Source organism: Mizuhopecten yessoensis, unplaced genomic scaffold (genome assembly GCF_002113885.1).
Source record: "Mizuhopecten yessoensis strain PY_sf001 unplaced genomic scaffold, ASM211388v2 scaffold2417, whole genome shotgun sequence".
NCBI lineage: Eukaryota > Metazoa > Mollusca > Bivalvia > Pectinida > Pectinidae > Mizuhopecten > Mizuhopecten yessoensis.
Window position 1 is genome coordinate 20,890 of NW_018404536.1, and position 72,089 is coordinate 92,978.

At 36.1% G+C, this 72,089-nt stretch overlaps 1 protein-coding gene across 5 annotated transcripts; it reads right to left on the bottom strand.

Moving 5' to 3' along the window:
* Positions 1-22,334: 22,334 nt before the first annotated feature.
* On the bottom strand, positions 22,335-47,224 carry LOC110445922 (GATA-binding factor 3-like). 5 transcript variants are annotated; one of them, XM_021490794.1, is made up of 6 exons: positions 47,067-47,224; positions 44,354-44,758; positions 40,300-40,785; positions 37,288-37,445; positions 30,991-31,116; positions 22,335-24,647 (listed from the first exon to the last, which is right to left on the bottom strand). In XM_021490794.1, the coding sequence occupies exons 2-6, from the start codon at positions 44,559-44,561 to the stop codon at positions 24,234-24,236; spliced, it is 1,392 nt and encodes a 463-aa protein (XP_021346469.1). In that variant the 5' UTR covers positions 44,562-44,758; positions 47,067-47,224; the 3' UTR covers positions 22,335-24,233. The 5 variants fall into 5 exon arrangements, with proteins under 5 accessions (XP_021346469.1, XP_021346468.1, XP_021346470.1 ...); XM_021490793.1 differs by lacking the exon at positions 47,067-47,224 and adding an exon at positions 46,894-46,999; XM_021490795.1 differs by lacking the exon at positions 47,067-47,224 and adding an exon at positions 45,181-45,391 and having other exon boundaries at positions 37,288-37,433.
* Positions 47,225-72,089: the final 24,865 nt, after the last annotated feature.

Consider the following 72,089-nt stretch of genomic DNA (forward strand, 5'->3'; position numbering starts at 1 on the left):
ACTACCAACAGTGCCAGTAGTCAGGTTGGTTCTGACGTCAGTATCTACCTTGACCTCTTCTAGTGGTGAAGAGCTGTGATAAAGAACCGAGGATAACCACTAAACACTAGGTTATGCAAATGAAAAATAAATAAATCGTAATGTACTGAAAGTATTTGATGCGAAATTTTAATGATGATACATTATCAATGGAGATGTGTGGTAACCATAACAGGATATACTTTTTTTATTAAAGCCAAGAAGAAAAGAATGGTGTTGAGATAAATTCGCGGTTTTCAGCAATAAACATTCCATATCTCATTCTTAATCTTCCAAATCATACGGGTAATTTTAGTCCAAATTTTAAGATTCATCATTCTTCACAATAGATTCTGTTAAACCTCATACAGAGTATCCGAAGGCGTTCTAAGATAACACTGTCATCAAAGCATATTACCTAATGGTAGAGATGTTTGATATTCTTCTCGTTTAAACATCGTGCGTGTTTGTTCTCAGATGTACAACAGCGGTGACAAAGTCATCGAGTAGACATAATAAACACTATTCGAAAAACTAGTAATACCTGGCGAGGAAAACATTTAACCGTATCTATCAGTTTGCGTTTATTCAGGAACACTATAGATAACGGTGGATAGCAATGTACATTCGAAAAGACAACGGTATATATATTTGCAAAAGATATACCCTTAACTATTTTAAAGTATACCCCCAAAATATGGAAATATCTTCACTCAAAACGACACCTTAACACCGCCAAAGATAGCTGTTGTTGAACAGTATTATTTGTACACACCAGCACATATAAAGAGAAAAACTGCTCGATTTCTGATACTTAGCACGAATAGAACAATCCCTGAGTTCCTAACAGGATTGTATAACATTTTTAAATACTTACCTAATGATTATATAACATATTCATTTATCTGCATTAGCTGCTGAACAGCTAGATTAAGAATATTTCTATTCTTATTGATCGTGGGCTACTTAATTCTAACAAGAACAGTTTTAGTGTACCTATTAGACAGCATTCTTTCGGAAACAGAACGCAATTTCTAAATTGTTTCAGTCACACACCAATATCATGGTGATCAAAACTACATAAGCGAGCATAATATTTCTATTTCTGTTGATAGTTTGATGTTTCTCAGGTAATTCCGTCTTTGCGTATTGCAGAGGTATCTTCTCTTTAGAGCAGGTATTGATTGTTACGTCATTGGTTCGTGTGAGAAAATGACGTCGTTTTCTCAAAAATTGAAGACGTTACTCTCAGAAACAAATGACGTAACAATCAATACCTGCTCCCAAGAGAAGATAACTCTGCAATACGCAAAGACGGAATACTGAAGCAAAAGTTATATAATGGTTCCTTGATTACAATCAGCATGAGATCGTGCACGTGATGTTGTTATATCTATTAGAAAACAACTTCTTAAAGTTGTTTTTTTTGAAAACCTAACCATGAACCTTTAAGTAAATGCTACAATGTTATACCCGGTGTGATATTCTGGCGTTAACTATAATTGAACATTCTAAGAAGCCAATCGGTTAGGGGCCAGGCACCCGTTCATCCCTGCCGGAAACGCTAATGGGAACGATCGTTAAACGTGACTTTCATTATGACGTAGGTACATTTTTAGGAAACCTCGCTCCTATTAAATCAAAACCGTAACTTTTCACCTGAGGGCAAAAGACATATACTTAGGCATTTTTTAAAAAGTAAAATGTCAGATTTCCATAAAAATGTATATTAAATGTATACAATGTATGCTAGTGTAATGCTTTAGCTCCTGTAAGGTCGGGACAAGCACAAAGCCACATAAAGGATATCAATGTCAATAGGATAAAACAGGTCTGGTCTGACCGCGTCTCGCGTACATGCACGTTACAGTCTAGAATGTGAATAATTTAACCTACATTTCTTGCATCTTCGGGTTAAATATGAAATCAGATTTTGATATATTTTAGACGTAGTGAAACATCTTAATACCAGCATGAAAGTTTGATTACAGCAGCATCTTCAAACAGCAGTTGTTCGATACAACATTTTATCAAGTCCCTCAGGGTAGTATAGAAAGATTTAGATATATAGTAACAGTGGAAATGCATTGATATTAGACACTTGGATCACAGAAGCCTTTGATCAGGCGATTTCTGGTTAATATTTACTGCTTTCGAATATAGATACAGCCCTTTTCCTCGTTTATCAATGTTTACATTTTCTATTGCAAATTTTTAAAGTTATTGATTTTCATAGAAGGTATGCGTACGTAATTCAACCAGCTTCATTCATAAAAACATTATTATGGAATTTTCTTAAAGTTAATCTGACTGAGATAGATGGTAGAAATCTGATGTAAGAAAAAAGATAAATGTTCCACAAATATGACCTCACTTTATGATAAAACCATCAAACGAATCAACACTAGCACAATATTCGTCGCACGTACGTAAAACAATACATTGATAACACGCTATAAATCAATCGAAAATAATTGTGTTTGAGCTTTAGCTTCAATTGAATCGTTACGGTTTTGAACTCACGAATGGAACAGAAGGGATATGTACCTGTTAAAACGTACGCGATCAAAGATACTACAATAACTTGGTGCAGAAAACAAGATACAGCGTTATAGAGAGTTATAAAATATTAATGTTCAGACAACGCCATATGAAAGGAAGTACGTGTTTCTATAATGTTAAATTTAATGCTGCATTTCTCATTAGTATACAATATATGAGCGCGTGGTGGTCAATGTAAATCAACATATAGGACGTCCACCTGTACATCTTGTTGTCTAGTTTTATTACTTGATATTATTTTCATTCAGGATGATAACATCATTTTATATATTATTGATTTGCTACCGTACAATAACATAGTAAAAGTGGCGGTTGTTTTTTTTATTAATTTTGTTAGTAAATATTTATATTATTTAAGTTGTTTACATGATAAAAAGACTCTCAGATTCGTTTATATAACATCTGTCTTTTATGAATCTCGCTGCAGCAAAAATATAAATATGTAAATGTTTATTTTTATATATATATATATAAAATCTGAGCGAGATTTCATCGAGAAATTATAATATTGTTACGTAGAATGCATTTAATACGTAGCAATATGGTCTTAACTGATCAGGGATCAATGCCCTCTAAAAGGCTACAGATGATAGTGTACTGTGAATAATGTATTATTAGCAGTATTAGGAACATCTCTTCGGTCATATGTATTATATATGTTATTTGCAGTCTCTATGTCCTATGAACTGTGTGAAATGGAATTAAATGAAACTGTTTGCAGTACGTGTTGCTTTCATTCTATAAAAAAAAACATTACCATTTATTGTCGTACAGATTTTGGATTATAGATTAAACCATATTTATAGTTTAGTTTAAGCTACTTGCATTTTTTTTTATTTTTCAACTTTCCCATTGTTTAAAACTGATTTTAGTATTTGATGTTTTATTGGTACCAGATTGTAACACACAATAACAGTTAATAAGCTGATATGCATTTAAAGTAGCATATACAACGACGAGTATAAAATGGCGCCAACACGGATGGGAAACCACCTGATCCGGACACCATATCTCTCGTCATAACTGGGAAATATGATGTTTTACATTTCAGGAATTTTCAAATTGAATGCATATTTAAAGGAAAAATAACATTGTCCCTTATTATGTTAGCTTTGGATCACGCATGAAGGTGTCAAAAATATATTTTGGGTTTTTTCTCAGTTCCTTTGTCCTTCATATGAAATATTTCCCCGCGTAAGTTATTGCTGATATTTGTCATCACTTTGACAATGTTTCCCATATTGAGAATAACCGGGAAAATGTTTGCGAGTAACGGGGTTTATGACCTCGATATACCTGTTGTCGGATGTCATTACAGACAGATAAAGATATTCGACAGTACATTAGCATTAATGTAATATTACCTGCGAATTGTACCTATCAGACGTCACATAGGGTGTGTAGGTATTTCCAAATGGAATTAGCTCTTCCCATTTAAAACGAAATGGATTAGAAATGAAACAGCCCAAGAGTGTTGGTAGACACGAGTCACTTTGTCACGTAACATTTCTGAAGAAGACTTCCACCGTCAGATGTGTCACTGAATTTCTCACCTAAGGAACGTTGTGTATAGTATTACTGCAATTGGCCTGCTGTTATTATCTAATTGAATCCCTTTAGTCCCTTATCACAATCTAAAAAAAAAATGGGATATTACAGATAATTATAAAAACCGATAACGGATATTTCCAGATGTTGCGTTTTACATTTTTTTCAAACTTATCAACTTGGTATTCTTGACATTTTGCCATTTGCATTAGTGTTCAGGTTTTAATGCTTTCGGTATCCGGCATAACAACCGCATTTCCTGTCTGGTATAAACAGGTCGCCGGAGCGTGTCCTCATCTCAGTCCTCTATTTTATTCACAGCAGAATTAATTCAAAACGGAAATTCAACACTTTTGATTTTTAATTTTATAGTCGCAACATTAAAATAATATTTGCATACAAAGTACAACATTTGCTGTTTACAGTGTGTTGTATTTTAGTTTGAGACTAAACTTACTTTAAAACATCTAGAGTACTGATGTAGTGATATAAGTGTAAATAGAATGATTGATTGCTGTCGTCTTGTATCAGTTTATTGCTATAGGGAATCGAAAATAAAATAACATATTTGAAGTTTATACAATACCTTCATATTTCTAGGAATGACGGTTGTCTTTAAAAGTTGAAATATGAAAGAAACATGTTAAAATGCCGCCAAATTCACGCCGCAGGTGTGGAATACGTATAAATTAAGTTCTAGACAGCTCGGATCAAGTTGGATTTATTTAAAAAGTCATAAAAATGTTGGTCGCTCCTTCAAACGACGCCGAAAGCTCCCCGGGTGATGTAAGCGTCCATTTTGTATTGGCACCGTTGGCGACTGACAATGTCCGCCAGACAAATAGCCGTGTCCTCACACCTTATTTGCACATCGTTGGCCGTTACCTGTTGTACGCGGGGTGTTAAATATGTCCAGGCCACAGGTGAGCCATTGTGTCCGGCGAACAGCTCACACCCCAGTATAGCACCAGCGTAATGCAGATAGTCACCTACCCAAGTACCTCACAGGTACCTCCTGTGTACCACCGAGAGCGTCTGGCTCGGCTGATGACTGTTAGATAACGGTTGCCCACATATGACTTAGTCGTTGCCTGTGGTTAACTTCTGTGTTTTATGTGAGTTACCTTAAATTAAAAGTACGTGTGTTCAGTGTATGTTTATTAGATGAAATTTTCTATTGTTTAAACTACAAGTACAACTTTATTGATATATGCATATTCCTATAATTTTAATGTCTCCTGTGAGTTCAACATTAGCATAAAAGAGCAATATATGTATGACACAACTACTTCCGTTCAAATTAAAACATGGTTCACATGTTTGGGAAAAAATGGAATGTGCTTTATATTCAATTGTATGCAAAGTAATGTTTAATTAAACTATAGAAAAAATTGTAATCATGCGCGAATTATTTTAAATCTCTCAAAGGGTTTTGACAACGTGAAAATCATAATAAGATGAACGGAAATACCCATTCTTGCTTAAAGTTTATACACCACAAACGTGATCATGGTCAAACACGAACAACTTTAAATCCTAGAAATCTGTCCCCGCGAAATGTGACACGAAGTTCCACTCCACGAAATTTCACCACGTGAAAGGCATGCGCTATACTCTATTCCACCTAAAAATTACAGAATAAGACTTGAAGGCGGGAACAAAGAACCTTATTTAAAACCATCCCTATTAGATACCGAATTTAATTTAATTTAACAAGAAGCTCCTTTACGATAGCATGCAACCATTGTATTTTTGTTTTAAAGATTACCAGTGAGTCATTTCTAAAACTAAGCTGGATGTTTCATTAATGAGAATTTTTACTTTCACGGTCCAATTTCAATAGAATTACTCGCGAAGATTAAGATCGCACGATAAACGTATATCTGAAGTAATATTCACGAAATATTTGAAACCGATGCAGCATATGAATCTGCTAAACCACAAGTGGTAGTTAAGCATCCTCGATATCAAGGGGTTACGCTCACTTTCGCTGTCTGCAGAGCGAAAGTGATCGTAATCCCTGGATATCGAGGATGATAGTTAAGTTTCAAAAATGATTTATCTCATTAAAATGTCCTTTAGTTTCTTTCTATTTTGGGAGGAAAAGAGTTATAATACAAGCTATATATTAAAATATTCTATCGACAAAACGTAAAATATTTCATGTTATAGAATCTAGCTCATATTGCATCATTTCGTATGATAAAAATACACTCTGATCTGTCCTCTTTAAAATGTATCTATCACATTCTGTCTGTTAAAGTACAATTGTGGGATGTTTTAGTGTACGGAGTGATTAAAAATTGCTATCAATTGACAACGGATTTTAGTCAACGGTTTTTCATTGCTTTTATTATTGTCTTTCATTCTGTTGTTTTGGTGTTTTTTTCAAAACCAAAACCTGGCACGTCCTTAAATGACCATAGCTGTTCAAAGGATGTAAAACACAAACAAATAAATTGCTATCAATTGACAACGGATTTTAGTCAACGGTTTTTCATTGCTTTTATTATTGTCTTTCATTCTGTTGTTTTGGGGTTTTTTCAAAACCAAAACCGGGCACGTCCTTAAATGACCATAGCTGTTCAAAGGATGTAAAACACAAACAAACCAAACCATTGCTTTTTCATTGGGGTTTGTTAAGTCTTTCATTCTGTTTTTATGCCACATTCGTTATTGTCATTTTGTCAGTCAACATTTACCTCCATAATTCAGACGAATGTACACGAGATTAGGGAAACTGTACGCCATTTTGAAGCAGTCCTTGGTTTATGTAGTATCTGTTTAATATTGTTATATGTGGGAAAGTATTCAAAGATGAAATTAATGATTCATTGTGTAATTTCTATACAGACTTCCGTGGTCCATGTCTTCTTCTTATGAAATTTAGTTAACAGAGTCGGATATATTGGTGACGCTAAATGAAATAATGGGAAGGGTTTTGGTCCATTGGTGTCCGAGAATTCGTTCAGACCCGAGGCTAGTATTTCTCCTAAACAAATTGAATATTTATATATTCAGTATATCATAAACATTGTTTGATTACAAGGTCCCTAGTTTGCATGTCTTTACTCATTATGTGTGTAGGATGGCGTCATGCTAACTGGTGGATTGTATACCGGTATATCCGTATCAACGCAATCTATATCATACTATTTATTAATTCAGGTCTCCCCTGAGACCTCGAATGCAGCAGTGTGCTTCAAGGCATTTTGAAACAATACGTAATATATGCAGAATAAAAAATACCCTACATTGAATTATGTATAGTGATCGGTTATAATGAGTCTTTCTGGGGTCGTTATATATATTTATGTCTACATCAAGCACCGAAACTGTTTATTTACATGTAATATTTATGTGAAAGTGTGCCTGCACCATCCACAAAGGTGACAATTGTGTGTTTCTAATATTGTTTGTGAAATAGCATACATTCACATCACCCAGTGTATTAACACGATAGACAAAACTTTTACGATATCATTTTATCCTTTAACACATCTCATTTATTTTTCAATTATAAAACATCTTATTTTAACAATGTCCGATGCTTTTTTAAGCTCATTCAATACAGATAATTTTACATCAGGCGTATTAACATCAGCACGATCTGACACGGGAGATGGGTTTTATGTCCATTGTATTAAGAACAATTTGCGATATAGATTCATTCATAAAGGAAGCAATGTTTTACCTTATGTGTCTCAATTCAACTGCGTTATATAGTGTGTGTACTTTGTGTTTTCCTAGTTTAAAACGCATGTACATTAGTTAGTTAGCTAGTAAGTAAGAAAGTAAGTCAGTCAGTCAGTCAGTCAGCCAACCAGCGAGTTAGTAAGTCGGCTAGTGAGTTAGTAAGTTAGTAAGTAAGTAAGCTAGTGAGTAAGTAAGTAAGTAAGCTAATGAGTTAGTAAGTTAGTAAGTAAGTAAGCTAGTGAGTTAGTAAGCGAGTTAGTTAGTAAATAAGTAAATAATAAAGCAAGTAAGTTAGTAAGTTAGTTAGTTAGTTAGTAAGTAAGCTAGTTAGAGCTTGCTAGTAAGTTAGTTAGTTAGTTAGTTAGTTAGTTAGTTAGTTAGTTAGTTAGTTAGCTAGAGCATGCTAGTTAGTTAGTTAGTTAGAGCTTGTTAGTTAGTTAGTTAGTTAGTTAGTTAGTTAGCTAGTTAGCTAAAGCTTGCTAGTTAGTGATTTAGTAAGTAAGTTCAGCTGAGTTTTTAATCGGCCCAGCAACAGTAAAGTCATATAGGGCTGTTTTAAAATATTGCATTGTATACCACTAAAACATATGGGATTTGAATTCGACATTTTCCCCGTAGATAGACACAGATATTAATCATGTTAAGCTGTTTTTAATCAGTTTAGGCTGTTTCTAATCAGTTTAGGCTGTTTCGACAGTTGACCTTAGATGGCAGTTCTAGGAGTGACAGGGAACTTATACCGTGTGTTACGTATAGGTATGCACAACAGTGGCACACCGCATGTTGTTGGTCTGTATAAACTTTCACGTAGTGATCTTGACCACTCTGTTGACCACTCTGTAAATAAACCTTACAGGATTAGTGTCATTGGAGTATAGCTTACCAGCAGGAAGGATTGCAGTGCGGTTAACGTCCTTGTGTTACATAACACGTGTCATTGTAAGGAACTAATTGTTTCATCATTGAACAGCTTCTGGGACGTAGTCTTGACTTTTTCTCTAGGATAAGCCATACGATGAAATTGATTATTTTAAAATAGCCTTTGTTAGAGCCAAATGTGTTACATAAAGAAATGGATTATTGTATTGAAAGAATTACAAGTGTTACTTGTTTGTGATCGAGCGGTTTATACACAATTCAATAATTTGTTCATTTTTATCATTCTTTAATTTTCATAAATAATATATGCTGATAACAAGCTATGTATTGAATCTATAAAGTAAACCCGCCTCTAAGGTAAATTTTCTTGAAACAGTTACCCCAAGTGCTCATTGAACCGAGCGGAAATCTGAAATTGAAAAAAGCCATGCGAGTTAACATACAGTGAATTCGGGAGAACAAGGATGCTGATCTGTAATGAAAAAGGTGTACATGTACGTACGCGAAATAGGATGGGGGTTTGTTTCTGGAAGACGTTCATCAGTACTATCACATAAGAGAGAAAATGCTCATTGGTTCATCCTAATGCGTCCTAGCGATGGAGAGGATTTAATTTAAAGCTTAATGCTAGCCTTTGTGAAATTTACAAGTAAAACATCGATTTAAAACATACTTTGACGTCAACATCGATCAATTTGCATATATAGATTGCAATACATACATAAATTAAAATATACATTATACATATTCATCTTATTAATAGAATTGGAACTCATTTTATCTTTAAAGATTTTTATTTTTTTGTTATTTAATTAGTGTACTTCATGTAAACTCGATGTGATACACCTAAGGACCGATTTAATTGTCTGGCATGACTCTGTGTAACTTAAGTAGGTAGGGAGGAATCTTTTTACGATCGATCCTCACCTCGCTATCATCCGCCGCGAAGCCCACACGACCGGGTAGTATTAACTGCTAGGCGACGCTCACCTGAAGCCGCGCCACGAGCGACACCGGAGTAGAGGCAGAGTTATTGCACCCCAAGTGTACAAGTTGAGGGAGATGCTATCACCCTCCCGGCAGTAAGAGCTACTGACACTTAGCGGCTAAAGTTGTTTTATTATGTTAAATTCAGATCAGATATCTATTTATAAAAGAGGATCCACAAAAACTGGATCCATTTCTTCTTTAGAGTTACCTGTGATTACTCGTTTGCCTTTGATCTTTACCGAAAGCACGTAAAATATATCGGATTTTTTATACCGATATACATCTCGCCAAAATGTACAAGCTTTTTGTTATAAGTTTTTAATTACATCTTTAACGTGTGTATTTCCTAATTAAATTTCCTCATGTCTCCTGTTGCATTAGCGTCTGAACATTAAACCCATTTCCGTCACTTAAAAAAACCACCCGACGTCTTTGGTATTTTACCATAAATCTTACCTGTCAAATTCTGATTTCGTTTTATTTAAAGATTACCTTACACCGATACATAATTTATAGAACACTCGTTAAAGCTCCGCATAACTATCTTCGATATGTCCCGGGGACATAGTCTGGATTGCAGACCTGCATGTTCAATTGGTTTTAGTTTCTAGGATTGGAGATATATTGATATCTCCAAGGATACAAACAAACACCATTAACTTATTTTTACCATATATGGTATGTTTACATTTACTAATGAAATGAAGAGTGGGTTTTATAACGCATGTTACTAATGAAATCGAACGGTTTTAAGTAGCGTACAAATAACATTAAACCCTAAGTATACATGTATTATCTATATATTGATGAGTCAATCACGGAAACTTAGGTCATGCATGCACGTGCTGTTCAATAGGCATTTCTGATCACAGGGGGCTTTAATATTGCATTGTGCACATTTGTTGCTATATCACGTTAAATATCCTCGTCAACTATCTGCGAGCTGTTAAAAAGACTAGAGTTATTGTCATGACCATATTTTTATGAGAAATACTTACCAAACTCTCAGATATATTTCGAGAGATAATGAATAATTTAACTCAATTTTCATGCTCTAACTTAAGTTACGTGATCAAGGCAGCATTGTTGTAACTCTCTGATCAACTGTTAACATTAACTGTTTGACTTGGGATGGTACTTGGCAATAGGTGTAAGCTGTAAGTACCTACAAAACTTTCAAAATGTTAAATAACAAAGGGTACTTTAAGGAACTGAACTTGATCACATGATCTAAATCTTAGTCTGAGAACCGTTTTATAGCCATGAGTGTAGCACTCTTGGTTTCACTGACCCGTTTGTGGCGTCCGTAATTACCAGTAGCCTCTGGTACACAGACTTAACAGGCCTGGATATGAGGATGTAGATGTGAAACTGATTGTATCATGTCCGGTTTAGTTTAAACACAAACATTTTTTTATTAATTTCCACGAATACTTAAATGCTTTAAAAACATAAAAATAAATCTTCATAGTTTCCTCCTCTTCCGATCAATATTTGTCCTAAGAGTGATTCTTTACGTCAGTTTCATTCTTTCTTAGCCACTTGGGGCTGAGTTTACTTGGAAGAGAGGAAAAGCAAATAAAATAAAAGGAGATTTAGGTGTACGTTTGACTGTTAAACACACCGTACATTAAGTAGTGTACTTGAGTTACACAAACACCACAGTCATGCTTTTCCTATACGGACAATGTGTTCGGAAATGGTGGAGTGGATTATACGGGAAAGGAAATGTTCCGTTACAATAGTAAACACTTCGTCCGGTTATCTTATCGCTAAATCAGGCTAAATATACGCTACCTAGTAATTTCTAAATTAAAACAAATGTTTAGAGTAAGTATTGTGTAAAATCTCAATCAGAGAAAGTCACTGTTGTCTAATTCTAATCTAATGTTAAGTCATTTCCAAATGGACATTCAACATTTAACAACAGAGACATTGCTTAATACGTGTACTTAAACCAACATAATGTATTTTATCGACAAAACAAATCTATAAGATAAACCTTTCAATCGCATACTCACCACAAAAGGAAGACGTATACGGTATACTGTATAACTTTATTTACATATCAGAATACGCATAGATAAAAAAATGACAAAATAGTGATTTTCTGTAATCCAAGCCTTGAACAGTTAATTTGACCTCTACAACGGGTCGAAGGTCACAGCTGTTATCTTCATTGTTCCTTCTACATCCATGAAAAAGTTGTTTCAATGCTACAAAAATCCTTGAGAACAAATAGGTATTACGATGCTGTGTGTAAGGGACTGAGTAGGCATAGTGCCCCATACACGCATGGACCGTCATCTGGTCCCCAAATCAATGGCCGCATCGACGGCGCGGGCTGCAATTACATTTGATTGATTGTTAATAATAAGTATTTCTTCAGAAACGTAAACAGCAGATTGAATTTAACCTTGTTATTCTTATTGATCACGTTTATTGTGTGTAAAATTTAAAATCCACCTCACGTTTCTTCCAGGATGTTTGTATCAGCAATGCGCAAGCTCGTATAGTTACCGGAAGTGGTACTGCTTCCGCGCGTGAGGAGTTCCGGTGTTTGTTGTTGATACAATATTAGCCTTATCATTTTTGGAGAGTTTGGCCATCCATTGTTCGGCGTTTACGGACACGGAACAAACTTTACTGTTTTGAAGTACCTCAGAATGTAGGCCTATGTTATATCAAGTTAAACCCTCCGTGCCTTACTTTATATCTACAATAGCGATTGCAGAATGGTCTTTTCATGTGGTTTAGTGACCCCCTTCCGTCCGCTTTAATGCCGTTATTGTGACTAAAGGAAATCCTTTTATGTTTGCCCCTTCTATTTGTATTGTTTAAATAAAATATGTCACGCTTGTACTTGGATTGCATTTCTTGTTCATTGATAATACATGTATAATATTAAAAAAACACGAAATGTTTTACTCAACACTTTCCCAGTTTCTATGCGAACTTATGTATAAACAGACAGAAGATTTTGAACAAGAAAGTTCTTTATGTAGTTTTGTTTCTATTTCACTTTAAAACAAACAGTTAGACAATGATAAGCATGCTAGCTAATGCTTTAGGCTGACCCACTTATTGAACAAGTAAGTATGACTTGCATATTACTCCAGCTATTTAAATAAGGACTTCGCTTGGTTATAAAGAAATTCACACAATTGTTCCCGTCAATAATTCTACATTATTTGATACCTTAAACTTCTAGGGAGAATATAACACATGTTCCTTGTTAAACGTAGTTCATCGAACAGGTGTCAAGTATCTGGTCTCGTGTCTTCGCTATTACCGAGAAACATTGTGTAATACTCAACAATATATATCACGAAACTCTTAAATGTTAACAGAAAGACTCTGTAATGTTGACAGATCACTTGACAATGTTAACAGAGACACTTTTTAATGTTGACAGATCACTTAACAACGTTAACAGGGACACTGTATAATGTTGACAGATCATTTAACAACGTTAACAGGGACATTGTATAATGTTGAAAGACAACTTAACATTGTAAACAGGGACACTCTATAATGTGGACAGATCATTTAACAACGTTAAAAGGGACATTGTGTAATGTTGAAAGACAACTTAACATTGTAAACAGGGACACTGTATAATGTGGACAGATCATTTAACATTGTAAACAGGGACACTCTATAATGTTGACAGATCATTTACCAACGTTAACAGGGACACTGTATAATGTTGACATATCATTTAACAACGTTAACAGGGACACTGTATAATGTTGACAGATCATTTAACAACGTTAACAGGGACACTGTGTAATGTTGAAAGACCTCTTAACAATGTTAACAGGGACACTATAATGTTGACAGACCTCTTAACATTGTAAACAGAGAGACTTTATAATGTTGACAGATCATTTAACAACGTTAACAGGGACATTGTATAATGTTGACAGATCATTTAACAACGTTAACAGGGATACTGTGTAATGTTGAAAGACCTCTTAACAACGGTAACAGGGACACTTTATAATGTTGACAGATCATTTAACAACGGTAACAGGGACACTGTGTAATGTTGAAAGACAACTTAACATTGTAAACAGGGACACTCTATAATGTGGACAGATCATTTAACAACGTTAAAAGGGACATTGTGTAATGTTGAAAGACAACTTAACGTTGTAAACAGGGACACTGTATAATGTGGACAGATCATTTAACAATGTTAACAGGGACACTCTATAATGTTGACAGATCATAAAACAACGTTAACAGGGACACTGTGTAATGTTGAAAGACAACTTAACATTGTAAACAGGGACACTCTATAATGTTGACAGATCATAAAACAACGTTAACAGGGACACTGTGTAATGTTGAAAGACCTCTTAACAATGTTAACAGGGACACTATAATGTTGACAGACCTCTTAACATTGTAAACAGAGACACTTTATAATGTTGACAGATCATTTAACAACGTTAACAGGGACACTGTGTAATGTTGAAAGACAACTTAACATTGTAAACAGGGACACTGCATAATGTTGACAGATCAATTAACATTGTTAACAGGAACACTTTATAATGTTGAAAGACCGCTTAACAACGTTAACAGGGACACTGTGTAATGTTGACAGATCATTTAACAACGTTAACAGTGACACTCTATAATGTTGACAAACCTCTTAACAATGTAAACAGGGACACTCTAATGTTGAAAGACCTTTTAACAATGTTAACAGGGACGCTTTATAATGTTGACAAATCATTTAACAATGTTAAGAGGGACACTCTATAATGTTGAAAGACCGCTTAACAACGTTAACAGGGACACTGTATAATGTTGACAGATCATTTAGCAACGTTAACATGGACACTGTATAATGTTGACAGATCATTTAACATCGTTAACAGGGACACTGTATAATGTTGAAAGACAACTTAAGATTGTAAACAGGGACACTGTATAATGTTGACATATCATTTAACAACGTTAACAGGGACACTGTGTAATGTTGACAGATCATTTAACAATGTTAACAGGGACACTGTATAATGTTGACAGATCATTTAACAACGTTAACAGGGACACTCTATAATGTGGACAGATCATTTACCAACGTTAACAGGGACACTATATAATGTTGACAGATCATTTAACAACGTTAACAGGGACACTGTATAATGTTGAAAGACAACTTAACATTGTAAACAGGGACACTGTATAATGTTGACAAATTATTTAACAACGTTAACAGGGACACTGTATAATGTGGACAGATCATTTAACAATGTTAACAGGGACACTCTATAATGTTGACAGATCATTTAACAACGTTAACAGGGACATTGTATAATGTTGACAGATCACTTAACAACGTTAACAGGGACACTTTATACATTGCTAACAGGGACACTTTATAATGTTGACAGATCATTTACCAACGTTAACAGAATGTTGACAGATCACTTAACAACGTTAACAGGGACACTTTATACATTGTTAACAGGGACACTTTATAATGTTGACAGATCATTTACCAACGTTAACATGAACACTGTATAATGTTGAAAGACCTCTTAACAATGTTAACAGGGACACTGTGTAATATTGAAAGACAACTTAACATTGGAAACAGGGACACTCTATAATGTTGACAGATCATTTAACAACGTTAACTGGAACACTGTGTAATATTGAAAGACAACTTAACATTGTAAACAGGGACACTCTATAATGTTGACAGATCAAGTAACAATGTTAACAGGAACACTTAATAATGTTAACAAACCTCTTAACAACGTTAAAAGGGACACTGTATAATGTTGACAGACCGCTTAACAATGTTAACAGGGACGCTATAATGTTGACAGACCTCTTAACAATGTTCACAGAGACACTTTATAATGTTGACAGATCATTTAACAACGTTAACAAGGACACTCTATAATGTTGAAAGACCTCTTAACAATGTTAACAGGAACACTTAATAATGTTAACAAACCTCTTAACAACGTTAACAGGGACACTTTATACATTGTTAACAGGGACACTCTATAATGTTGACAGATCATTTAACAACGTTAACATGGACACTGTAAAATGTTGACAGATCATTTACCAACGTTAACAGGGACACTGTATAATGTTGACAGATCATTTACCAACGTTAACATGACCACTGTATAATGTTGACAGATCATTTAACAACGTTAACGGGGACACTGTGTAATGTTGACAGATCATTTAACAATGTTAACAGGGACACTGTGTAATATTGAAAGACAACTTAACATTGTAAACAGGGACACAGTATAATGTTGACAAATTATTTAACGATGTTAACAGGGACACTCTATAATGTTGAAAGACCGCTTAACAACGTTAACAAGGACACTGTATAATGTTGACAGATCATTTAACAACGTTAACAGGGACACTGTGTAATGTTGACAGATCATTTAACAATGTTAACAGGGACACTGTATAATGTTGAAAGATAATTTACCAACGTTAACAGGAACACTCTATAATGTTGACAGATCATTTAACAACGTTAACAGGGACCCTGTGTAATGTTGACAGATCATTTAACAATGTTAACAGGGACACTGTATAATGTTGACAGATCATTTAACAACGTTAACAGGGACATTGTATAATGTTGAAAGATAATTTACCAACGTTAACAAGGACATTGTATAATGTTGACAGATCACTTAACAACGTTAACAGGGACATTGTATAATGTTGACAGATCATTTAACAACGTTAACAGGGACACTGTATACAATGTTAATAGGAACATTCTACATTGTTGACAAAACGTTAAAATTGTTAACAGGGACGTTCTACGATGTTAACAGGAACATTCTGCAGTGTTAATAATAAAACTCCGCATTGTTCACATATTTTACAATGTTAACGGAGGCACTCTATAATTTTATCAAGGAAATTTTTCAATATATATAGGGATCCATTATTATCAGTGATGATCTCTCTCTCTCTCTCTCGTGTGTATAAAGCTTCCCCGTGACGTCATTCTTTCAAATGGCTAAAAAACAAATATTCTGGTCAAAATCATGAAAGCAACAACAAAAAATCAAACATATCCAATATTATTGGTTATTTTGAAGTTGTATAGTAATAACTGTAGTTTATTGTCATGCAAAGAAAACATTTACTTGATTTACTCATTGGATGTCATTAAACGTCAAAACGTGTTGTTTAAGTGTATGTGTTTCAGTGGAACTATTGCAATGCAATTCAGAACCACATTAAAGTTATCAGATATTACACAGTATTATTTGGATGGGATTATCTTAAGGCTGACAAGTTCACAAAATTATCAGGTTAATTGTGTTGTTTAATTACGTAATCATAACATATTTTTGGATAAATTTGATTATGCCATTTTTCTGTTGATTTAACAGATTCGTTTTAAGTGATGAAGAAAAAATGACATCTACAAATACAATTATGCCATATACAATTTTGGCAAAATATCCACAAGACTATGTCAGAACTTCTGAATTAAGTCATCAAAACCAAGTGTCAAAACATGCAGGTTTAGTTTTTATGTCAATAAGGTGAATCAAGGCATATTGGTCTGGACAGGTCGGTTTCCCCGGGGGTAACCAAGTCAAACCCTGGGGGTCAAGCATGTCCGTCGCGAGTCAGACATGCTTAGTGTTTGGACACCAGTACCTTGTTTTGACCACCACTAGCGCAAGGTAACAGTACATTTTTAGAGTTCCGCCCTGGGACACGATCCGGTGGTGACCACGCCCCTGACATGAATTCTGGCACGTGACATCGACATGGGACATGTTACCGTTATCTCCACCATCTCCTCTAGAGAAACATGCAAAACATGTCGGACTACAATGATCTATTGAATTATGCAGACTGAAAAATCAAACATTTCCCTTGTGCATCGACATGCCATTCATATAGAAAGGTATCGACAGCAACAATACTTTATCGAATAATACAAAGCCAAAAATAAATAAGTATTTACAAAAACATACCGTGACAGCAGACACGTGTGATGTGTACGTTTGACAGTCAGACCTAGCACGAAGGGGCTGGAGAACGGGGGTCAGGGAGGGGGCGAGGGACTGGGGATGGACCTAAAATTGGGATTGTTGATTTAGAGAACTTGTAAAATCGTTGTGTTCAATACACATTAAGAACATTATATTTTTTCTGCGTCCATATCCTTTTTAACACGACCACAGATGCCCCTGTGAACGGCTTTGTAAAGTTTTTCTGTAACTTAAGACTTATGTCTTTAATGTTTTACATTAAATCCGTTTTCCGTATGCCGATTATATATGTATATATATATATATAATACACTTATTTCGATATGTAAGTTTATATATACTAGTATATATATCATACAGTTCCCATGACTACATTGTACACCAGGTTGCGACCCCTGCACAACCGAACACCCCAAAAACAAGTGTTCTTTTATTTTTCTCAAATTACGGCTACCATCGTCGGCACACCCATCGTTGGTGAAACAGAGAGTGTTTTATACCGCTAGAATACATGAAGAAAGCAAAACAACCAAGTGGGTCGGCTCCCGTCAAGCGTCCGCCTTCTCCAGTATCGTACAACACCTCCAGTCCGTGTAATAGAATTTAAACCAAATCGTGTTGTATGTATTTTCTTACGATTTCATCATTTGTGTGAACACGGCTTTTTCTCAGAGGAAAGTATCACAGAGGTTAAAGACTTTTATTTCTTTTTTTACCATATAGAACGCCCGTGCCTCTGTGGTATTTTTATAGTAATCTAAAAAAATAATATTGCTTTCATTTTTTTCAGTTTATAATAAAAAGGGAGTCATTCCTTATGCACCATGTTTCGTCGCCCTTTGATTTGGGGTCACGTGGAAACTGTTCCCAGCATTAGTAATTCTTACCAAACATATTGACGTGTGATCTCCGTTCTAGTTCCGATGGGACTGTAACATGGTTCAGTCAATATGTCAATAAAGAGAATTAAAATCAAGAGCAGTGCTCTTCGACAAGAATGTTGTTTTAAATGTTATGGACAAATGGTAGTTACATAAAGAAAGCTTCAAACAAAACATGTTACTGTATTTATTATAAATGTAAAAAAATAATCTAAATAAGACATTTTTTTATTATTTCATTAATATAATAAACCAACAATTCAAGTGGTATAGTAGTATATTTATAACGTGTATTTCATTCGTAAAATTGTTTAGATATTATTTTGACAACTTATTTCTAACAAATTATAATTTCATTTGCGGTAGAATTGTATGATCTAAACTCGTCAGAATGGATAAAGTGTTTATTTATAGACCTGGGCTTGAGATTGATTTGAGTGATATATTTACTAAATACATCTGCCAGTTTATTTGCAAAATAAAATATTTTTAGAAATTCCTATTTCTATTTATATATTTATCGTGACCATCATTTCCCCTTGGCTACACTCTCGTGTTAAGCACGGGCTATTCTATTTTATTAATCAAGTATTTTCTTTAAATGAGATATTACTGCAAAATCCTTTATTTGACTGGTAAGTCTAGTACTAAGAGTGTACGCTATCAGTATTTTTAGGTGTAAAGATTTAAAATATTAATAAGGAAGTACTTACTCGCTAGGCTGTCGTGTAGTTTTTATACGTGTAGAAAATAACTGACACTATATTAAGGGAGACAATACTCTCTGTTGTGTTGAGAAGAAAAGTCTAACACAGGGCTACCTCGTTTGACTGAACGCTAGTTTTCAGCTCTGAATGGTGCTAACAAGACCCGATTTAAAGGGACCGTACGTTCTCGGTATTTCATTGCTTAAATTTAAACCTTTTTTTCTGGCTCAAAACGACATAAGCTTACATAAAACAATAGATAGTATGTAAAAGTAGTTTAACTACACATAGAGGCCGTTTGGTGCAGGTCTATTATAATATTGTGTATCAACTTTTAAAATGTTACATGAATCTATAATCTCCAACTTCCAGGAACAAAACATTTATGAACACGTAAATAGTGATGGTCTTTCTTGTTTGTAATGCAACACCTGTGCCACTAGTGTTGTATTAATATCACATAGAATAACAGTGAATAGAAAAAGCTCATAATACCAGTTTAAGAAACGACGACAGCAGGTTGATAATAGATACATATGTATTTATCTTTTACGTAAGGTATCCTAAAAAGTAATGGCCTTTATTCTGTGCCTTCTTCTCTAGCAATGTAGAAACCTTAATAGATGTTCTGCCCCCATATCTCGGACCTGCGGATCTACGTCTCTTTGTACTCTTTCATGGATTCGTTTATTGTTGTTGATATGGTACGCCGTTTTTATATGATCTTGGCAGTTGGGGGACGTTAAAAAAGTTCCGGTAAAGCCTGTTGTTAGATTCCCATTGACCGGCTGAGAAATCCTGCTACCTCTCCTTATTGTGGTCATCGTGTTGCTGATAAAGCTGACACCGGTGGACACTGCTGTTATTATGGTCTTAGCTTGCGACGTCAAAAAGGAAGAAGAATAAATATACATATTCAACATACTCATCAACAATGATGAATATTTGGTAAGATATATTGGCCATAAACAACAGATTTGTAGTGGCATTAAATTATCTTCTTACAACTGTAATCATCTGAGTCTGAATTTTCAATGTTAGGTTACATACGAAAACCTTACCCGATGGCTATATCACAATATATTCTCATATTTTTTCTCCTTACAGAAACCAATACATCGTTTTTAAAAAAGGACATTATGAATAAAACAAGCTTTACTACAGAGACTGAGTATTGTGGACATGCATTTCACTGAATCATCAGGACGTGGTTTACAAGAGCGGGACCGTGCATGCCCGTGATTTACGTCGTGTGCCGTCGATATATGATACACAGCCCCTATAAGCTGCAATAAATATGGAAGAAAATGGTCGAGGATAATTGAATGTCGTTGGTTAATCAATGTTAAATGACGTGTTGCTGACGGAACGCTGCAGATTAAGCAGGAGGAACACACTAACGATGAAATATAGAACACTATTCTTATATGACCACCAGACATGCATGACTCGCCCCGCACGATACCCACCATCAGGACCAGGGAGACTTAGACTTGGGAGTTCCATAAGCACGGAAATCCGCTCTTTGACGTGCAATACTAAATATGGACAAATTAATAAAGGTCTGTATTGAGCACGTGGGAAATGAAGCTGAATCGTTAATGTCACTGATCGTTATAACCAGACACATCTATCTTTGAACGAAGATTTCTAATTATAGAAAACTAAAGTACTTTCTTCCTAAATAGGTCGCCTTGGTGCGATCGCCTTGTCGTTGAAAGTATCCATTGTGTGTGTATACAGATCTAAAGATAAGGAGAGTGTATGGTAATGCTATATATTCAGTTGTATATTAATATATGCTACTTAAATGAACTGGCTATCCTAAAAAGAAAATATAATATTTCTAAAATAAATTCCAATAAAGTAAATGTAATACTAGATACCCCTCAACAGCCTGTTGTGATGATATTTGTTTTAAATACTGTTGATTGTGAGGTGTTTATTATGTTCAAATCGATTTCATTCCTGTTGTAAATTAACTTTCAGTACATGTATATAAACATCGCATTCCATATTGCCGACAGGCATGATAGCATGGAGGCTATTTACTTGTTCGGTACATTTCATGTAGTCTATATAATAACAACTGATAAGTTTTCTTCTGAAGTATCCTTTTGCTATATATACATAATCCAGTTATATTAATTGCATCTCCTCGCAAATTTTGCAGAATGCACTAACTAATTTCCGAGTGTATGTTTTACGAACAATAACTAAATTCAAAGTTTTAACCTTAATAATATATGATAGCCGAAGTGCTTATTGTTTCTAAGCATTAGATAGCACTTATTCTATTTGCATTTCATTTTTTATGTAATGTAAGTGTTCTTTGTTTATCTGTGGCTCGATAAAGGGGAGGATTGTCCCCAAGATTCGACAGCCTTATGTTGTCTACACAGTTGTAGCCGACAAGATTCCACCATTCGATACTGAATAAGATTGTTCATTTTCTACAATAATTCAATAAATATACTTATTTGTATTATCCTGATCTTGTATTAGTGTGACAACCTCTATTATTTCATATCTGATAATTCATACTTTATAGTTACTAGATATAGTTATCGAGTAGTATTTCTCTCTGTTTAGCAATGAATTTAAACATCAAATGATGAATTTGCGCTTTGTTCCTGCATAAAAATGTTTCAATCATATAACTTATCAATGAAATCACCTTTTTTCAGAACAAAATATTTTTAAACTAAGAATGTCTTCACAATATAATGATTATATATTTAATATTGAAAAGGCAATATTTTGTATCTCACTGCAGTGAGGAAAATGTGTATACCTGAACATAACAAAATGGCAAATTGTGAAAAGTTGTATATAATATCTAGTATAGTCATATCAAAATTAACACATGATTATTTAAGTTTAAATTTCAATAGCAAAATTCCATGAACTCACACATATTTTCAATGTGTTATTCCTAAGATATTTTTTATGTATTTTTGTGACCGAAGCTGTGGGTTTTATCTAAAAGAATACACTAAATAAAAAATACAAAGAGAGTGAATTTTGTTTATTTGTTTTTTATTTGTCATAATGGAAAATTCTGATTTTTATCAATTATACATTATCATTCATTTAATTATACACGGCATAAAACAGCAAAATATCTAACAATAATTTCTGTATGTTCACAATAGTGAAAACATGTACAACATGGTCAAATCATACGCTGTTTCAAAACTGAAATGGCAGAACAAAATAAAATGACATGTTGTCGATTTTCAATTATAAAACCAAATCTTATGGAAATAAATAATACAGCAATATAATTTATTGGATGGGCTTTGCATTTGATTTTTGTTATAGATTAAAAATATTGCACATAGTTTTATTTTCGATTAGAACATATACAATTTGATGTAGTTGATGTACGATTTTGACCATGCTAGACATACAACATTCCCCATACGAAGGCTGCGTAGTAGCTCGCCATTGCTGTCCGCCTAGGACGTGGAATGTACCCTGACTGACAACAAACTAATCTACCACTGTACACTGGATTTCAAGTAGATCCGTTCATTGATAAATACGCCTACAGAAGTATAATATTTGAAGGACGAATTTGCCCTCCTGTTTTACTCTCTTTAATTGCTTAATGTACAATGTTATCAAAAGGCACGCATACAAAATTTCTGTGACACTTCCACCAATAACAAACGGGAGCGAGTCATAATTACGATGACGTCACTTCAATCTTGAAAGTGCATCATCGCGATGACCGCACTCCATATCTAGTCTAGCACTCGGGATATGCCTGATCCTTACAACACATTAAATCCTATTTAACCGTAACCAGCTCAGAGTTGTGGGACTAGAAATCGAGCTCAAGTATAATTATAATTGTTATATTGATCACTGTCTTACTCAGTACCTAAGCACACCACTCTCTCAACCAACGATAATAAATAGAATATTTACAAGTGACATGAAATCTCAAAATGCAATGAAAACAATGGTCATTTTACTTATATATATTGTTAATTGAAAAATTCTCATCATTTGAGCAAAAACACAATTCTGCACTTTAGCTGAACGCAGTCTATTAGTGTAAATTGTTAGCAGACCAAACGTCGCGTGATCTAGTCTTACTATAAGTAAACCCTTATTAGGCAACAGTCATTCAACCAATCCACACACTTTGTTCATAGGACAAGCACCATTTAGTTGACAATGTACCGGGGCCAATAACAGTCCTTTTCCATCTCTCCATAACAACACAATTCAAAATGGGTTTTTTGAAACGTTGGAGTGATCGGGACCTACAGCAGTCCGCCGTAGCCTGTGTAACGTGAAATGCTGAGGTCGGGACGCGAGCTGACCCCTCTGTGCGGTTATGGGGCACCACTGGGTCGATTTACCCGAGAGAGTTCCTCCATGTCACCTTCACAACGACAACACATATCACTACCTAGATTTACTGTTCAAAGAAATCACGTCAGGGTGAGCGCTGGTGAAATCGGAGACACGGATAGAGTCCAGCATTGTCATAATCCGTGGCAATAACAATATTTCTATGCAGTGGTGGTTCGTGACTGAGATCCTTCCAGGGTAGATGAGACGTTAGCACGCATTCGAAACACCTATGTTGTCATTTCTCGGGATTAGATGAAACAGCTCTCGTATATTTTTACTCGTTACCTCTCGTGAGCGAGGGTATCATATGACAGACCGTGTTCTGTCCAAGGGAATTAGGTAGAGTGTTTCAAGCAAAAGAAAAAACGCACCGGTTCACGACTTACTAACGAACACACTCTCCCACTAGACCCTAACGCTCCAGCGTAGGCCTCTGGAGGCCGGAGCGCCATCCATCCCGAGTACGCCATTATTGACCCCGGCCTGTGGTGGCCGGAGTTCGCGCGTTATTGTTCACGTGCAGTTTTCGGCAGGTTAACTTTGACCGATCACCTTCACGCCATCGCCCCAACCATATTTGTCGTCGTAGATAAGTTCAGTCCAGATGAAAAACCTGACGATGAAATGCTTGGAATACTTGAAAATGACGATGCAAAACTTGATGGTATGGATGATGAAAAGTTATTGAATCCTCCTCCAAGGCCTCCGTGGCCAAGACCGCCTGATCCCTGCATGTGAGACGCGCCCGGTGAGATGTAAGACCCGCCCAGAGACGAGCCACCGCCCATGTAAGTTGGCATCGGGGCGTGCATGGCGTTCATGTTGGGGTGGAATCCGCCGAAGGTTTTGTCGAGCGGTTTCAAGAAGTCGGACATCTGCATGCCCTTTCCCTTCTTCTTACTCTTAGTTGACATTTTCCTGTTCCTCGTCTGAATGCCGTCTTTCTTCATAGTGAGCGGTCGGTTAACCTGTAATGTACAAACAAACAAAGCATTAGTTACTAGGTCTGTAACCAGCATCACACCGTTCACCACTGATATTTACACATCTCATCTTTAGCTACATTTATGACGTTTCCCGTTACACAACACTGAAGAACAATGACAAGTTTCATATAACACAGACAGAGTGTAACTCCAACAACAACTACACTACACCAAATCAATTTGCTTGTTTTATTAACTGACAGCCCTGATTGTTCGAACCATTTCTCAAAGAGTCAAACTGCCAACTCGGTCAGATTCTTCACATACAGCCCCACGGTAATTAAAACATAGTTCTCGGCTCTCCTGGCCGGCCCAGATGTCGGACCCGCAGTCCACAGCCGGGACAATGTATTTCAAAACACATCGATTTAGACTTATATTTTACTTTTTATTTGAAACTTGGAATCATTACCAATTACGTCAGGAAAACGCTAATTTGTAGTTATGTTTGAAGACAATGACGTATCGCGTATACACGAGAACAGAGAGAGGGATGTGAGGAGACGGGGGCCCGATGCCAGAACTACACAGAGAAATTACCGCGACATGCCTTTCTGAAATGTCTACAATGGAACAATAACTGCGTTACAATGTCGGAGTCTCGCGGGGAGCATTAGGGGTGAGGGAGTCACACAGTAAAGTATACCATGTCAGGGAGTTGTCACTTTGACTTGAAGATCATTGGACTCTGTCGACTTGATGTAATGCGATTTGTCACATAGATTGTCAGTGGGGCAGTGACAACCCTCATCCTAGCCACACACGGAAAAAAGTTTGTTCGCTGAACCAGAAGGCCGATACAATGTCCCTAAACCAACATTTGCAGTAACTAAGCACAAAGCTGTCACGGGTAACTAGAGGCAAATCCCGTCTTTGTACGAGATCCGCAGCCTAATTATCTTAAGTGATCATCATGTGTGTTGATTGCCCTCTGCTAACGTGTGGTCGGTGCGCGATTGTCGATGAGCAGCCATTTAGCTTTGTCAGGTAGCGCTACCTCATGGTGCGGTAATCAGGACGGTTCGGGCCATGTTTATATCGGGTGGACAAAGGAAGGCAACACCAGATACTTAGATCGTTACTCGCTGAATAGAAAAAAACGATCGTCATTTTCTGCCAGGAGACATCATTTGCCTTCCTCCTGTGGGAGCACAGATTGTCATTTTAATCCAGGTTTAATTTTTATTACTAGAAAATTCACCATGCTTTTAAGTTACAGTGCTATAATTTCCTCTTGGCCCATTGCCTGGGAGTTACAAATATTCCATATGGAGAAGAACTTGATTGATTTTGCTTGGGAGAAAATGTTGGCATGGCAGTTCGTTTTAATCCCCAGAACATAAAACCCTCGTCATGACAAAGTCTGATATGTAAGTAATAGTTACATATCGCTGATCATCGCGACTGTGAATCGAAAACCAATCACCGACTGACTTAAAACCCAAGCTCCGTCTGCATGTTAATGCGCTCTACCTTGCCAGTCACATTTGATAAATTATTTTTTCCGGAAAAGCCAATAGTTTTCCCTATAACAATCGATACGAGTTGTATTGTTCTTACGACCGCTGGTTATACACGGACCACGAGCAGTCAATCCCAACTACAGTCTGAACGTTACCTGGTGGTCGAACAGACATTTTCGCAATCCTTATTCACAGGCATGTGTAAGGCACGGGGCTGCAATTAATTTGCTTCCGAAGCCCAAAGAGGCTTGCCGTGATAAAATGGTGGAGCTTTCAACCATTATAGCAATCATTTGCGCCAACATAATAGTTTACTACTGTATCATAAAAACGAGGAAGGGAACTATACACTGAGAATAGTGAAATTTCCAATAGGGAATCAACATCTATTTTAGTTACATGTTTATTTATATAAGACTAGGGAAATGTTTACATATACGTTTTCCAGTTAAATCAGTTTAAAGAGAACTGAGTATTACGACTCTGGCTGTGTATACGTCGCCAGAGTCGAGACAGTGTCTGTCCCTATTCTGTCACAGCTATACTTTCTCAGTCGGTGGCCTCGCTATCGCATAAATCTCCAAATAAATCCGACGGGTTCGGAACCTTCTGACCGTGAAACCATGATGAGCTATAATTAGCAAGAACTAACTGATAACGTAATTAATAGCGAGCTTTTCCGTGAATAACTTTCCCTTCCACAATACATTTCATATAAGGCGAACATAATTATGTAAGAAACCAAAATTAGCAGTTCAACGCTCCGAATTAAATGATCGGTAAATTTGTTTTCAAAGTATAAAAGTGTTTTTGTTCCATGTATTACATTTAATTTGAGATCAATGGTAGATCGTGAATGCCGTGTTGCGGGTATGCATCGAGAGGCGGGTAATGACAGACTGACACGAGATTTAAATCAGATCAGGTGTGTGACCTCCAGATCGTATAGTAAGACTGCAGATACATTGCATGGGAACGTTATTTGTAAATTCAACTAGATTTTTTTCTATTTATAAAAGTTAAAAATGTCTACATCCGATACACAAGTTGTTTCTGTATGAACTTCCCACTCATAATAGAACGATGTAAACGGAGAGAAGCTTGCTTGTATATTTTCTCAAAAGCTATGCAAGTTATGTACTTCATGTCGCCACAGAGCTGAAACCGGAACTGCCGCAGTTGTTGGCCTTAGTGAACTCTTCAATGTAGAGAAATCAATACCGTTGTTTGAATTTAAAAGTAGACAAAATTGAAAAGGCAAGCTCTCGACAAAACTGGTCGGACTATTTAGTACTCTGTGACAGGTTGTATGGAGGGAAACTAATACCCCTTGGCTGTTGCTTTTCAAAAAAAAGGCCTCATCGTGTAATTATGTCATATTCCCTATAGAAAAACTGATCACTAAGGCATGTTTGTAGTAAATAAAACATTGCAATGATTGGGTTGGAAATAACTAGAACTCTTTCGAGAATAAAGGTACAAAGGTGATGTACACCAAGGGCACATGAGAGTTCCCTTCTTAACTAAGAGAAGAGACCGAAAATTGAAATCCAATCGACCATGTAAAATGTTTATGCCGACTCCACAGAGTCTGTTACTTTCTATCGTACATACTTATGTTGGAATTCCGTCCTTTTGATCCGGTCCACATTTTTAAAGGGTGGCGACTTTAACCTTCAGTACGGCATATTTCTCTGTACTTATTTAATGAAATGAGATTTAACTCTATGTATTACAAATCAAACACACTTAATTGTGTTGTCTGTTTCGCTTTCTACCCGACCACCAGATCCTGGGTCAGACAGCCCCGCTAGGCTATTGTCCTCCTCCATTCTACAATTCATGGTGGTCACTTCCTACTGTAGCCGACATAATGGTTTCGGGATATGTAGAAAAATTGATTATGTTAATACTTGTATATAAGTCCGTAATGTTAATGTATTTAATGGAAGTTGTTCTGTTAGAAACAATGCGATGCTCACACGTATAGCTCAGTGGAATGCCTACCAGACTCACACCAATATGCGCCTTGCTTATAAATGTTTACAGCAACTGTTACGGTAAGTTCGAACCTACCAGAGCATGAGATTGCCATTTGCAGACTTCTATAAATCTATCCTGCCTAATATCTATATTTGTATCAGTGTTGTGATCGAGTTACTTATCAGTTCTGTAAACAACCTTGGGATTTCACTAGTGTTACAACCCCTGTTCACAGATATAGATATAAATCATATTTGCTCATTTAGCTTGCTCTAGCTGCCACTACTGTGGGCAGGTGAGGTGAGTCCCAGTAACATCGGCCTATCGCCTGTCCCAGGAGCCCACCAACCAGGCCATCTGACCGATCACCGATCTCTATCTATTATTGATCATTATTGATCTCATCCATTTTTAATTTTTACCTGCACCGTTTGTCTTACAAATGACTGGCGAGCAAGTCGTGGACGTTGTTAATGAGGGTATATATACTGATTGGTGGTCTGACTCGTTTGCCGTTGATTTCTGCTTTGTACAATTAAATGTATTGTCAACTAGTTTGATATGATTACTGAATGGGCATTGTGACTAGACGTGCGGGGCCAGGGAAATACAGCCCGTGTTAACATAAAAAATGGATGTGTCTTATGTTTTCCTGTCAGTTTATTCATCGATGTTTTATATTTTATGATTATGATCCGGCATCACTGATGTTAGAGGCGATAAGACTAGACCTAGCGATAGCAGTCTTTATATGGGATCCCATGAAATTATCAATTATTACAAGTAAACTTCTTGTGTTGTAACACACCGAGTCTGGATTGCATGAAGCTAGTCTCTCCAGGGCTATAAACTGTCCCCAACTCCTAGGTGGATTCCGGGATAGTTTTCTACGCCAAACACTCTAGTCATTAGTGGCATGATAGTTACAGTCTATGATGATGAATTACAGCAATTTTAGGTCATGAATTTATGCTAGTTATTCATGCAAGATCGTTTCAATGGTACAAGGTAGAAGCGAGGATCGGTGTACGCGTTCCGTGATTATACACGGAAATAAACAAATTAATAATTTCAATACGTATACAGACACCAATACAAAAAAAAACCTCGAAGCAACTAAAATGGATATTAATGAAATGTCTACGTCGGTTGGACAGAAAACATGTAAAGGTATAGGAAGCTCTCATAAAAGCCCGTCTGTCACTAGTATCAACTTTGACAAGAAAATTGGTGCCCAATGCCCGATTGACAGAGGTATGGCGCTCGGTCCGTGAAATACATGGTAGAGACACGCTATGTCTCTTTAGGAACATAATGCTAGATATCTTAGCTCGCAGCGAAACTTTGGAAAAGTTTACTGGCTGTCGACATAGCAAGCAACAAACGTTAATGGTAATGGGGATATGGTTTGAGACAGGAGGGACCCGAAGGTGCCAGGCACGGCAGAACGACTTCATGGCCACACGGTCACGCCCGATTACCCTCAGAAAATGGCGACACCACTTTCATCTATAACGTTTAAGTAGCCTCATGACTTTCGAGTCCTCTGCCTACGTGAAAGTGTGAGCTGTTAATGCGATAGGGGTCCGAGTTGAGTACAAATCCTTTGTTCGCCACAGTAGTGTAAAATTGAAAGTCAACCAAAGATAAACACACTTTTTTGCTCCAATGAATTTTACAAAATTGAGAAATGATCTTATCGAAATTGAAATCTTTGAATTAAATTTTTTCGATGGTTGATCAACCATTTATATGGCTGAAAAAGTATGTATTTTTTCTTACGAAATACAATTAATTTAAAAGCTGTATACAACAGTTGTCCTGATAAAATTGCTCTATATTTTTTTCAGGTTTTATGCAGGATTTTTTTCGATTTTTATGACAAGTGACAGTAATTATTGTTCATGATTGAGCGCACAAGATAAATGTATATAAAGTCTAATGTATATTCTGTATTCATGTCGCGATATATTTAATGCATTAAATACAAAAGTGATATAGCTTAAAATTTGAATTTCTAATACATAACTGAATCATATAGTACGGATATGAGCAGTGTCATAATTTGTACAGCTATTACTCAATATCTTTATCTTGTAAATTAAAATTAAAATATTTATTCTACTTAAATGTTTCAAATAAAATGAGTTATTCTTAACAAAATATTTTTCTTCATTGAATATTGCATCTCTGGTTAACATTATAATGTTCTATTTTGTTTGCATGTAATAAATATATTATTTAAGGAATATAAAGTTAAATGTAATTGTAAGAAGACAATTGGTATTGTATAGTGGTGTCTGAGCCTTGTGTTGAGTATGTACTTATCTACAAAAGCTGGAACCGGTCAAGCGCACAATAGAGTTTGACATGTATGACATATCTGGAAGTTTTCAAACAAACAAGATTACATATTTCTGGAGGCAAGTCTGATGGCGAGTCTGATAAGTGACCGGTGGTCAGTATCAACCCTGCAGGAACTGACCACAGAGTACCAGACTTTTGACTCACCGGCGAAATTTGAGAGATAAAACAAAACCGTGAGCCATGCACAGCTGTGAGTTATACAATAGAAACCCTGTTTTTGTCAACTTTGATTAGGTCTTGATTTTGGATGGAGCCCTGAAGCAGTGGGCAGGCCTTGCAGGCTCGTGTAGGATTGTCAGATACACACCCTAAACATGTAGCGCCGCCATCCGGCCGTTTTTACTGACATTACTCCCACCCTTTCCCACCTCAGGAATGTTTCACGCCGTTAGAGTTAAGGCAATTTGACTCTTTTAAGAACTTGGTTCAAAGCAGATCATCTGAAAATTGCACTATTGGATATTTTTTAAGCATAATGAATATTTTTATGATCAAACAGATTTGATACTTACGTTGTGGAGTTTGTAGTAGAGGCCACAAGCGTTACACACGGGATCACCGTTAGCGTTACGCCGCCATAACGTCGTTGTTGACGTTCCACAGTTGGCGCAACTTGTTCCCGCTCTTCTGGCTGCTGACTGTAACAGAAAACATCAAATTTCCATTATGATAAAAATATACAAGTATTCGTTTGATCTAGTACTGAGATTTATTTTAAAACCTGGATGTGTGCGATGATAATGTGGTGTGTGGTAGTAGCGCTAGATTTTCCCGATAAACACTTCACACGTTTGGAGACATCAGCCGCGGTATGATTCATTAGAGGGTACTGATAATATCGCAGATTTATATTTCAAATACAGTGATGATGACAATTTTTTTATAAATAAAACAGATCAGCTATTTACTGCTATATTTTATGAATCATTGTACGTTGTAAACGAAATACTAATACAATCTGTTCCTAATAGGTTTGCTCCCAACAGCAACTATTTCACATCTGTTACAACCGAACATCAACATTTTCTAACGATCGGCTCGATTTGTCTAATGAACGGTGGTGATAGAGAGGTTTTAGACTGTTTGATAGAGAGAGATTTGACTCGGGTTTATTATTGTAGCGCAATAGACATAGCGGGTCTGAGCTCGTGTTTACACACAAAGTCCCTGCCTCGCGGATAGCGATGTCGTGTTAGTTTATATAGTACGAAATAACAAGAAAATAAGGAAACTGAGTGTGGCCGAGTTATCCCAGGGCTATCACTGGTGTTCTGTGGTGTAGGTGTACAATACGTCGTGGTATATTTGAGATATCCGTTTCAATGTACATTCTAAATGAATTTCAGGGCGAGGCAATGATCTGTAACACGGAGCTCTACCCCTTTAGCTACAACGACTACTCCGCCTAACTGACACTCATGGCGCCCCTAATGCCGTACCGAGAGAATACACGAGCACCCTCCGGGCCCACTGTGTGACAGAGTATTAAAAAATACATATTTGAATTTCGTATGTAAAACGATAGTAAAATGTGTATAACCTTCAAACCACTCGGCGCCTTTTACCTGTACATGGCTTTTAACAAAAGAAGACGGAAACCGCACGCCTTCTTACCCTCGTTTGACATAAAACCATACAAAACCCATCTTACACACACGCTCCGATCTTTGTTTTGTGGCGGAAGATGACAATTCGTGACAGTGACCTGTCTGCCCTATGCTCACATCAGTAATGCGGCGTAATCTGAGCGGAGTGCTACCGGGTAGGGTGCACGCTGTACGGAGGCAAAACACAAAGACCGAATTGTTTCAAACCAAAATATTTTTATAAAAGCAACAAGAAGACAAACACTATTCATTTCATTAAATTGGCAAATTCCCACCGCTATAGGAGAGGTAAAATGTTCGGGGCTATAACAGGCTACACACACAGCTATTATACCTAGTTTCCAAACTGTCAATAGATGCTGTTAAATGCCTGTTTATCCAGTTCAACTTCTTCAGGGCTTTATGAACACTGTTTTCTATGAACAGCGTGCTTAATTTAACAAACTAATATTGAAGGAAGGGTATTATGCCGTTCCATAGCCTACACAAACTACCCTGAGCTTCCCATAATTACAACTAGCCTATGGCCGAAGATAGTGAAACATATAATTACTGGTTTTCTTTTCCCTCCATTTTTTTTAGAAATTCTTGTACTAAAAATATTAATTTTAAAATACAAAAAAATACTGAGGACTAAGACTCAACGTGGGACTGGTATTCAAAAACAGAATAAAAATATGTATAATTTATCAAGAAATGTATATTCATAAGATAATTAAATTCAGTCATGTAAAATAAATTAGATGTCGAGTCTATACTATGTTGACTACTTTGTAGACGCCGCGTTATGTCTATAAAGTGTTGACGTTTTCTTATTAGCGTTATCAGTGACTAGTGGAGCTGTAGACTTCACCATATATACCACCCAACGGGCTCATGGTGATAGCCCACAACGATGATAGAAATTCAAATGATTAGATTTCAATCGAGGCGTAATCAAAACGATAATTTAATACCAAATTGTTCAAATCGTCAATTTACAATCTAAAATCGAGGAATATCATCGACAAATTGTACGATTGTCCCTTCCTGACAGGTTCGGAGCGATACAGTTGTGTTGGCTGAAATAGACAGATCCCAATTATTCGATTTGACCAAATCAGATGGCACGGCTCATAGATTGGTCGGTACCTCATCTACATTTTTGTTTAAATTGAACGAACAAACAAACATTTGTATTCGTTCTTTAGGCATTGATCACTGGGGCTGAAAATCGTGGTCTGTTTCGTAGTTAGATGTTGCCGATATTATTTAGTCCATATCTAAATTGGAGCAAGATAAGGCGTATACGATGACATAATTCACTTCAAACAAGCTCGAGCAAGGGTATTGTTTGACGTCACGATTAAACGTCACGGCTCGTGGAGTGTCGTTGTATGTTTCAATATGTTCTAATGGTATTCCGAGACACATACGACCCTAGTATCTTCTTTCTTTTGAATGTATCGAAATGTACCACTAGATATAACGATACGACCTAGGCCTTATAATGCCACCTTATCTCAGCCATCTGATTGTTTTAATTCGTTCGTATACATAAAGACTGTTCTTCCGCGCTAATCGCTAAATCTTGCACCTCCAATCTCTTATCTAGATCGGTAAATATGCCATCTTTGGTCTCAGCTAAAGAGATTCGAGTACAAAGCCTTGTTCTAACTGATCAGTCTGAAACAATGGCATTCAATACGCTATTTGCTCAATGTTGAATTTAAAGAAAATTGCCAATAGATGATCAAATGTATTTCAGTCGTGTTGTTTTAAAACATAATATCTCTAAGGAATAAAATACCTGACATTTAACCTGTCAAACGGAACAAAATATTTATTTCTTTTGTTTAAGAATTTTTCTTTGTTCTTTTTCGCGCTGATCATTAACGATAAATTGTAAGGTTGATACACAAAGTTGTTTGGTTCACCGTCAAGATACCTATCTTATATAGACAAACAAAGTGAGCCGTGCCGTGGCACAAGGATGGCATATTGGACGCATTACAATTCGTCTAGTTTTATAAATCATAACCCGGGGCCTTATAATTTGAACTCTGTCAGCTGAGAAATTAAAAGAGACTCTGCATTCCCTGCCCACGGCTCGATCAGATAATGTACTGATGTATATACGGACATAACGCAACAGTACTTTGCCTGGAGGACAATACTCGCCAACTTTTAAATTCAGTTCTTTGATTTTCCGACTTTAATATAGAAATATAAAGAATCAAAGACTAGCGCCCCATGAATAGTTGAAATATAAACAGTAGCATATATCACAGGGTTTTTACGTAATGTCACAGGAAAAACGCAAACATCGACACCTAACACAGTACAGATACTATCAGGTCAATGTGACAAGTGCTTTATTGATACGTAAATATGTAATGAGATTTTCAAGATAAAAGTCGGCATTCTAAATCGTTATATCATGAATTATTTTTATCGTTTTTTTTTTTAATATGTAAAGCACAGAATTTTTTATTTTCTAGTTTTGATAGCTTATTAAAAATAATAATAAAACTAGCAAGGACATATAGACTGAAAAAAAGAGTTCGCATTTTCATAAGGACTTAATTATTTACGCCTGTATTTAGTTGTTGTCGTGAGCAACCTATATAATGGGTTAATATCGGTGATAAAGGTGATATTTCGCCTATGACAATATAAAATATTTATGTTATACTTCAGTATCCGTCACTTTGATCGCAATATTTAACTCCATTATTTGACTACAATTTCGCTAGATATTATGCTTTATATCGGACATGAATTCCTTATTGATCAATTATTCATTTGATACAAAATTCTTAGCAAGACATAAAATTATTATTATAAAACTCAATTTATCAAGGATTGGGTTAAAAATAGTTATATATTTATAGGGATACACGAGGAGCAACAACCTGCGGATTTGAGTGATGCCCTCCTATGCTACGGTGGCATGTTATGAATTTGGGGAGTGCTGGGGTCGGTGCCAGCAGGCTCAGCTTCCAGGTTCAGATAAATAAAAACACTGACGGGATTGATAGTTTCTAGTTATGGGGAAAATAGAGGCAAAGCCTATTAAATATTTCTTCCAGGACGGGGGTGATTTAAGTGGGTATGTGTAAACAGCTGGTCAAGGAATCAAATAGCCACAGATATGTAAACTTGACCAGTTCATCCAGCGGTGTCATTGAATTTAGAAAACATGTAGAAATCTTTATATGCTGAGGCTAACGCGATAACGATGGGGGGAGCTGTTCATTTAAACTCCATTACCTACCGATTAGTGTGTATATACATGTGAATTATCCTTCGTATGACCGATTCAGTGGAATTCAATTGCTTTATAAAAACGGTATGAATTTATATCAGTTTTCTTTGTACGCGGTAGTGTTTAGCCACGCCTTCAACTGTCGAGTAGGGCCGAGAGAGTAAAGACGTGGAGGACCACCTCCATTGACGACTGCCAAGTAGGCTCATCTTAAGCACCCGATTTATTTGTATTATCACATCAAACCAAACAAATGAGAAACAGGCGTATCAAGAGTTTGGTTTACGGTTGTGTCCCCACTAATCCTTGTATCAATACCATCTAAATTTCCCACCTCTAACACTCGTCAAGGCACGTGCCGTTCACCTCACCGTTATCTCATTCAAAAGAAATTTAAATAAAGTGTTAAAATATATATTGTTAAAAAATAAACTTTAGATCAATAAGAAAGAACTTGTGATATGGGATTATGATAACTGTATACATAAAGTTAAACTGTGTCGTCTGCAGTGTGAGTAAGAATGTCCAGCGATGTTACCAGTCTGCGTAAATCAGACCACAGGTCATTATGGTTTTTTAACACAGCCCGGTTTTCTTAGTGGAATTGTATTCCTGAAGCCAAACTGAAAGTGTTGTAGTAAGTCCAACTTTTGGTCGGCGCCAGGACTGGTAGCCCAGACAGGAGCGCCCACCCACCGCTGTTTTCGTGTAAAGGCCCCGCTGTCACGAAAAGGGAATTCCTCAGTCAACCAAGCAAAAAACACAGACGCCTGTGTACCTATTACTTCATGTAATACTGCCTACTACGTCCAAATCTTCCTTCCTTTTCATACATGTCCTTTCCTAACTCCACTACACAAACATTTTATAAATATATTTTTTTCTTGATTTTTCTCTAAGTAACCATTGGACATGAAGATTTCCCCCCGTTTTATCAGATTTAAAGAAAACAAAGCTTATCTTTGAGGAAATATTTATGAAGAAATGGCTAATGTTATGTTGTTGACTGATCGATCCGCCGTTTGTAAATCCCCTGCCCGCCGTACAGTGATCTGTTCAGCGAATGGGCGTTTTTCGACATGCATATATCTCGGCAAGGAATAAACTCGAGTGAAAATAAACATATTCGTTGTGAGCTGACAGGGTGTTAAAAGCTGTGGGGAATATAGGCTGTCTCGGTGTTATAAAGTTACACCCCAGTGTCTCTATTGGTAAAATCACGACCGTAAACGCCGACACACATGGCGTTGGAAAACACATGTCATTTATCTTAAAATAGTTTTAAAACCCGAACGGTACCGTCAATTAACGTAAATGACGTCATAATATTCACAAGTCGCACACGGTAAAAAAAATCTATGTGTGAAAAGGTGATAGTATTTTAATGTTTTCAGATGGTTTCGCTTGCTTGCGTGTTATTACTCGTGGGAAATACTGTGTTATAGCATCGTCATTAAAATTGTAGTTCCCGTGGCCGACCGAGTTCCACTCGCATGGTTTAGTGTATCCGGTAGTGTGACATGGTACTGGATACTACTAGGCCTTGCCTCAAAGAGAATGCAAAACTTATTCTGTCGTTATGGCTTTTTTAAACAATTAGTTCGGCATATGAATCCTAGTCGGAGTATATGAACTAGTAAAATATAAATCAATTTTTATACTCGATTCATTAATTTTATATGACGTTTACAAAACTCAAAAATGAGTAATCAGGTTTGATTGATGCAATATCTTTTAAATTTTCTGCTGTTGTTGTCGTAATTAGTGTGATGATAATTATATCCGGGCAATAGTTACTTTAAAACTCCTAAAAATATATCTGTATCCTGGGACGTTTAAATATGAGAAGAGGGACGGTTTCATGTTTGTTGAGAAATGTGGGGTGTTTTGAGGAGTGTAACGGTACTGAGGTGTGTGTGTGGAGGAGGAGGGGACATATATCAATATGTACTCACCAGGCGTCGCTTAGGTTTGATGAGGGGTCGGTTTTGTCCGTTCATTTTATGGTAGAGACCGCATGCGTTGCACAGGTAATGTCCTGTCCCGTCCCTCCGCCACAGAGGTGTGGATGTTGCCCCACAGTTTACGCACTCTCTTCCTTCTGAAACAAATACTGAAAAAGGTAAAACCTCTGTAATTGGGTGTGTAAACAAACAAACAAACAAATACACAAATACACATCAATAAGAACAAAGAGAGACAGACAGTTAGACATCGTTATTTAACATATATATATGATTTTATCAGATAAATAACTGCTCGTTTTTCATTATGACAAAGTGTTCAGTACTTGACTGTCTGCAAATGCACATGTAAAATATAGAAGCAGTTTGTATATAATCATGAGTGTATTCATTTAATTGCTGTGCCCATAAGGAGGCAAGCTATCATATAGCTCACGTAACCAGTCATAAGTACTTTACAGAGCGGAGCCGGATGGCGGAGCCGGATTGTGTTAGGGTGGCCAGGTCTGGCCGTCGTGACAGCCACCTGTCGCCAGTAGTACTTGACCCACAGAGCACTAACACAAACTCGTACGTTTCTCTTTCTACTCCCCCTAATTAGCAGGCTCATAGCCATAAGCCTCACGGCTCGACCACTACGTTTAATTTTCAACGTTTTTAAAGCAAGGGTGTCGCACCCAACCGCGCACCAGGGTACGGGTCAGACGGACGGGCACGGACCCCATGGGAGTCGGAGTCAAAGACAAATGGACGGCAATGAACACCAACGGTGACTAGAGTCAGTGGACAGATCTCTTCTACTTTTATCAGATTAGTAAAAATATCTATAAATACTTTCGTATAAAATATTCATTAGAGCAAGTCGATCTCATTCAATACCGAGGCCATGACAAACAGGTGTTTCTTAATACGACCGTCTTAAAACCTGGCGCGACTTTTCTTCTTTAGACTTTAGTGTTATTTGTTTAATCTTAGCACGGTTAAAATACTCGGAAGCGAGCAGAGTACATGCATGATTTATGAAAGAATTAAGGACATATATCACATCATAAGATATGTTGACATAATTCATTTTCCTATTCAAGAAAAAAAATGATTGCATAAACGTCTATTTAACTGGAGTAACAAGCATATCGGTCAATTACTGTATTGATGTACGAGTATGTCTTTGGCAGTTTAAGGAATTTTGCCTTTTTATTGCACAAAATTCGTTCTTTTTCACTTTTTCATTTAATTAGATAAATCCGCCCGTAACGTAAATAGAAACATTAGTGCGGTGTGTTTACTGCAACGGGATACAAATGGCCACGAGAACGCCCCATGTTTCTTGTACATATTTATAAACAGGTATTGATCACAGCACTAATCGCTTTTTCGCACATGGTCTTCGTATATGTTATCGTTTGTTTTTATGCAAAACGTTATTCGTACAGAATTATCAATGAACAAGACCGAATGGCTCTGACAATCCGAAGGTAGGTTAGATCATTACCACGATTTGTAGTAGTATGTTCCTGTACTAACAACCGCTGGGATTAATAATTATCGATTCCAAAGTTCACTTTCAAAGAAATGTTGATTTCAGCAGATGCGTCAATGCGTTGTTAGAATTGGAAGCGTAATGAAGGGTTCTTGTTAATTATTTATAGTGTTGTCCTAAGACTTGGATTTGCTCGCTAACCGAAGACAATGTGTGCATACGGGTACCTGTCCTTTCCATTAACACTCTAAACTGCAAATTTTAATGTGAGCTTCTACTGGAATAACGCTTGATTTGGTAATGATGACATTATTTTTAATATGAAAAAATATACAATTTTAATACCCCGATTATTTTTATCCAATGAAATAACTTCATTTTTATAAAACACTAATAAATATGTTTTGTAATTTTATTTGAAAAATGAATCGTATATATTGAGTGTAGCGAAACCTTTCCCCACTTACTGCTGTCACTAATGCTAACAGGGGATTCTCCTCGCCATTTTACCCATGTAAATCAATTAACGGGCCACTTACACGTTATGAGGCGAAATCTGACTAAGTATATCTCGCCTTCACAAGCACATTCATTTGTAAACATGGTTTTCCCCTTTATACATAATTAGAAACAGACTTCACGCTAACGGGCAACATATGCTTTTTATAAAACAACCACTATGATATTTCATAACGTACACCTGATGTTGTGTAGTGGTTATGGTAAAACAATCATCTGAAATTTAGCCGGATACTTAAACAGTGCCACACCCGGAAAACCCATATAATCAATTTTTTTTTCTGTGGGAATTAAATTATAGATTTAAGAATACTTTTATTTAATACTATTTTGATTGCAAACTGTTTTTCTTTATAAAAAATATGTTTGTATTTCATTTCGTATTCATAATAATATATATAAATGTTTATTAAATTAGGTCGACTTAATCTGATTATAAATGTAGTGGACTTCCCCAGCTCACGTTTATACTATTTGTCAAACCAACTACCGGTCCCCCCGCGTGTCATCCGGATTATCCGGAACACCTCGAGTGTTGCCTACAATTTTTAAATCAAGGACATGAATACTGACTAAATGTAACAGGAAATTTTCTTAGTTTTATCTGATGCACGCCTAAGTAAGACGTCCATCAATATTGGATCGATGCCGTGTTAAGTCATTTCAAAAATAGAATCTGCACTGAATATAAGTATCATTTAAGCAACTAAATTTATTCTTTTCTTCGGCCATATTTCTACCAATACATTAAACTGTCCATTTCATGAATTATTGCTGCATCTTTTTCAGATGATTTGTTGTCCTGTGTATTGTGTGAAGCAGACAATTATTGCAGGACTGGTCGTAAATATACTGTTCATACATACTCCATGATGAAGCGATTTAACCTCGATATCGAAATTAAAATCTGAAAGGATAAAAACGTTTTTGACATTTAACATATTAAACGAGAATATTCCCAAAAGGAATTATTAAATGAGATGTGAAATTATAAGGATATTTACCTGCACTTGACCTTGTCTTTGTGCGGGGTCGGGATAGAGCGGATGTGGCTTTAAAAACACTGGCGGCGTGGAACCCGAGGGGGCCGCTGGGGTACTCCGAGCCCCCAAAGGATGGGTACGTGGGGACGGGATGGTGTGCGGTGTGACCTCCCCCATGACTGCCAAAGAAAGAGGAAACATTTTCCTGGGGTTCACCGTGCTTGTTGTGTGGTGGTTTGTTTTCCGGGGTGTATTCTGTCGAGGTGGCCACGTTTTCCGGGGTACCGTCCTTGGGTGGAGTTGGCGGGAAGTTGAAGGAGCTGGATGCATTTGAGGTAGCCGGATGTACCGAGAGGGGCGCGGCCGGGTTGGGGTGTGACAGTGACTTGCCAGTAAAGGGGCTCATCCACTGATGGGCTGCGTGGGGCACCATGGACTTACTGTCAGTCAGCCAGCTGTGTAGGGGGTTGTGGAAGTGTGGACGACAGACCTGACTCCCACCTGTAACTAAATAAAATAAAACAAATTAGTATCTACCTCAATTACATTTCAAAATATAAATCATTGTAACTAGTGGTTTATTCTTATAAAAGGAAATTATTCTTGTAAAACATATATGTGATTTGATAAAATTTATTTCGTAAGTATGCAGGCAATTTTGAAATTATTCAGTATTATATAGCAGCGTTTTAGTTTTATTTTGTTTTTTAATTTCGTTGTTTTCTATAGAGGCTAAACTTGTCTATGGGGTGTCCCCTCAAACTCATTTTTCAAGCATGAATTACGGTTGTTAGGTATAACAATACAACATATTTCATTAAATGTCTGCATTACTAATGTAATAGAAATCCAATCGAAAAGGCAATAAATTAAGTTCCGAATTGTTATGTCGTGTCTCCGGAAGGGATAATGATATTTTCCATTTTTAAAATTATATTACACGATTCTTAGCTTTGATTCATTACAATTTTTTTATTATAAAATTAAATAGTGTTTGGATTTTTCCTAGAATTACCTTAAACTCCTAGAGTGACTGTAAATGATCTATAGAATTTAAGACAAACATATTTCATTTCATTAAAATGTTCCACTGTTATCGAGTTTGTGTAAATTAATGTCTTTTTTCGCTAACTAAACTGTCGCATAGCGTGGAAATATATGTATATAAATTGGGATGTAACATGCTGAAATTTTTAAAATTGATTCAAAGTAGAAGAAGGAAATGTGAATACGAAACATTTATATTCTAGCCTAGAATTAATTTTGTAGTAAATGTTGTTTTATTTCTAACATTATTTCGTTTGTACAATTGTAAAAATTCAAATGATTCCGTCCCAAGCTTTGAAGTATGGCGTGTCAAAAGGAAATCAGACCTCGCTATCAATAACGATTGTTTGTACACGGTTACAAATTTGTTTCTGTGAATATTATGAAAATATTTATTACATTCGAGATATCTAATTTTAACATTAACCGTGTGATAAGGTGCATGTACACATGCCTGTACCAGTTCTCACTGACACACACGTTTTTTTTTCAAATATGATTTATATTTATGATTTTATATCACAGAAATATTTATTCTCAGAGTGTTTAGACAAGTTCTCCGACTAAATTAATTGGCAAGAGTCATATTTCGCACTTATATGAAAAATGTGGCATTTTTTAGATTTTTCATTTTTGACCTACATGGGGGTGTGTAAAGGGGGGACTTGATGGATAAATCCCACGCTCCAGGACTCGGTTTTAGGTTTCATGTATTTCTACAGGAGCACATATCTCGGTGCTGTTCTGTGTTTTCCCCTTTCAATTGGTACAAGACAGACCAGTGGAAGCTTGAGAAATGTAGTGGAAAAGTAGGAACACATTTCTACAGTAAGATTTCTACCTTTAAATTGAGGCAAATTGTCTTTCAATTAAATTAATTGGTGGGTAATTAGAATCAGAAGAGGGTCTGGATTTAGGGAGGGAGTACCAGACGGGTTTGCCTCCGTGGTCAGAGCCTAATATAGGGAGCAGGGACGAGACAGGACGGGGACGGGGTTAATTGGCCCGCCCATGGGGAGATCGCTGGGTCCCAGGGAGTCAGGAGAAACTAGTGTTCAGCGGGGGTCCAATTGGGCACTATAAAGCTATCGCTTTGCAGCTGAGACAGCCGAAACTTTCACAACCTACAGTAATTTGTGACAGCGTCTAAAAACGTTTGGCAGCAAAAACATCTGGAATTCCAGAGAGAGTAATTAATAAACTAATTCTAATACATCGAAAGGGGCCATAGAAATGACAGCGAAAGTTGGTAGTTGAGTATAGAGCAGATTTTGATTTAGAACAGTAGTAAAAGTAACAGACAACGATATATTTCTCCACGGAAAATGTTTTATACGATTGGCGGTAAAACGTCGCCGTGAATATTGAGGAATTCATAAATGTCCTCTTTATATGTCAATTGTTTTAAAGTCAGCTATATTTATATAGCGTATTTAATTTGCCGTGTAAAACAATCTGAGAGTAATTGCCGGAGAAATTGAAAATGAAACGGTATCCCATGCGCCTGACGGGGCAGTTAGGGGCTGTATACTTAGAAGTCAGAAGCCGAAACAGTTGTGCTGACAAACTACACCTCACTGACGCCGGACCGCGAATTATCACATACCTCCTCGACGGAAAACAGACGGCAAATTAAAACAATTATCTAAAGCAGCGATTTTCTCTTTTTTTTGGTGCTAAACCAACACATTTTGTGAAAATGTCATTTGTTTTATAGCGTAAAAATATTGACAGTGGTTTCTTAATAATATATACTGAAAAATATATTTACCTAATTCAACAATACGTAGGTTTTAAATCTTATAATAATAATAATTTTATTGCATTATACTTCAAAACAAATAAACATATTACCTGTATCTATTTTGTTTTTGTTATAAATAATATAAAAAGAAAGTGTTTTGCTTACCTATAGCTTACATAATTTTTTAAGTTCTTTAAAATGAAAAGTTTTGTCATGAAGTCAAGTGAAGTTAATTGGTAGGTGGCTTTGGTAGAATTTTCACGATTACACGTTTGATTCAACACAGGGAAGTTTACACTCGGAACAAAAATTACAATTGATCATGCTATACTGAAATTAGAGACCTACCGTGTATATAAGAAAAAGAGAATTATACAGTAGTCGGCTAGTCGTTTACAGTTGTAGGACTTCATGGAGACTACTGTAAGAGTTCAGACTAATTCACGGACCAGATCGAGTTCAATCGCTTCCGTTTTTCAACAGTCTCTTCACCCGAAATTAGACACACGTGAAGTACAAGCCGTTAGCAATGTCAAAACGCTTCAGAAATAAATCTGAACATTTTGTATACGTAAATATCAAAAGTCACATGTCTGGGGGCACGGCGAAAATGTCTGTATGTTTGTACGTCGGAGACAGGTGAAATCCGCTGTGACTATTTTACAATCCGATTTGCTATTTGTTTTTCTTTCCGCGATTTGTCAAAAAGAGATTAGACTTTAATTCCTACAGTGCTGGTTTAACTCGCTTCATTTAAAATATATCATACAAATATTCCTGCCGTGAACGAGACACAGAAATGTAAATGTTTACGTTTAGAAAACTAAGTGGCAGACCCGGGTAAACTAGACTTCTAGAGGGAGACGGCGAGCCATGTAATATATGTGTATGTGTATAAATACATATTTTAAAATAAACTAGATCTACTTGAATTTTAATGTGTATCACATTTTTTTTTCACGCTTACATCTCTACGCATGAGAAGAATTTTATATTAATTTTCAAATTAAACCAAAACGTTTTCACTGCAGACATACACTCTCTTCTCTTTAATTTCATATCTTATAAATCAGTAGACATACCTAAAAACTGCTAAATTAATATTAATATAAAGGTACATTTGACTTAATAATTAATGTAGTATTTATTTAAAAAAATACATGTTTCACTAAAAGCATAATATTTACGATATTTTAAATAACCCTTCATAAGTCTGAAATATTATTATGCTTTGATAAAATCTATCTGATAAGTCGTTATCAGTAGCACAACGTGTAAGCTTACCATGAGAAGGTCTGTATCCCATAGCCCGGGGGTTGGGATAATATCCTGCTGGGTTCATGTGGCCCCCGTTAGAGTCCAAAAAATGGGGGGTAAACATGTCCCCGATATCCTCTGATGGCAGCAACCCTGAGGTGTTCTCGGGGTAGTTCCGGGGGGCCTCGGGCCCTCGCAACCAAGAGGCAGCGTGCTGCTCTGTAGGGACCTCCATTGTAAATAAGCAAATACACAGTAAGTCACAACAACTGAGGAAAATTTACTCTCAAGTCCCGATCGCTTATCTTCAGATGGTTGGTTGAAGATTTGAGTAGCCGTGTAAATATCCAGTGAGGGTGATGTGAAGTGTCTGTATGTTAGGAAGTCCTCCCGTGGTCTGTCCAATGTCTCAATATCACCAACTAGTTTAATCTGCAATAAAATACAATAATTTCAATCAGATTTGTAATCATAAACTTTATCTTACCGGTCATCACTCACAATAAATCCTACACAAAATCTTCGCCGAATTCTTAAATAAAATGACATAAAATTAAATAGTTTAAGAATAATTCATTATGCATGCAAGAAAAAAATGAAATTATCAAAAATCACATTTTAATCTCAAATCGTCATTGTAGTGGTGCCGTGTTGTTCGGAGGGCCCCGTTATAACAGTAGTAGATAAGGTGGCGATGATAAGGCCCAATAACGGTTCACGGATAATGTTGTATGTATCAGCGATTGTATGATAAACATACAACCCGCACCACGTGCTGTATGTATACATACGTACGTACACCTAGGGATTAATAAAATGTTACGATGAAAGTAAATATATATCTATATACGCACATTTTACAAAACTCAAGGCTATATGAACAGTGTAAGTTTTCCAAAACACTGCACCATGCTGTAAACTGATGGGTATCATCCGAGTGCTCGACAAGTCCAGTACGTATAAATAGTAGTTTTGTCCGCTCAAACAGCGATGTTAAATGTGATCCCGAATACAAGTACACGTTGTTTCATGAGTAGATTCGCAACATATTCAATTGTACGACGCCGGTCGTTATACCAAAAGAGACTGCCGTGGCGCGACAACTGCTGCATTGGCCAATCACAGCTCACGTTTCATTGTTGCGGTTGACGTAAAACATAACGCCTCCCTAGGCCCCGCCCCTTCACCGCTATACACAGTACACATGAGTGCGCACATAGAATTCAGTTTGCCAATCAAATAAATGGTACAGTTCTATTGCAGGTTGCCTTCCTCCTTAACAAGAAATGGGCGGAGCTTGATTAACAATAAACCTACCGTTTAGTTTATGTAGTCCAATCATTATACACAGACTTAAAACAGTTAACCACGCCTACATTCATGTACAAGTATTATCAATACCTCAACTTTTTATTTCAAGTGAATGATTTGAAATGCTAATGCAACTCTTTTTTGTACGTAAAATGACTTGAGATGGAAAATAAACGCGTACAAGAGAAACAGAGCGCTAAGCTCGCGTCCACCCTCCGCTGAATAATTACAAAAGAGGGGCAAGTTTAGCTGTTACCGGCGCGGTCCTACCCTGTTATCACTGGTGATAAGCCCTTCCAAAACAGATCATTATTCCTCCATCTTTCACGGCGCCCCTCCCGGATATCGAAAATTTATATACCCAGCTACTCATCATATTGACAATAATACTCCATCACTTTGTACGTCATGATAAAGTAAATATAATAACAAAATAAAAAATAAATATAAATAAAATATTTTTGGAGCGTATAACCACTTACCGTACATTACTGTTTTGTATATTGACATATTAGTCTGTGTATTATTAGTTTTAATCATTCCGTATATTATAACACTACCAGCTTTCTGTCCATCTGTGACCTATGTTTGATGGACCCCTACGTGGGAATAAATTTCACATTTCTAGAGCCTTTCATCTTCTAGTCATATGAGAAAAACAGACTGACACACGAAACAAAGCTGTTCATAAATAACGAAACAGTTTCCTGATCTCTCAACGGAATTAAAACTCGTAAGCAGTCTGCCATGGTTTAATGGCACCGAGTTCAAAAAACGAAAAAGAGAGAAAATAAACATTACAAAATTCGACAAAATTCTGCTATTTAAAGATTAATGCAAACTGTATGTGATAACAATTACTATGAGCGGAGTATTAAATTGACATTGAGAATGTACATATTTGGAATTTAAAATCTAAAAATGACTCATAATTATGCAAACGATTTTGTGATTTACACATAAAAAGGGACGTATATAGATACATTTTATAAATAAACACGTACTATCCACAAACAAGACATTAAATTTAATGCAACAAAATGGGGATTAAGTTAATGTATTTTATAAGAATTAAAATGCAGTGCGGTATGTCACCCATATTATATGACAGAGAATAAATGTGGGCTGACGTAATTTAAAGTACAAAATATATGTGTATTACTGGCACCTATTAATATCTGTATTACTGCTTTCGTTGTAAAATAAAAACTGATCGATCTGCGATGATATGAGAGAGGGGAGCGGGGACGACTTACCAGGTTGGATGTGAGGAAGGTTTGTGATGAAGATCCTAACTGTCTGTCCTATTAATACCCGAACTGATTAGGTTAACATCCAATTTGTCACACATCCAATCAGCGTAATTACACGACGATTAGAGTAGGTAACAAGGCTATCTCTCACCTGGGGTGTCAGTAATCATGTTTACCTCTGATAGGCTATCCCTCTTCCACACCTAGCCATAGGAAATCGACGTTTTCGAGCAATTAAATATGATAAGTTTGTCATAAGCCCCTGCCCCCGGGATACACAGGGCACCGAGGGTGAGCTATCACGGACCGGCGGGCAAAACCGTTGTGTCAAGATTGGATCCAAATGAGAAGGAATTGACGGTACTTCATGCCTTAATCTGCAATCATACACACGTCATAACATAGCATAACAAATATGTTGGTTTCCATATATATTGTATATAGTTTATACCGCAGGGCCCTTTTGGTAGACTGCACGATAGCTAGGAACCCCCTCCAAGGACGGGAACAGGTCCCGATACAGGAGAGATAACACGACCTAAGTCATGGGCTGTATCACGAGCGCGATCTATGAAACCCAAGGGTAGTAATCTAACAGCACAGTCAGTGACACGTATTTCACGCGCCGTCATAAATACGGCAGTATGTTACGGTAAGGTTTATTATTTAAAATTTTAACACATAAGTATAAGGAATATCTTCAACCAGAACTTATCAAATATCAAACCCGTATCAGATCATTGTGAGATATAGCAATTTCGTTTATTTGAGTCGGTGGTCTACCCTTCGATTATATTAATACGAGATAATACATAAAACAGCATGCATGGGGAAAAAATGAAAATATTGATATTGTGATATTTTTCGGATGGAAGATTTCTAACACTTTTTTGATATGCGTGTTGAGATAAACACCGGGGAAAATGTGTACTTTTTTGTGTGAAACATGCTGACTTTGGAGAGCGAATACATAAATGTTTAATGCTGTGCAAATTGGTGCAAAAATATTGTCGATAACCAAAATTCGCTGTCAAGGGGAAGCAACTCGCTCATGTTGTCTGGAGATCGATCAGACACACATGCACAGCGCATACTGTCAACAAAAAAAGGGTCACGTGATTTAAGAATTAATACACATAAATTACGGATGATTTCATGGCAATATTGAAGTCTTCTATGTTTGATACGTGGATGCTGTGAACTGGACCAAGAGAAATATTTTTAATATTTTAAATCTGATCAGGATTTGTTTGTTATCATATCCATTGAACAAGTCTAAGTTAACTTTCTATAATTATGTAAGCCGAATATTATTCCTACAACTAAATTTAAACTTATGGGATGACATATTTCTTAACCAGCACTTCAATCAGGAATTTGTACTGTTGTCAGCAACGGGATGCCGAATTGTTACGATTATCATGAACGAAATCTGTCGGGGATTGTACACTCAATATCATTTTATTTTAATTATTCTTTTATAAAAACCTAAAGTCAAATATTTCAAATATATAAATTTTAATACTCACAAAAGTCTAAAGTTTTATGTGTGGAAATTAAGTATACCGCAGACATGTTTGTTCCTCCAAAATGTACACACATTAATTCAAACACGCCATGATTTTGGGAGAACACATGGGGTATCTATCCTAAATGACGTGCGTGGATATGATGACGCCATTGTTACGGAATAAGATACTATAACATCACAAAACATTTAACACTCTCCTGAAAAAACAATTGTTATATTTTTATCTGACTCGTAATACGGAGTTAGACTGTGTTGATACAAATATCGAGATATTTCTGTACACGTGATTTAAAAACAAATCAAATTGGTGATTTATAGTTGCTATATATAAATTACTCTGCGTGCTACCAGGCACTGTTTTATTCGAAACAACGGTGTATATTCCGATTCGTCAAAAAAAGGATCTAGCCTTCTGTAACAAAACTGTTTTGTTTTGATTAAGATTACATGTACATGTGTATGGTTGATATATTTAAATTATCATTTAATTCACTAAAAGTTGTTCCTATTAACATTTTTAGGTATGTCGAATGTCGTGGAACTAATTTGAAATTTGTTTTAACTACTAATTTATAAATGTCTCACAGAATAGCATTATTATAAGCCAACCTTTCAGTCTGATACATGTGTTCGTAATAAAAAAAAGGATAGTCGCCACGTGAGAGAAGAAACAAAAACAATATGACACTTGATGGGAAACTGAAGAATGGAGACATAAAAAATGACAATTGATAAAATAAGTGTACACTATACGCTTAAATTTGTATCTGAATTTATTAATGTAATATAACACGATTTCATTTAGTACACATATGCATAACGTAGAATTAGGTTTCTCGTCGTATTTTACCACTAACAAAGATTGTCTCGGATAAAACATTATCAACAAGTTATCTTTTGTATTAAAGAATACAATTAGAAGAAATGAAATAGAAATATTTGTGACAGGAAAAGCATTTCTTTTATTTTGCTGTGATCCAAAAATAGAAACACTTTTACATGAAATTAATAGGGATATTTATAACGATATAACGTATTAAAATGACTTTTCTACTATCCCGATCTCACAGTGACGGAGCGTGTGTCTGTGTGTGTACAGTAATACACTAATATAACAAACAAATCCGTGTAGACATCAGCCACAAATACATCCATCTGAGGTGAACAACTCGTCAAGTTCACTCTGTTCCGGATCGCCGTCCGAATCTGGGTCAGAAACTTACGTACGCCCTAAGTACGCGCCTTGTCACAGGAAGTGACCGTGCCAGATGGACCGCGATACGGACGATAAGGCCCAATACAGCTACTAAAACGGAAGCATCCCATAATACTACAAACTTAAGCAACAATCGTATTTAATACATCTCCTTAGAGGCCCACTCGACTCAGGTTTGACAAACAAGACACTGCAGTGACACAAAATGTAACAGAATAAATACCATCGAAGACAAGTTTTTTAGGTGCTATATTGTAGAAATTTCTTCTAACATCTCAAAACAAAACAAAACTATTTTAAAAAATATTTACATTAATTACATAAATCTGTTGTCAGTCATAGATAAAACGTGGCTAGGAACTTTATAAGAAAACGCGGTAAGACAAACCCTTGACATATGTTTTGTTAATTTTAATATTTTGTTAATCTGATTCGTCAAAAAAATGTACGTGTTGGAGTGTAAGCTGCTGCGGCCCTGACCTGCAGGCGCACGTGTCACATTGAAGGACCACACGATACTGCCTTCAATGCAAGAGGATGCGCGTTATCACAAATCGAAAAATCCTAAACAGTTGTAGATGTCTTACTTACAAAACATCTAATAAAATAACAAATAAATAAAGATAGTAAAGTTTTAAGTAAAATGTTCGGAATATCAACGTCCGAAAATGACCAAATACAATGCCGTTTCTGTGTAACAATATGTAAAACAAATATCAGTTTAAAATGTTAAAAGTTTCGAAGTATGATATCGACAAGGAGCGGTATAAAGAGGATTGGGTACATCTCATCCAAACTCGTGAGTCGGAATCGTTACCCTAATGGCCACGGACTCGGAGTCCCAGCGAACCTCGCTATATACAAGTGTAGGTGTAGTTTCGGGGATCCGCTCGGCTTTAATTGCACATACGAACTCCATCAGAACAGGTGCTCGTTTGACCCCCCGCCGCGCCCCCGACGGTACCTCCTTTGTGACGAAATATGTGTGCAAGTATAAAGCAATATAAAGGACTATCTGATCAACTCTGATGCAAAACTTTATAAACTTAAAAATTTCATAATGTGAACACTTCACTGGGTACTTCAGCTTATCTCTGGACCTCTATCGACAGAACTTCAAATACATGTTTCTCGAACAAATGTACACATACAGGAGATACTATCGGGTTTTATTTTTTCCATCCACCATTCAAAACAAAATCTCTGTTATCTCTCGTTCCATCACATCACAAGTGTTCCACGATATTCGCGCTCAATCCACGCGAACATTCTTCACAATCTCAAAATATTTTTGGAAATGGAAAAAAAAAATCACGACCCCAAAAATATTGCAGAACAAATCTGAATACCATGTTATGTGCAGGATATAGGAATATTGGGACATAAATAGCGTCCTTGTGAAAAACCAAGTTCTTAGTCACGTTTTCAAATTCAAATGCTTATTTTTTGCATCGTCTTCCAAAACTCGTGACTGACATAGACATCTTCGTCATGTATGTTATGGTTGTTATGGAAACTAAGGCCGTCATTGTCGTCATTGTCGTCGTCGTCGTCGTAATAATCGTCATCATCTACATGTGCATTTGTATTGTCTCATGTTATGCAAGAACGCCACGTTGACATTCCAGGAATAAAACACATTTTCTCTACATTCAGATTTAACAAAAATACAAAACTACACTTAGGTCGGTCAGCATTTCCTTTTGATTACATATACATCTTATCAGTTTTGACGTTTATTTAAATTTAATTATTTAAAACAATATTATCTGGAATTGTTTTTGAAATTAAAGGAACGCCCCGAAGACGTCAATGAAAAGGTTTATTGCTAGTGACCTGTGTATATAAGGGGTTTAATCTTTTGTCACTAACAACTGTTAATGTCGTCTAACAATACTGATTGATAATAAGATTGTACTTCTTGTGTACTATAAACAAACTATACCGGCTACAACAAGGATTTCCTGTTCAGACGAGGAACAGGAGGCATAGTTTCTGGCTGTCCAATTGACGTCAGCTTGACATTTCTTATACATTACTGTTCTTGTAAATAATGCATATGCACATTTATATCCGAATGATTTATGTGAGATTGACATGCTGTAATAAGAACATGGACCATTTGATCAAAATATTTTGAACTTAAATTTTGGCTGGCGGACAGATATATGTTTAGTTCGTGTTGTTGGGATAGATTGTAAGCACTGCTTGTGGACACATTCGCCATGGAAGAAAGTCTGACAGACAGAACTAATCAGTGAAAGTTTTGGAAAGCATGGACACTTTTGGCCGCACCGCGTGTTGTAATCCAGACGTATATATTTCCTCATATTTGATTTGACTTGTATGCCTTCCCAATCCTTTGATCAATAGCAGGATGAATTGGTATTTACGACGGTCGTGTACGGCAAGGGCGCGTCGGGTTGTCTTCAGACGCTCATGCGATAATACATCTGCCTTAGTACGCCCGCAAATAAAAAATATATCATTTTACAATATACTTCAATACTATAACTTTACCCCATCCTTTTCATGCGGAAACGTTTTTGGACGTAATGTTTATAATACAATCAAGAATAATGTACAGTGTTTTACGATCAGAGGGCGCGGGGTGGCTATCTCGATTGGCACGGCGAGCTGGTCAGATAAGGACGGCGGGAACTTTCCAGGAGACTAGTATCCGTTTGGGACTCGCCGGAGACACGAAGGCTGTCCGCACCGACAGACGTACACCTCCGGGATCCGGAAAAGTGGACCGGTACCGTACCCAACATTATTTCAGTAAATTGTTTCTAGGAATATGAAAGATATAAAGATTACGTGCATCTCAGTCGAGCAAATCAAGTTTCGTTATTTCTATCGTCACTTTGGTGCACAGCCGAGTTATGGTTAATACATCGTGATTCAACCAAACGGCGACACGAAGAGAACTGATATATAAAGCAATAGAATCAATTCATTAGGAACAATCATACATTTAAGGCGCATGTTCCGATTTATGTACACTTTATTAGACAAATAAAAGTATTTAAATGCGTAGATAGTGTAAGAAAAAACCTCCACTAAAGAGGGGTTAGTGTGTCACACTAACGTATATTGAACATCTGTCATATTTCGAGATCATTATTTTCCCACAATCGTGCAACAATGGCGCCATACTTTTAAAATTTTATAAATTGATATGTTTTCATATCTCCCTAAATCTGAAGATTCAGGACTTGGTGTGATAAGAACTGAATCTGGAACGGTTCTCTAAGCAGTTTTGCTTCTCTCATCAAACACCACCCCCCTATTTTCGTCAAGTATTCTAGCATACGCTATCGTACACTCCCGTCGAATACTACTGTTTACTCCCGTCATATACTACCACCAACTCCAGGTATAACCTATTCCCGCTTTACACCACGGCCGCTTTCACGTGTCCGGTTCAACCGTTTCAACCGACTGACCCCGAAAGAAACCGACAGGTCGGAACCGAGACTGATTTTTGGAGTATTCGGCACGTGCATATCGAGGTGGTCCAGACGAGCCTTGTCTAAATTTAAGCTCTGCCTTAAAGGTCGGCTCACTTCCGGTCCAATTGCGTTCGTGTCTGCTCTATCTGAACCGTTTTAACCGGGATACACGAAAGCAATACCGCTTACTCCCGTTAAACACTACAACTTACTAACGTCACACATAATCCCATTGGTTAAATATGCAGTACGTTAAGTGTTTGCGCGAGCCTGACGTCAACCTCATACGCAGAATGTGGAAAGATGACTAAGAAAAACCTCGAAACATCGCAATGGTGTGTGATTTGGTGGAAACTGAGTCCAATTTACCTGGATATAGAAAGTTATTGAAAGAACAAATATCCATACTTCTTACGATACCAAGCACTTGTTTTACAGGCACCAGAAATACTGTTTTTGCCACGAGAAAATTAGGTGGAGTCGAATATATACAACCATAACGTTTAATATTAATTCGGACACATGAGTTTATGTCCGAGCATACCTACTGTAAACCATTATCAGGTCCCTCTGCTACCACCGACTACCATTATATACAGGTATTTATCACCAACTCTCGACATAAACTAAATATAACTCCGTTATGTACTGGCCTCTTAGTCCCGTTAGACTATACCTCAATCTCCCGTCATACAATACAACCAAAATCCGCCAAAGTGTACTTCTCCCCATCATAAACTACAACCTACACTTGTCACAGAATACCATACACTCCCAATTTATATTTTACCAATTACTAATCATACATAATCATACACATCTGTCAAGTCCCTGCACGTAGGGCATACAAATTGTACCTGCTGCCCCCATTGCATGATCGTAAGAGGCGACTAAATTTGGGATCTTATCTTTTCTCTTCTTTCTAAACAACTTTCTTCTTCCTAATGTCTCCATTGACAATGCCTCACCTTTTGCCTTTAGTTGAGCGTTCGCCGTTGTGAGGAAGGCTTTGGGTTCTGTCCCCTGGCCGAGACATAGACAGAGTCTGTAAAAATGGTAGTTTCTACTCCTGCATAATGTGACCGGGTGGGGTGTCCTGCTGGGTGTCTTCGGCAGTGTGTTTCAGTTAGGTAGCACTATAAAGTCGGCACCAGTTTCACGCTATCACAAGGAGACAAATAATAACATATCGCAGCCTCCCAAAACACACACGCATACACTACACGCATGCATCTTGCCCACAGGGGAGGCCTGCCTTAAATGACCATAGCTGTTAATAGGACGGTAAATAATACTAAACCAAACCAAACCAAACACCTTCGTCATTTACTACCACCTATCCTCCTGTTAAATATTACAACCTACTCCTGTTACAATACATTTATTGCCCTTGAAAGGAAACCGCGATTCTTTCTTTTCCGAGATTTATCATGTTTCTCACGAGGGTGGCCTCGTGAAACATGACTGGTTTCGGGGATTATTAATTTCATGAAAACAAAGTGTTTCCCTACAATAAGGGAAATCAATATTTTATCATACCGAAAAAGATTAAATAACACAACAGTGAGGATAATCAGGCCCCCGCGCCATTATTGTCGTCTGCTTCAGTCTCTTGCACATTTTCCTAAAGGCGACACAATGTTTTGCTTCCATGCCATGTGACAAATATAATCCAAATCAGAGACGCTGTTATAAAGATGAGGTATTATAACTCTCTACGTCATACCTCCGTGATATATCAAAACACCTACCGTCATATGCAAGTTAACCACATATTCCAGTATTACTTTGTCATAAACGCTTCCGTCATATACATCCACTAACTTCCGTCATATACTACCACTTACTTCCGTCATACACTACCACTAAATTCCGTCATACACTACCTCTTACTTCCGTCATATACTACCACTTACTTCCGTCATATACTACCTCTTACTTCCGTCATATACTACCACTGACTTCCGTCATATACTACCACTTACTTCCGTCATATACTACCTCTTACATCCGTCATATACTACCTCTTACTTCCGTCGTATACTACCACTAACTTCCGTCATATACTACCACTGACTTCCGTCGTATACTACCACTAACTTCCGTCATATACTACCACTTACTTCCGTCATACACTACCACTAAATTCCGTCATATACTACCTCTTACTTCCGTCATATACTACCACTGACTTCCGTCATATACTACCACTTACTTCCGTCATATGCTACCACTTACTTCCGTCATATACTACCTCTTACTTCCGTCATATACTACCACTTACTTCCGTCATATACTACCACTAACCTCTGTCATATACTACCACTCATTTTTGTCATATACTACCACTAACTTCCGTCGTATACTACCACTGACTTCCGTCATATACTACCACTTACTTCCGTCATATACTACCACTGACTTCCGTCATATACTACCTCTAATCTCCATCATATACTATCACTTACTTCCGTCATATACTACCACTTACTTCCGTCATATACTACCACTTACTTCTGTCATATACTACCACTTACTTCCGTCATATAATTCCACTAACTTTTGTCATATACTACCACTTACTTCCGTCATATACTACCACTAACTTCCGTCATATACTACCACTAACTCCTGTCATATACTACCACTAACTTCTGTCATATACTACCACCTACTTCCGTCATATACTACCACTAACCTTGGTCATATACTATCACTTACTTCTGTCATATACTACAAATTATTACTTCCGTCATATACTTCCACTTACTTCAGTCATATACTACCACTTACTTCCGTCATATACTACAACTAACTTTTGTCATATACTACCACTAACTTCCGTCATATACTACCACTGACTTCTGTCATATACTACCACTTACTTCCGTCATATTCTACCACTAACTTCCGTCATATACTACCACTAACTTCCGTCATATACTACCACTTACCTCCGTCATATACTACCACTAACTTTTGTCATATACTACCACTTACTTCCGTCATATACTACCACTAACCTTGGTCATATACTTTCACTTACTTCTGTCATATACTACAAATTATTACTTCCGTCATATACTACCACTTACTTCCGTCATATACTACCACTTACTTCCGTCATTTACTACCACTTACTTCCGTCATTTACTATTATTATTTTTCCGTCATATAATTCCACTAACTTCCGTCATATTCTAAGACGTCCTCCAATCCTTTACTATCACATACTTCCGCTTCTTAATCCTCTTCCGTCATATACCTTTACCAACTTTCGTCATATACTTTTAACAACTTCCGTCATATTCTTTTTACAACTTCCGTCATATACTTTTTACAACTCCCGTCGTTTACGAATCCTTTCTTCCATCATATAATCCCTCCACTGCTCTAACTTATGTCGCCACAACGTATTTATTGACAATTAATTTCCCCTTAATGAAGGTATACCATAGGAAAATATCGGAAATAATACATTGAAACTAAAAAAGTAGCAAGCGGTTTATTTTGAAGCCACTTTTTATGTGTTAAACTCATTTGTTTTGGTTTGTTTGTGTTTTACGTCCTATTAACAGCTATGCTCATTTAAGGACGTGCCAGGTTTTGGTGGTGGAGGAAAGCCAGAGTACATGTAGAAAAACCATTTACCTAGCTACGGCCAGTCCCACGTAGGTCCGGAACCCGCGGTCAAGTGATGGAGGGGCTAGTGATAGCTGAATGTCAGACTTGGCCACCGCGGCCCACAAACTTATTTGAATCAATCACTGAAGTGACTTAGATTGTTGAACTGCTATTCTGTCGTGGCTATGGCGAACAAACGTACAGATGTGTGGTAAATAACGGTTTGACATAGATAAGCATCGTTCTGCAACCATTTTACAAACAAATATAACCTTACAGTGTATTTCGTAATTGATGCATTAATTAAGCAACAAATGAAATAGAGCAGTTTTTGTAATTGTGTCTTGTGTCACCTTATCTAAGCCCCTACAAATAAACAAGCCGACATGGACAGCTATGTACCAGGTTACTTACAATTCGATGACCTAGTTCAACAACAGTGTGCTACCTCGTCTTCGGCCGTGTCAACATCATGGTGTCAACCAGATATATAGCAAATGTGTATTCAGGTGACACCGGCCCCGGACTGTTGACGCGAGAGTGTAAATTTCGCTCCGGTTTTCCGTTAATTGTTTTTCGATACCACGGGGCAGGGCCGCAGTGTCCCATATGGACAGCAGATTCCCCCTGTCCAATCTGTCCCCCTCCTCAACCATAACGCTAATTAATGCATATCATCAAGTGTAAGTGATCCGGCGACTTACTACGGTAAAGTGGAGTTTAATAGCACGGTGCGGCAGTGCTGTCACAATGAGCGACCGCCGGGGTGTTTGATTACGCTTCATAGAGTTTAATTTGACAACTAGGGGCTCATATGCGTGGTCGATATGTAACGACGGGGAGGGGGAGCACGCGGGACACTGGCACGCGCCTCTAATTAAGCAACACCTTTCCGCCAATTTACCCCTCCCCACAGCAACAACTTGGTTTTTAATCAAGTGTCACGTATATTTATTGTTACGGGACTTAATGATGGAGATTATTCCAACGGCTTTATTTGGTGATTTATCATGTCGATTCCGGAGAGACAGAACTGTATAATAGACAGTTCTAAATTTGATTCGGTAATTGATCTATAATTAGCCGCGTTGAATACTGTGTATGTCTCGACCAGGTATGGCGAGGTACCTATCAGGTACTTATAACCTATACAGTTCGGCCAGCACATGTCAGTATAATATGAATCCCAACATACTCTTTGCAATTTATTTTCATTTTTACCTACATTTAAATGTTCATGAATGATAAACGCTTTTCAATAAAATCATATCGGTGTAAGTTACAGATCACAAACGATTATAAAATATAATTTTTACGTGAATTTCTCGCTGGCACATGTATGCAAGCGTTTTCCTCTAACCGAACCAGCAGTTTATTTTCAACCTGCTTTCATTAAATGTTTATCACTAACACGGATTTTCCGACGGTTATTTTACCAAACTGTGAAGTGAAATACTTAACACTGATCTCAATCGGAATAAAAAAAGTGCTTCACTTGGGTCGCGAGAAATAGCAATTATGTCATCAGGCCACAAATGGTGAAGGCGCGATCTCTGTGCTCAAGGACGAGCTGCTGAAAGTAGGTGTTGTGGGCAATACAGAGTTAAAACTGGTTAAAATCCTGGTGAAATATGTGGTACAGTCGTTAAGAAAGAAGATATTCGTATTGTAAACAATAAAGTTTTTAGAATTTCAATATACGTAATAAGATATTGTATCCATGCTATAGTATGTCTAAACTAAGTACGCGTTTCTCAATGGAACACTCTTTGATTAATCATACAGACTTCTGTTTCATTGTGTAGAATGGACCTTGGCCGTCTTCGTTTAAACGGTTGAACCGGTCGGACCAACATTTGTTCGTTTATTAAATGAGGTCGGACATAGTAGCCTGATGCTGCTTTCGGGCGAGCCTTGACAAAGCTTTGCAGGGCCTGCATACACATTTGCAGGTCCGCCAGGATTCATACCACAAATTGTTACATTTAAAAACGAACAAACCGGTTGCTCCGCATAAACGAATCGAACAGGCCCAAGGTAAAACCAACCACGCGTATTAACGTCACGTGGTGCACGTACGTGTATTGCATAAATAAAGCATACTATATGCATCTCAATTCACGTTACCAATACTCTGTAAATTTATACAACAATTACTTTCTATTTGTAAGGCATAATTTCCGCATTTGGTGATAAACAGTCTCTGCTTAGCCCGTTATCACAACGTCATGTTTTGGTGTCTCGCAACATGCCAATGCTATGAAAGAGCTTTGTATAAGATGTATAACGTGTGCCCAATCCCGTCCCGTTGCAATTTTAGACAATAGTACATGCTTAAATTAACTAAATAAATGCTATTGCATTTCAGTTTGACAACACTATGAAGAGGCCTGCCTGAATGGCACGATTATTTTGATTTAAACATATTTATTGCCCCAAATTTGAGCAGAGGATTAGGCACAAGTTATATCAACTTATCAACGCCTTTTCCTCTAATACAGTACATATTGATATTTACATGATAGCATTTAACAAGTCATACAAACTATATTTTTCAATTATTATATTTTACTTAAAATCTGTTGCTGGATTTGATGAAAAGTTGCACGTGTCTGAATACTTCTGTATTGGTATCTACGGGCAGATTTTCATTCCCAAATAAAAATAAACCCAAAGGAAGGGTGTCTATAAGTACCTTTTTTAGGCCCCGGTATATTCGGATTTTCACCTCCTTATTTTGTTCAAAGATCTCCTATTGTATGACATGCGGAAAAACTAAGGTAAAACTTTGACCGAAAGTGGGTTTCTGGGGGTACCAAAAGGGGTATGGTAAATCACAAATATAGTTTGCTGTTTTCAATATGAGCTTAAAAACTAAAATAATATCATTTCTGTTTTTGAAAACATGGATAAATTAAACAAGCATATGTAACGGAATGAAAAATGAGAGAAATTCAATCGTCACTTAAAGATTGTTTATATAAAACGAAGGATTACGTCAGGGGGGTCTTTTCGGTTATTTTCAATTGAAAAGTAATTTGTTTTCTCAATAATTGCCATTCTAATTAATATTTTGACTTGAAATTTATAACTTCACTCATTTAAGTAGACTTACATAAATTACATATTGACTACATACTTTTCTTTTGTTTTGTACTGAGTTATGGCTTCTGGACACATCTCAAACTTGGCTTTTTCAAATATCTCTTAATTTTAAGTGAATTAAAAGGTGCATGACACCCTTTATATGCTGGAAGTATAAGATATCAACTGTTAGTATTGTATATTATATATATCATATAATATTTGCTCAACACCTGTGGCTGAAGTGAGTTCCAGGTCCTGATTTGTTTTTTTACTTATCAGAGTTAACTTACAAATCAAAAATAACATTTGCCACCACAACTACTGTAAAATGGTTGATTTAATATATGAAGTTTGATTTGCTGGTTATTTTAAGTCTCCTAGCCTCAATGAAGGTATCTGTTTTAATTGTTAAAGTTTACCGATTTCATTGTTTTATCAAATGTTTTGCCTATTTCCAATGTTTATCCGCTGATTGTACATAAAATGCATCTGGGGATAAGCATGTAACTTGGCATAGAGTTTTATTATATGATGATATTCAATTTGTGAAAGTTTCATACTTATCCCACAATGCCTTTTACTTAAAAACACATTTTACTGTGATTTAGGGAACAAGGACCAAAGTGCATCTCCTTGCCTAACACCAAATATTTCCTGACAATACTAGTCTATATGAATGCATGTAGATTAAACAGGCTCAGTATTTATAGTAGTAAGAGGGCGTTTGACCAGCTAAACTGACCAAAAGTCAGATAGTTTATGCTAAGAGACTAAGTTGTTCGTTCAAGTTAATGCTTGCAATTAACAGTTAATCCTTTTGTTAATTTCATACGGTTTATTTTTTTTATTCAATGCTAGCTGTTACTCATATTATTTCTTAATTACTTTTCTTCCCTTTTTGTTACATTACATTAAACATGCCATCAGTGTATGTTGTAAAAAGAGGCACACTGCCAACATTCCAAAAATATATGATGAACAACTTTTGACCTATCTGAAAGAAAAAGTGTCATATGAGCTAAATAAAAACTAGTTACCATGTGTTCAATGTATGTAGAAAACCCACTTATGAATTAAAAGATATTCCTACATGTACATCCCAGCCCGAAGTTACCGTTTCCACTGAAGCAAATTACACTGATTGTGACTTGTTGCGTGTTCAAACCATAACTCTTCGAATTCCGCGGCAAAGCTATAATGATTGTTGACCGTGGTTTTCGTGACGTTACTGATATGTTAGAAGACGTTGGTATAAATATCCAAATGCCTTACTGTCTCAGCAAAAAGCAGAAGCAACATAATACAGAAAAGGCAAACGAGTCTCGTCTTGTTACAAAGGTCAGATGGGTGATCTCTTTTTACAACATACATCGATGGCATGGTTAACGTAATGTAACAACAAGGGAAGAAAAGTAATTAAGAAATAATATGAGTAGCAGGTAGCATAGAATGCAACAAATAAACCGTATGAAATTAAAAGGATTAACTGTTAATTGCAAGCAGTAACTTGAACGAACAACTTAGTCTCTCTTTGCATTTGCAAAGCATAAACTATCTGACTTTTGGTCAGTGTAGCATGTCAAACGCCCCTCTTACTACTATAAATACTCTTCTGAACCTGTTTAATCTACATACATTCATATAGACTTGTATTGAAAGGAAATATTTGGTGTTAAGCAAGGAGATGCACTTTGGTCCTTGTACTCTAAATCACAGTAAAAATGTTTTTAAGTAAAAAGGCATTGTGGGATAAGTATGAAACTTTCACAAATTAAATATCATCATATAACGAAACTCTATGCCAAGTTACATGCTTATCCCCAAATGCCTTTATGTACAATCAGCGGATAAACATTGGAAATAGGCAGAACATTTGATAAAACAATGAAATCGGTTAACTTTAACGATTAAAGCAGATACTTTCCATGAGGCTAGGAGACTTAAAATTACCAGCAAATCAGACTTCACATATTAAATCAATCTTTTTACAGTAATTGTGGTGGAAAATGCCATTTTTGATTTGTAAGTTAACTCTGATAAGTAAAAAAACAAATCAGGACCTGGAACTCACTCATGATATATATAATATACAATACTAACAATTGACATCTTATACATATATCATGTAAAAGGGTGTCGTGCTCCTTTTAACGCACTTAAAATTGAGAGATATTTGAAAAAGTCAAATTTGAGATGTGTCCAGAAGCCATAACTCAGAATAAAACAAAAGGAAAGTATGTAGTCAATATGCAATTTATGTAAGTCTACTTAAATGAGCGAAGTTGTAAATTTCAAGTCAAAATATTAACTAGAAAGGAAATTATTGAGAAAACAAATTACTTTTCAATTGAAAATGACCGAAAAGACCCCCCTGACGTAATCCTTCGTTTTATATAAACAATCTTTAAGTGACGATTGAATTTCTCCCATTTTTCATTCCGTTACATATGCTTGTCTAACTTATATATGTTTTCAAAAACAGAAATGGGATTATTTTGGTTTTTAAGCTCATTTTGAAAACAGCAAACTATATTTTTGATTTACCATACTCCTTTTGGTACCCCCAGAAACCCACTTTCGGTCAAAGTTTTACCTTAGTTTTTCCGCATGTCATACAAAAGGAGATATTTGAACAAAATAAGGAGGTGAAAATCCGAATATACCGGGGCCCAAAAAAGGGCCTTATAAACACCCTTCCTTTACTGGATATATATTCAACGAGTTTTTGTTTCGAAAAAGCGTAATTCGTACTGTATTAAAATGTTTACATTTTAACAAAAAATGACCAACATCCTCACAGGAATGTCCACAAGCGCATGATGGATTATCAACAATCTTAACACGGAACAAAACATTTTTCAAAGAGCTGCACTGATGCCTGAGTTTCGTATGTAATATATTTAAATTGCGTTCGCCAAAAGTTATTAATAAGATGGAGACGAATTTGCACCACTGGATATAGCAGATTTAAAAGTATTTAAAGATGGCAATGTTCTTATTGTATTGTCTAACGAATTCCAAAGACGTAAACTCGATGGCAAAAAGGAAGAGTTGCTTCAGGAGTGTCTGAAAGAAGATATATTGTAATCATATTGGTTCCGTAGATTGTACCGATTGTTGTTACCCACTGTGTTTGGCAAAAGGGCCGATAAATAGCTGGGGGTTAAATTGTTTTTCGTTTTATATAAAAAATTAAATTTTCGCCTTTTTCTCCTCTCTGATAAGTTTCTAAACCCGTCTCAAAATATAGTGAATCATTACTTGTATAAGAAGGCATTCCTGTTATAACTCGAGTATGTAGGGGCGCACTCGTCACGTGACCATAGCTGTTTTATGGAGGTAAAACCGAAATCAATCTGTCCAACTTAAAACTATCCCTTTTTGGTATAAAATGCCTTCAGAATATCTCCATATTTTTCATCTATCACATCACAATGGCAATATACTCCTTAATACTGCATTTCCCCACACGTTTTCGATATACCGTGTCAACAAGTGAAAGACATGATGTATGTAGTTTTTTGGATACGTTAAATCGCTGGAATCCTGAATGTTGTGTAGCAGATCACTAGTGTTATACCGCATAGTTATAAATACACTCAAAGTGAACATCATATTAACTTTGAGTAATATGAAAATGTCATTTTTATCACTTTACATGTTGTATTTGTTAAATATTTCAAACATCTAAAAGAAATTACGAATCAGTATTCAATTTCGCAATGACATAAATTCATGAGGTGAACAATGATAGCTACATATCATATCATTTGAATTAATATTTGTGAAATATTCAAATTCGCGAACGATTTTCGCAAATTAAGTGAAAATACATTTGTCGTCAAAGAAAAATGATTAACACAGAATGGTAACACTTTATACCAACTTTGTACATTTCTCTGTTGACGAAAGCTTCCCTATTGATATATAATCTTTCTTTGTGCTGATAAAAAGTAGAGATATAGGAAGTGTATTGACTATTCTGCTTCAGATAAACAGATACCTTTTCGTGTTGAATCACGATTACAACGGTTAGAAATTCAATTACTCAATCAATTACAGATGTAGATCACTTCCGATCATTTCTGTGTATGAAGTCATGTAATATCACCCATTGGGACGTCAGACTATATTATGACATCACATCGTTTCAAAAAATATATAGAGAGCAAAGATGGCGCGTTTTTAGAATTCAAAAATGACACGGAAAAATGTTTTTCGTGATACTCGCACAACGTCTATATCAGGTGCTAAAATGAATATATATCTTTATTAGAATTCGCTTCAATTTATTTGAAACTTGATGGTGTTAGGATTTTTAAAAATTCCCTGATATATCAGTTGTATAATACAAAAATGTACATTTGTTAATAAATAAAATATTCAACATAGAGCATATATAACAACTAATTAATGTATTACATATAAACATATTTCTATAACGAATAATTAGTAAACTCTTTCACATTAGATCACACTTTATCAAAATATCCCGCATTCATGTATCATTTCACATACAATAAAACCTCGATAGATTGCCCTTCTTTTCTTTTGCCACCTCCTTTACCTTACCAGCATATTTATATGTTTATTTTCCTAAGAATTGCTTTATTCTTTCCTCAATTTATTGCTAAGCCCCTTTATAACGCCAAAAGTTCTCTGGACAACTGATGGCAGTATAACGAGGTTTTATTGTATATATAATCATACTATTTAGGTTATATTACATTAAAACAGTAAAGTATCTTAAGCATATGATTTATACCTAATACAGTAACCAACATGTTAGTAATATCCCACACTCTGGTTACATGAAACCTGTTTATATAAAGTATCATATATATATTATAAAACGCTTAGTCGATTGTTTTGCAGTTGCTTTGTTATTCACGAAGCGCTTACTCCGAATAACACAATTTCCTTGATAGACGTCATTTGTGGACTGCAAAGGCACAACACAGAGTTAATGGGCAAGTTTTACAGTTGTCATCATGATCTCATTTAGATATGTTATTTCGTTGTGTCATATGAAGGTCGATGATTTGGTTCTGTTCATTAGTGCACCTTGTTATTTCGTTGCCATTACATCGGTTGTTATTATGACGACGTGGTATTATGGGGATTCGACATTGATTCACTTGGCGGTTGTCATAGATGAAGCAGAAGACGCTTACCGTTCCTGAGCACAGCGTCTTATTCTACTTTTCCTTTTTCTTTGTCTCAATTTTAATCGTTTCTTTGATAAAAAGGTTTACCTGTTTTATCGATGTCTAAAAACACTATTTTTGACAGTTCTGTATTCTGTTTTTCTTCAGGTTATTATTGGACGCAACAAGACTAGATTGATAAATCTGTTTGTGGGCTCAACAGTTCCCGATAAAATACCGAGGTTTTAACAAAACAGTAACTATGTTAAGTCTATAAAACCACAACAAAATAAGAACAAAGGATATATTTACATGGACAGCACTGAAAACGTACAAGGAGGATAAGATCAGCCGTTCCGGAAGGGTAAGCGTCTTCTGCTTTACCCACAACACCCGTCAGGCAAATCTATGGCAACTCAAGGTAATTCCACATCCTCTAAACGAGTACATGGAACAGTTACACCGAAACAACAAGATACATCTTTAAATATGATAAAAAAAACATCGACCCACATATCTCACAGTAAAATAAAAGATTTTCCAATGATGAGATCATGACGACGACCATAAAGTTTACTCATAGTCTTGATCATCTCGCATCAGAGGTAAGGCATAACCTTCAACCCGGTTTAACTCTGGCACTGAAATACTAGTTTAAGACTTAACTATCAATTGTAGCAAAAGTTGTCAATTGGTAAAGTGATAAAGGGTTCCATAGGCACTTTCTCAGTTACTTCATGAACTTTGGAACATTCAGCATGAAATTTCGTATTCTTTGTCCTACATTGACGAAATGGGCTCGAGGGCAGTGGAATGCTTACTTGTTTGGCGTTCTTCATCGATACGCTGGTTTTCGTTTCATTGAGGGTTCTGACTTAATATTTTCTTTAATAATTTTCCAATAATTCCTAATAATCCGCTTATTCTTATTGTCGTTGAAAGGGTAATAATATATTAATATTTATATTTTCATATGACAAGTTTTCATTACAGCTCATTTTAACATATTCCTGACCAGTTAACATTTTACAAAAGATTTGTATAACCTGCATGTATATTATTGTCCCTTATTCTATTTAATTTCTTTTAGTTGTCAAGTCGTAAGACATAGTAAAAATACTTTACCTGCATTCGTCAGTTTTAGGAAAGGAAGGCGTGGTGAAAGATAGAGAGGGAAAATGTATTGGGTTTTTGTTGCTATGCGCAGGCAAGACTATGCATCAACTGTGGGAAGCTACAGCAAGGAACCTCAAGTGTATTAGTAAATACACTGCTCCAGTTTCTGCGGGATTGTTTTAGAGAACCGTGCAGTTCTATTACGAATCGACGGTATTTCTTTGGATAAGACACTTATACAATAGAGGGCTTTATCTTTTATTTCAAGATTGGGATAATTCTAAGAAACGAAAGGAAATCTAAAACAATAATAATGATATGTCATATCAAGATTTTTAGAAAAAAAATCAAACGTTCTTAAATCCAAAAATTTCATGAATCAATTGCTCAAAGACGGTTATAATTCAGCAAAGTTGTTTTAAATTGATATTTAAGGGTTATTTTGTATGGTCATAGATATCGTTAAAAAGTGGAATATTGATTAATAAACATGCAAGACAACTGGACTCAAAGATATCTTTTCTCATGTTTTGATCCTAAGCAAGCTGTTACAAAGAGAGGATTTCAAAAACACGTGTTATGTGTTACATATTATCTAACACCGACTAAGAAACCAGATCATTTAAAGGAACCTGTAAATAAGCTTATATTTTTCAGGCTTACATCACAGATTTGTGTAATCTGAAAACTTCCAATTATTTAGAAGGTCAAGTCGTTAGTTGCCATGACGATTTGAAATAAATGTACGAAATCCGTTACGTAAGCCGTTGGTAAACGGATTAAAATTTATACAGCTTCACTTAATGGGGAGCGTCGTTCCACGAGACAAGTAGGCAAGGCCTCGAGTCGCCAAGGTGACACATGGGAAGGCCATGCTGAATGTATTTTAGAAATTTGTGGAAAATTGAGTTAAATACGATGCTAACACCGTATTAAGATACACCAAGAGGTCACGTGGCGATGATAGCCATGTTACAGCCGTGGGTCAGATTTTATATCCTCAGCGGTTGCGTAATTTGTCAGATTTTTTTATTCATAAGTTATGATTAAATAAAAAATATTATAGTAAGATACACTTCAAGAACGCTGAACAACATAGCCTAAGACATGTGTGTACAGTCAGATAAAAACACAATGATATATACAGTACACACATTTTAGTCGCCCAGCTCTTCACTGTCAAATAAAAAATACAACATATATCAGGAAAGAGAGTGGGCAATCTGTTCAGTTTATATGATGATCGTGATGAAATGAGGTGCGAATCTTCATTGCATTAATAAGTGGATGTTTTATACAGGCAATGGAGTTATGTATTTTAATCTATGTATTTAGTTTTATCCTGCTTGATTACCTAATTAGCGCAGTTTAATTATACATATACATGCTTATAGTGCTCTACCATCAACGTTCCGACGTGTACAATTCCATAAATTGCCGTATAACGTTGCAACATCACATCATGTATCAACACATTTCAACGGACATATCCCTACACTAATGTAGAATGATATAATTATAGTACGGCAGTACCAATCAGTTACCAGTTTGGTTGTAGGAGCACATGTGTATATAGTTAAGATAAAAAGTCAAATTCACAATTAACAATGAATAAGTACCTGTTATATTGTGTATAGACGTCATATGCTAATCCTGATATATTTACATTGTTTCCTATGTCACATAGTTCATGTTGTTTTACAGAGGTAATAGTTCATGCTAAAATGCTTGATATAGACGAATACAGTTATGTAAGCAGGAAATCCATGGATTGTTTATACATATATAAGAATATATTCAATTTGATATGATATTTAAAATAACTGCATTTCGTATGTATTTCTTTTCGAATTATTCATGAATGTGTCATAATAGTCTACCATACCAATGTTTTTTCATATTTTTTAAGTATTCAACATACATATATCGAAACGAATTTATTAAAACCGTTAAGCGCTAAAATATTTGCTTTTGATAAACACAATAATAAATTTGAGTTTTATTAAATAGACACACCTATAATTAAACTATTGATAGATCGTACATTTGAAGCATTAATGTTCGCTTATTTTGAAAACAAATTATATGATACTTACCATAAGTGACTAAACGTGTGTGATACATACACTGGTCTGTATATCCCAACACAGAAACGGCTACTTGACTGTTTTCTCAATTATATTCCAGACCATCAATGTGTTACGATTAATGCGACTGTTCTGGCATTGCTGTATGCATTGTTTTGCGCATGATCAATTTACAGGCACGTGTAGCTCACCGTTAGTTTCAACAGACTTTCATTAAGTCGTAAATAAGACATGAAAACTGTGTGGGTGTCATCCAAATGAACTCTCAACTCCGATTTGCCTCGCTAATGTTAAATGCAACCAAACACCGAATCAGTGCCACAGTAGTGCGAATGTATTAGGAAATACAATTCATAGATAATCTTTCAACAGATGAGAAATAGGAACACATGGCTTTAGATCAGCGTGGTACGACGTGCCGCGACCATTCAGGGACATTTTCTACAGAGGTATCATGGTGACAACACGTAACGCTGTGCTGATTTTAATTGCCTAATCATTACTGATCGCTGTGATTGTTTAGAATGCCCATTTTATTGACTTGTTGAAATAAGCGCCTTTGCGTGCAGTTTTGTAGTGTTTCTCCTGACCGTTCATTGTGTTTAACCAAGGGTAGAATATGAGACATGTCAACAATGGCGGATTTTACGAAACTGTGGCGATTTTGTAAGAATTGGATGTAATCACGTGTCATAACGGCCTTCCCGCCTTGCAATGATTGCGCATGCACGGGATTATCTGCGGGACCACGCGTGACCTTATCAATATAGCGAAGCATTTCAAGAGACCATTAATATTCTTTTATTGTTGTGCAGAATGGGTGCGTGAATTTGAATGTCATGATGAAAAAACTATTGCTGTTCGTAAGGTTACACACAAGTATCTGATAATTAATTGTGACGCAGTCTGAACACATTCAAACTAAACTGTTTCATAAAAACGTTTTAAATATTTGACAAAGATATACGTCGTGGTAAATGGGATAGCTATCCCCACGAATAATACCATACATTATTATATCAGTATTTATGGAGATTAATCGTAACAATACTTAAAATTTAGTTCGACCTTTGCAAGTCATTGATGGTCATAGTTAAAAAAATAAAAGAAATTAATTATCAGAATTGACATGCTTAATTAAAACAATCCAGCTATATATTACTTAATACATGGAAGTATATTATTCTTAAGGATCAGGTCATCTTAAAAAACTCGCACAAAGTATTTTAGTCCGAGACGACTGACTTCAGTACCTTAACGATGTAATTGCTGCCTTGTCAATATAAAGACATGCTAGTTACTTCGGATCTGGATCCGACCACACTAATAAATGATTGTTTATTCTACAGAATGCAACGTCTTATATTTTATAATTTCCTATCAAAGTAGGAGAAAAGTTATTAGTAATATTCTAGTATTCCCATGTATACCAAGATCCCCTATTATGATAAGGTAACCTATACATGTATATTAATATATTTTTAGTGATTTTTTATTGTGCCGATGTAAGAAATATTTCTTCAACGACTGGTTGTAGTAATACTTACTTATAAACACTTAATTGTTTATATATTAATTTGTTTATTATTTGAAGAACATACAAGTCCTTATATATTATTAAACTGATATTACGAATATTTTGATAATGTTTTATTTTCTCCCTTATGTAGAAGAATTTGCCCTCCTGTCCTGTTTCTAAGATTCTCTATCGTATATCACCTTGACAAGGTTTTAGCTGCTAAGGTTTGTATATGTATTTGGATTTATATATCATTAATACATAAAACTCATATTCCCTATTACAAAAAAGGTTTTAACCCTTTTCTCCTCTCTTAATATATATATATGTAATTATAATCACCTTATTATTATTTGAATACAACGATCTTTGTTTCAATTAATCATCGTGGAAATACGCCTTTTATAGTTTGAATACACATAACATTGCTGGGATCTTATCGTAATTTGAATACAACTACCATTGCTTTGATACAAATACCATTGCTTCAATACAACTACCATTGCTTCAATACAACTACCATTGCTTCAATACAACTATCATTGCTTCAATACAGCTATCATTGCTTCAAAACAGCTACCATTGCTTCAATACAGCTACCATTGCTTTAATACTCTTACCATTATTTAAATAAAACTATCATTATTTTCATACAACTATCATTTTTAAAACAACTCGCTTTTTTGAAACACGGAGATTTTATGATTAACAAACTTTACACAAATCTTAGCTCCATCGAAATATCAAGATACATTGCCAGTTAAGCATATGCACATTAAAATGATTTTATCTGTTAACACTGAATTTATTTTAGGTTTTATTGATGCTGGCGATATGCGCGTTATTGCCCGCAATGATACACGTGTCGGCACTAGAACACGGTACACCGTCGTCAACTTTACAGTTGGACCCTTATACAATTATATACACATGTTGATTTAGTTTTTGAAATTTGGTAAAAATAAACTATCACATGCTTTAGTTTTCGGAGTTATTTTTAAGGGTATAATTCTATTAATAATATATGCATGCATGTTTATTTATATTGAAACAAAACGAAAACATTGTTAGCCTCGTTCTTCTAAATATTGCCTAACATTCCGATCCATATTTTGTGTTTGTTGTAATATTTCACGGCCTTCCTAAAAAATCAGCATAAAGAAACCCAACAAAAAACAAACAGAATGTTATCCTTCGGTAAGAATATATATATTATTAATAAAATTGTATTATTCCATGTTTTTTGACTATCGGTTATAACTGACTCAATATAATCAATACCGTCAAATGCATGGGGGTCTCTGTTTTGCACTTTACAAAGCAGTATTATGCCTACGTCAGGTTTCCTTATCTCGAGAGTCTGAGATTATCTTTTGAGGAATAGCATATGCTGATAACACACATTACACGAGTTACAAAGAAAACTTTGCAGATCTTAGATAAAGACATTTCTTGCCAAGTGTTAGTAGTAAAGTATTACTCAACTTCAGTCTGGTGCTGCTGCTTGCGGATATTACTATCGATATATTTAAGCATTAATTCTAAAAAGATAAATAAATTAATAACATACATTGGTTCATATCCAACTAGATATATTACAAATACTTAATATCATGCCTATGAATGGGTTCTTTATTCCGCAGCTTCAGAAATGTTTATCTCCTAATTTTGATGAATGCTTTTCTGTCTTTAAAGAGGTGTTTACTTGAAAGAGAACACAGTTAAATATTCACTTTTTCGAAAACATTGATCTTATAAACATCGTAGATGCTTCCTTTTTGAAAGATTAACGCTGTAATAAACAATCAAATGTCTTATATATTTATTCACATACAGTACTTGAATAATGTTTTGATTTTTTTTCTTAATAAACTAATTGTACAATTACAAAGAGTTGGAACCAAAGCGCTGGAATACCACCCTAAGTTAGATTGGTAACAGTGTAATGTCAGGCTCCCCCTTACTGGGAGATCTGCGGGTGTTATACAGATATCGGGGGACACATGCACATAAATCGCCAGCCTAACTTAATAAATTTTCCTTTTTAACCAGTAAAAGAAGCTGCTGAATATCAACATTATCTTGTCAAGAATTTTCATATCTTCTGTGGCCGGTTTTTTCATGGCGATAAAAAGCCGAGTGAAGATATGCCCCGTCGTGAATCAGATATGTGCTGGGGTCGGTTTGTCAGAGTCGGAACTGGTGCTAATACCGAACAGTTTAAACCGATAGAAAGAAGCAAAACATTATAATCTTACCTTATCACCGATTTCCACTTGTTTCCAATCGCTCTAATAAAATCAGTTTGATATGTTTACAATTTACACAAGCGGGGAAACCTGATAGGTTTATCTGGGTTGTAATTGAACGATCGATCTTAGATTCAAGAACTATTAATCTTTTTGATATTCATCGCC

Bases quoted from the DNA above. Each gene is read 5' to 3' on its own strand.
- LOC110445922 (XM_021490794.1), bottom strand. From the start codon at position 44,561: ATGGAGGTCCCTACAGAGCAGCACGCTGCCTCTTGGTTGCGAGGGCCC. The intron at 40,786-44,353 runs GTAAGCTTACAC...TATTTTATTTAG, and splicing joins GGGATACAGACCTTCTCATG to TTACAGGTGGGAGTCAGGTC. The intron at 37,446-40,299 runs GTAAATATCCTT...TACCTTTTTCAG, and splicing joins AAAGACAAGGTCAAGTGCAG to TATTTGTTTCAGAAGGAAGA.